Source organism: Suncus etruscus, chromosome X (genome assembly GCF_024139225.1).
Source record: "Suncus etruscus isolate mSunEtr1 chromosome X, mSunEtr1.pri.cur, whole genome shotgun sequence".
In the NCBI taxonomy this organism is placed as follows: Eukaryota; Metazoa; Chordata; class Mammalia; order Eulipotyphla; family Soricidae; genus Suncus; species Suncus etruscus.
This window is the reverse complement of record NC_064868.1, coordinates 66,144,400-66,216,488: the sequence shown is the minus strand read 5'-3', so window position 1 is coordinate 66,216,488 and position 72,089 is coordinate 66,144,400. Positions and strand designations below refer to the sequence as shown.

The 72,089-nt window shown below is 38.7% G+C and overlaps 2 protein-coding genes across 2 annotated transcripts; one reads left to right on the top strand and one right to left on the bottom strand.

Moving 5' to 3' along the window:
* Nucleotides 1-33,152: 33,152 nt before the first annotated feature.
* On the top strand, nucleotides 33,153-35,236 carry LOC125999186 (plastin-3-like). Its single transcript, XM_049767233.1, has one exon. The coding sequence runs from the start codon at nucleotides 33,235-33,237 to the stop codon at nucleotides 35,125-35,127; it is 1,893 nt and encodes a 630-aa protein (XP_049623190.1). The 5' UTR covers nucleotides 33,153-33,234; the 3' UTR covers nucleotides 35,128-35,236.
* On the bottom strand, nucleotides 35,225-70,557 carry HMGN5 (high mobility group nucleosome binding domain 5). The gene is made up of 6 exons (XM_049766917.1): nucleotides 70,409-70,557; nucleotides 68,241-68,270; nucleotides 64,751-64,780; nucleotides 64,083-64,148; nucleotides 44,636-45,239; nucleotides 35,225-35,298 (listed from the first exon to the last, which is right to left on the bottom strand). Exons 1-6 carry the CDS (start codon nucleotides 70,421-70,423, stop codon nucleotides 35,225-35,227), a joined length of 819 nt encoding a protein of 272 aa, XP_049622874.1. The 5' UTR covers nucleotides 70,424-70,557.
* Nucleotides 70,558-72,089: the final 1,532 nt, after the last annotated feature.

The following is a 72,089-nucleotide window of genomic DNA, read 5'->3' as shown; positions in this document are numbered from 1 at the left end:
GTTTTGCCTCTGGTGGCAATTGGAGTCTGGGGGATTGAAATTCCATGCCAGATATCAGGTATACCTCTAGAATGATATGCCTGAAATGAGAGGGCAGAAAGTCATAATACAGGCAAACAGTGTGCCTAAAGCCTTGGATAAAGACTGATGGTGCTGTTGGCAAGGGACTCAGAAGCATGGAGATTCCACTTAGGTTCTCAGGACCCCCTGCTATAATGACACAATAGGGATGCGTGCATAGAGGGACTTCTGGATAACCTTATTTGGGGGCTACAGCTTGGGTTGTGGAGTGATATCACTGATGGTAAGGGTGTTTGTGGCAGGAACATTGCCACAATGTGCCACAGCTGTCACATCCTACTCCTAGAGTGAGGCACTTGGGATGAGGCAGAGAGACTTGATTCTGGTAAAATAAGGGCATATGGCCTCAGTATAGGGAGTAAGGCATTAGTGGCAAGGGTCACTTGGGACATGTAGATTACACTTTGGCAGTCAGGTCCTGCTTCAAAGATGATGTACCTTGGATGTGAGAGTAGAAGTACATCAGCTTGGGTGAATCACAAGCTTACAACCTTGTATAAGGAGTGATGGTACTGGTTCCAAGGAAAATTGGGGCAGGCAGATTCCACTCCAGCTGTTAGTTTCTATGCCTGCAATAATGCACCTGGGATGAGAAGGCAGTGGGAAGTCAGGAAGGGTGAATTACAGGCCTGCAGCCTTGGTTGGGAGTGTGACACTGGTAACAAGATTAGTCCAGGACATAGATATGCAAGTATGACAGGAAGGTCCCACCCTTGGGATGATGTATCTGGAATGAGAGGGTAGAAGCATGTTAGGATGAAAGAATTGTGGACCTAAAGCTTTGATGGGTTTGATGGCACTAATGATAATTGGAGTCAGATATATAAAGATTCAAATCCAGCTGTCTGTTCACACTTTGGATTACATACTTGCAATGGAAGACAAAGGGACATAATTGAGCAAACTGTGTGCATAAGACCTTGGAAGGAAAGTGATGGTGCTGATGGCAAAGGGTGACCATCACATGAAAATTCCACATCAGCAGTCAGGTTTCATGCTAGGATGATACACCTCTGATTAGAGGGTAAAGAGCCTTCAGAACTTGTGGATTTTAGGCTTACAGCATTGGATAGAGAGTTAAGTTGCTGGTGGTAAGAGGTATGTAGGCGTGTGGATATTCAACTCTAGCAGTCAGACCTTAGGATGATGCACCTATTATGTGAGGGTAGAAGGATGGCAAGACAGCTGAACTGGAAGCCCACAGCCTTGGGTTGCAAGGGGAATCCAGGGCATGGAGATTTCACTCAGCAGTCTGGTCCCACCTTTGGGATGGTGCACTTTAAACTATAGGACAGAGGAGCATCAGACAGGAGAACTGTGGGCCTACCACCTGCATTGGGAGTAACATCTCATGCATCTGGAGTCTGAGGCATGGAGATTCCACTCTGGCTGTCAAGTCCATCCCAGGATTATACACCTGGAATGAGAAGGCAGAGAGACATAATATGGGCAAATTGTGGGCCTCCATTCTGGATGAAGATTGATAGTGCTGGTGGCAAGGGGGATCTAGTGCTTGGACATTCCACTCTGGTAGTCAGTTCCCTCCTATTAGGATGTTGCAGAGGAACATCAGGATGGACACATTGCAGACATACAGCATTGGATGGGTTGTGATGGTACTAGTGAAAAGGGGAATCAGAGTCATGAGGATTCCAGATTTGAGATCCTATAATCCAGGATTCCAGTCAGGTCATGCACCTCAAATGATACACCTGTGATAAAAAGTTTGAGGTATGTCAATATTGGTGAGTTGTGGGCCTAAGTCTTGAAAAGGGAGTAACACCACTGATGGCATAGTAGTCAAATACATGGAGATTCCACTCTGGCATTGTAGTCCCACCTTCGGGATAACCCACCCAGGATTAAAGCGTAGACAAGTGTCAGGTGGTTGAATTGTGGGCCTAAAGGTTCTGGTGGCAAGGACAGTCTGGGGGATGACTATTCCCCTCCAGCACTTTGTGCTCTCTCTAGGGGTAACACATCTGTTATGAGAGCATAGAGGGACACCAGGAAGGGTGAACTGCAGGCCTGTAGCCTGGGATGGGAGTACCAGCATACAAAATGACCCAGGTAACAAATGTAAAAAAAGGTGTTCCCCCAACTTCCTCTCTTTTTTTGTTTTTGTTTTTTGGTCACACCTGGCAGCGCTCAGAGGTTACTCCTGGCTCTATGCTCAGAAATTGCTCCTGGCAGGCTCGGGGTACCATATGGGATGCCAGGATTTGAACCACCATTCTTCTGCATGCAAGGCAAACACCTTACCTCCATGCTATCTCTCCAGCCCCTCCTCTTTTTCTAAACCTCTTCCTTTGATATGTAAAAGCCCACCAGATAGTACTTTTGTTTCTCCTATCTAGCTTCCCCCTCCTTGTACTGGGAATTGGTTTGAATAAAGAAAAACAGTTCTGGCTTTTTGCTAGGGCTGAGAGAACACAAGGCAAATTGGGTGGTTGCCATTTTCAATTCTTTCCTGACTGGCTTGGTATTATTTCTCCACCACTACCCTGCTTCATCAGATCCATCCATCTAGAAACAAAGCATTTGGGGTGATCTCACAAACTCACGTATTTATATTTTGCAACTGGCACCTGAGCAGCAATTTGAGGACCTGAGAAGAATCCAACAATGATGATTGCCTTGACCCTCTGGTGAATTATCACCATGATGGTTTCCTGAAGGTGGACTAAGTGCTCAGTTCCCTTCACCAGAATATCGATGCATCTGTGCCAATTCTGAACCTGGCAGAGGCTTCATAAGGTGGTACAGAAACAGGCAGCAAAGAGGAGAGGGTGAAGACTCTGAGCAGCATCCCTGAAGCCAAGATCCATGTCCTTTCTTCTACCAAGGATGCTTTGTGTGAGGACTTCAACTACCCAACCTGCAGCAGTTTATCAAGGTCACTGATGGGGAAGAAGCCAAAGAGAAAGCTCCATTGGAGGAGTACCAGCAGCAGGCAAATTAGCCAGATTCCAGCTCAGGAACTGAAGGCCTTTCCATCCCAGATGACCTAAGCAGCCTAACACCAAGGAGAAGATGGAGGTAGAGAATATAAGCCAAGCCGAAGCCTAAATGAAGAGAGCTACTTTCAGAACCTCCTGAACCTGAGTTACTTCCAAAAAATTAACTTTCTTCTAGGATAATCTCTTGACCCTATTTGCATTGGACACTATATTGCTGGTAAAACTCTGTATGGATTTTAATAGCTACTGTTTTGTTCTACTCCCCACGGCAAGCAGAAAATTTTGTATCCAACTTTAGTGAATTAATAGTTTGCATAATTGCAGGGAAAAGCATAATGGTAGAGTTTTAAAAGTTCTCAGCTATCCTAGTGAATGTTTCCCAATTGCTATGATGTTTTATTGTGTATATTATGTAACAACTTATTCTCAAATTATGTCTGAAAAATATTATAATGTATTTTTCCACAGAAGTAGATGGAAGAGAAACTTGGGTACTATAGACTCTTATTATAGTGCTCATTATAAGAATGTTTAGTAAACTGATTTCTTTATGGAGGATATCTTTTTTTAATTATCTTTATTTAAACACCGTGATTACAAATATAATTGTAGTTTTATGATTACAGTCATGTAAAGAACACCCCCCTTCACCAGTGCAGGATTCCCACCACCAATTTCCCAGATCTACCTACTCACCACACCACCCACACCTGTACTCGAGACAGGCTTTCTTTTTCCCTCATTCATTCACATTGTTAAGATAGTTTTCAGTGTAGTTATTTCTCTAACTGCACTTATCACTTTATGTGGTGAGCTTCATATCATGAGCTGCACCTACATGGGAGGAAGGGAGAAAGTAAGGGTTGGGACTGAGGCAGTGAAATATTAGAAATGAGCTTTGTAGGGCAGTATCAAGGTCCCAATACAAGATGGATATTATGGATATATAGAATATATGCACACAATACTATCAATATGAAAACAAAGAGAAAAAATTTCCACTGACTGTCCCAACATAAACCAGTGCTAGAACAGCCTGCCCTCCTCCCAGAGCGCATTCCCATTAGTGTAGGGAGAGATAAGGGGAAAGCCTGTTGACCCCTATAGAGTCCACCTAGACCGGTGCCCAGGGAAAGGCTTAAGTCCAGGGGAGAAAAACCCTATACCTGGCAAGAGCTGGTCTCCAGAATCAAGGAGGAAATCGGAAGCCAAATGTCTGCCCGCCCGCCTCCCCATGCACCTCCCCCCTGTAGTACAGAGGGAGGGGGAACCTGAGGACCACTAAGAGTCCACCTGAACCCATTTCTGGCCATCTGAGCTGGCACCCAGGGAAGGCCTAGAGTCAGGGGAAAAAGACAAGGATGGCTGGGGGCCTGCCAAGCCTCCCAGCACTCCCCAGGCTAGGGAGAAAGGCTGTGGTATGGGGCCTCCCCAAACCCCATACCTGGCAAGAGCTGGTCTCCAGAACCGGAAGCCAGATGTCTGCCCACCCTCCTCCCCATGCACCTCCCCCCTGTAATACGGAGGGAGGTGGGAACCTGAGGACCACTAAGAGTCCACTTGAACCCACTTCTGGCCATCTGAGCTGGCACCCAGGGAAGGCCTGGAGTCAGGGGAAAAAGACAAGGGCGGCTGGGGGACTGCCAAGCCTACCAGCACTCCCCAGGCTAGGGAGAAAGGCTCTGGTATGGGGCCTCCACAAATCCCATACCTGGCAAGAGCTGGTCTTCAGAATCAAAGAGGAAACCGGAAGCCAGATGTTTGCCCGCCCTCCTCCCCATGCACCTCCCCCCTGGAGTATGGAGGGAGGGGGGAACCTGAGGACCACTAAGAGTCCACCTGAACCCATTTATGGCCATCTGAGCTGGCACCCAGGGAAGGCCTGGAGTCAGGGGGAAAAGACAAGGATGGCTGGGGGCCTGCCAAGCCTCCCAGCACTCCCCAGGCTAGGGAGAAAAGCTCTGGTATGGGGCCTCCCCAAACCCTATACCTGGCAAGAGCTGGTCTCCAGAATCAAAGAGGAACCTGGAAGCCAGATTTCTGCCTGACCTCCTCCCCATACACCTCCCCACTGGAGTACGGAGGGAGGGGGGAACCTGAGGACCACTAAGAGTCCACCTGAACCCACTTCTGGCCATCTGAGCTGGCACCCAGGGAAGGCCTGGAATCAGGGGGAAAAGACAAGGACGGCTTGGGGCCTGCCAAGCCTCCCAGCACTTCTCAGGCTAGGAATAAGGGCCCCGGTAAGCCCAGTTTTTCTGATTTGTTAGTTCAGTGTGAAATTTTCTAATTTCAGTTGACAAATCTTCTTGATGCTTACTTTTGCTCCAGTCAAGTTTATCGATGCTTTTTTTTTTTGAGCTCCCTGAACATTTTCCATAATTCTACTCTAAACTTCTTATTTGAGAGGATACCTATTTGTTTCCTACTTTTTAGATTATTAGAGGAGCCATCTTGATTTCTGTAAATATGGGGGTGTACTGCAAAATTACTCCATTGGCAAGGCTGTAGATTGCTTCTTAAAATGTGCAGAAATGGAATTCAGGGGTTACAAGATAAGCGCGGCCACAAAGTAAAGCCGACGGCCGTGTTTCGGGTGTGGGTCCTGAAGAGGTTATAGTCCTTGGACTGTAGGCAGGCTCAGCAGAGAAAAGGCAGAGAGCATGGCTGCTGTGGTTTATAAGTCTCTGGGTACCCAATCAGGGCAGGAATTGGTGGGGACATCTTACCGGGTGTGGGTCCTGAAGAGGTTATAGTCCTTGGCGTGTAGGCAGGCTCAGCAGAGAAAAGCTAGTAAACTGATTTTAAACTTATTTAACATATTTTTATTTAAGTAACATGATTATTGTTGGGTTACAATCACAAACAGAACACCTCCCTTCACCAGTGTAACATTCCCCCTTCTAATGCCCACCCTCCCATCCCCTGCCTAAACTTTATATGTATATTTGCAGAAATGCTCTTGTGGTTTTGTTTAGAGAAGTTTATGGAAAGGAACTCAGATGTTCTAGACTTATATTACAGTACTCGGTGTAAGAATGTTTAAGAATTTTCAAATTAAGTATATCTGCAGAAAGGTTCTAATGTTTATATTCAGAGAAGTCTCTGGAAAAAATTTGTGATATGTATAAGATATGGATAAGGCTGTCTATTTTGAGAATGATGTCTACAATTTAAACTTTGGTGTTTTGAGTTCTATTTTGAGTTCCAGCTTCTGGTGGAGATGAGGGGGCAGAGGAGCATCAGACAGGTGAATTGTGGGCTTACAGCTTTGAATGAAGAGTGTTGGTGCTAGCGGTTTGGAGAATATGGGGTATGAATATAACACTAGGGTAATTTCGTCCTATCTCACCATGGTTGAGAGTGTTGTGGATGTGCATATTGTGTGCCAACAGCCTTGGATGGTAAGTGACGGTGTTGATGATAAGGAGAGTCTGGATAATGAAGATTCTACAGTTTGGTCCTGCCCCTGCTATGACAAATCTGGGATAAGATATTAGAGGGACATCAAGATGGGCGAATTGCAAGCCTACTGCCTTCGACGAGTAGTAATAGCAAATTGAGTGCAAAGATTGGAGATTACACTCCATCCCCTCAGATGATAGACCTAGATAAGGGATTCCAGACAGATAAAATGTGAGCTTATAGCTTTGGAATGGGTGTGACAACACTGGTGAAATTAGATCTCTGGGCCATTCTTTACCACTCTGCTAGTTAGTTCCCACTCATAGGATTATGAACCTGGGATGAGAGGATAGTGGGATATCAGAATGGGCACATTATAGACCTGAGTTTTTATTTGGAAGTGCCAACACTGGTGACAAGGCATGGATATGCCACTCTGGCAGTGAGGTCCTGCCTCGTGATAATCTCAGATGAGAGGGTAGAAGCACATAACAATGGAAGAATTTTGGGCCTAAAACCTTGGAAGGCAAATGTTGGTATTGGTGGCAAGGAAAGTCTGGGAATGGAAATTTTATTCTGGAATTCTGTGCCCACCCTGGGCATGGTGCCTAAGAATGGGTAGACAGACATCGAAATGGGGGAAATTGCAGTAATGAATCTTTGGATAGGTGTAGGCACTAATGACAAGCTATTTCCAGGGCATAACATTCCACTCTGGAAATCAGGCTCCACTCTTGAGATGATACGCCTGGAATGAGAGTGTAGAAGGACATCAGGATGGGCAAAATCTGGTGTAAAATCTCAGACAGAGAGTTACACTGCTAGTGGCAAGGTGAGTCTAGGGCAAGCATATTCCATTCTAGCTGTCAAGATCCATACCTGGGATGACACACCTAAAATTAGAGGGAGGAGGGATGTCAGAATGGGAAAAATATGGGCCTGCAGCCTTGAGAGTAGAGTGATAGTGATGTTGGCATGAGGAGTATAGGGCATGAGGATTTCACTTCAACATTTGTTCCCATCACAGGGATGATGAATCTGGGATGAGTGGGGAGAGGGTGTCATGGCAATCAAATTGCAGGCCTATAACCTTGGTAGGGGAGTGATTGCACTCATAGTAAGGGGAGTCTAGGGCTTGGGGATTCCACTCCAGCAGTTTGTGTTCATCACACAATGACACACCTAGGATGAGAGGGTAGAGGAACACAAGGTAAGTGAACGGCAAGCCTCAGAAGAGGTGTGATGGTGCTTCTGGAATTGGAGGTCTGGGCCATACATTTCTACTCCAGCAGTCAGTTCCCACACCATGTATGATATACCTGGGATGAGAGAGTAAAGGAACATCAGAAAGGGCATATTGTGGGTCTGCATCATTGGATGAGAGTGCCAGCACTGGTGGCAAGATATGTCTGGGGCATGGAGATTCCACTCTGAAACTCTGTGCTATCCCCTAGATGAACAATGGCAAACCTATGGCATGTGTGCCAGCTGTGGCATGCGAATGCCTTGCAGCTGGCACATGGGAAGGTCCACAATTAAGATATGCATTGTGGCAGGAGGCGAGTGTGCCAGTGCCTGCTTTGCAGCACACCTGGCAACAGGGCCGGACTGGTCATTGGGAGAACCAGGCATTGTCCCGGTGGGCCACAGCCCATCCTCCTATGCTGGCTGGAGTCCTGTGAGAGGCTGTTTAGCCTACCTGTCTTCCCCTTAATAGCCTATGGGCTAGTCAGTATATGAGGGGAAAGTGGGGGAGGAAGAGAAGCTTCACACTGAGTCTGTCATAGCAACTCAGTGAGGCTGTAGTGTGACTTTACATGTGACATCTGTAATCAGGAACAGTTCCTAGTGCTCCTATGCTAGAGAGGTGAGGATATGGGGGGATGTTAATGTGTCTAATAATGTGCTCCTCTGTAAAATCCTCTGTATCTTCCATGGGGGACATGCTAAATTTGAGGAAATAAAAAAGTTGCTTATGATGATTGCATAGAGAAGTTCAGTAAGCTGAGAGGAGGGCTGGGCTCTCTGTGAGTAACCAACACACTAATCCTCTGTGCTGTACCTTATGTACTCAATATAGCAAAAAACAGTAAAGTGTATATGTGGTCCTTCACAGTACTTTTGTGTAGAGAGCCCTTTAAGAACAGGCAGAAAATACAGGGCTGAAATGCAGGGCCTTGTGACAGGCACAGAACTTTGATAAAAGCAGACAGACTTGACAATTGAATGTTAACCATTTAAGATTTAAGGGCAACAAACACAGAGCTATAAAAGCAGACAGCCTTGAGAATTAAAAGTAAACATTTAAGATTCAAGGCTTAAGGGCCACCAAACAGAGAGCCATGATCAAAGCAGGTAGCCTTGAGAATTAAATGTAAACATTTAGAAACAAAGAAGGCACAGGACTTAGATAAACTAATTCTAGTCTATAAGATTCCCTTATCTGTACATTCCACCTGCCAGAGATAGGTTCCATTATCAGTATATCCCCGACCTGATGGAGACAGATCTCATTATCTGTACATTCCATCTCATCTGCCAATTGGTCCTGTTATTTGTCCTGTTCAATATATTTACCTCGTATTGACATATTTACGAGTGGAGCTGTTCCCACAAAAAAGTATATAAGCAGGGTCTTGAGTTTCAATAAACGGAATTGGATTCGGATTTTGCTGGACTTCTTTTACCAATTTTGTCTGCGTGTTTGTCTTTGTCTTTATGTTTGCGGGATCTCCCTCCAAGAGACTAGTAAACACCATAATAAAATAACAAAGGCTCCAATAATGAAAAATAAAAGTTCTTTTCCTATACACTCAGGTCACCTCTTCATTAGTTGTTACTGTGATGAACCCAATGCTGTATAGTCATTAATGTGATTAATCCAGTTTGCAGGTCATTTTATTTGGGGAATCAAAGTCACTTCTCCAATACATCAAGACAAGTAATAAAATATCTCTTCTTAGTCTTCTACTGTCACATAAACCTCCAGCTCACTCAGGTTGGACATTGCTGAGCTGCCTCTTCTTATCCAGATTTTTCATTGTAAAAAGCGTAGACCCATGGTTTGGTTTTATTAATAAGCGCTTGTCATTTTTGTTTCAAAGGTGAGACTCTGTCATTGATTTTATAGAACATTAAAGTTTGAACATATTGCACGATTATCTTTCCTGTGCATCTTCCTTTAAATTACATTGTTTTCTGCAGGACCTTTGGGTGTTCAGCATTCCTTTGGAAGTTTTGTGTGACAGCGGAGGATTAAGAAAAGATGTTTTAGGGGCCGGGAAGGTGGCGCTAGAGGTAAGGTGTCTACCTTGCAAGCGCTAGCGTAGGACAGACCGCAGTTTGATCCCCCGGCGTCCCATATGGTTCCCCCAAGCCAGGGGCGATTTCTGAGCGCATAGCCAGGAGTAACCCCCGAGCGTCAAACGGGTGTGGCCCAAAAAACAAAAAAAAAGAAAAGAAAAGATGTTTTAGTCGTAGTTTTTATGGATCTTCTCTCCCCTTCCCTCCATGTCCCATCTTCTCACTCTCCCTTCCCCCATGCCACATCTTCTTGTGTGTTGGCTGTTGCAGTCCTTACTTATTAGAGGCTGGCCATGCCTCTCAAGTGTGCTTCTGCATTTTAGCCCTGCCCCTGGACTTCAATGGGTGGAGCCTGCATGAGGTCATGTGATTGGGCTACTCAAGCTAAAATGCCCTGGCTCTTTTTTGTCCCAGTCCAGCCCTGCTTGGCAATGTGTTCCTCGCGGCTGGCTAAACTGCTATGGGGCTGTAAGAAGCCAAGTCTCACTCCCCGGCTCTGCCTCAGAACCTCCCTAGGTAATTGCCTACAGCACCAATCGTTCTTCTGTCACACCCTCCCACCCTGGAGGGAGAATTGAAGAGAACAGGAGATGCAAATTGCGTTCTACATCATTTATTATTAGGTAAACTTCTACTTTGCCCTACCTGTGCTGCCTAAGTTTAATTGGACCAATAATACCAATGTTAAGTACAAATTTACCTGGGCTCCTTTTTAAAAACCTATTAAATTATATGGTTATTTGTCTAGGTTAGAGTTGCACAAGTCCAGTTTTCACCTGGACAGTATATTTTTTGACCAAAACGGATGTCTATAATGAGTAAAAATTCTCAAATTGCATATTTTATGGGGATGGATTTGTATAAAGCACTTAATTAAATTGTTTATTATACAAATTTTATCTTTTTGTAAACTTTAAGTCTTGAACAAAGAAAATGAGTACAAAAAAAAAGCAAAAATAGGTAGTGGAAGACCATTCCAAGAGGCCTGGACAGAGACATATTGAGTGATTGAATGCAGTGGGAAAGCATTGTGTATTATGTATAATGAAAATGTTGTGTCTCGCACATCAAGTGTCAAACGTCACTTTCAGACCAATCATAACAGTGTTGCTGAACTTGGTTTAACTCAAAGAAAAGAGTTCCTTGTAGGAAAATTAAAGAAATATCACTCCCAGTCTCTTAGTTTTAGCAACTATCTTTCAAAAACTAAATATCTTACAGCTGCCAGCTTTCAAATTTCACTGTGCATGGCAAAACATGGTGAGCCCATCTCTGATGTAGATTTCTTCAAAAAGGCAATTTTGGCTGGGAGTAATTCACTCTTCCATGATTTCCAAAACAAGGATAAAATTGTGCAGCATATCTCTGAAATGCTGCTAAGCAAAAATACTGCAAAAGATAGGGTTTTGAGAATGGCTGTTGATGTTAGCCAACAGCTTACTTGCAACTTACAAAAAGCACTCTTCTACTCCATGTGCTTGGATGAAAGTACAGATATTACTAACCATGCAAGACTAGCACTTATTTTGTGTTATGCTACTGGTGACATCATGAGAGAAGAGCTGGTAAAACTGCTGTCTTTGCCTGGAAGAACACAAAGGATAGATATCCACTATGCTGTGATGGAGGCTTTTTCATCACTACACATAAGTCCAGAAAAAGTGGTTTCAGTTACTAGCGATGGACCACCTAGCACGGTGGGGACAACATCAGGATTCATTCATTTCTTGGCCTAAGGAAGCAAAGCATTCACTGATTCAGTTTCACTGCATAATACATCAAGAGGCTCTCTTTGCCAAAGAAAGCAGCAAAAAACTTGATGATGTCCTCAAAGATGTAACAAACATGGTGAACTACATCATGGTGCATGCTCTTAATTTTTGACAATTTCAAGCCCTTCTTGATAAGGTTCAGGCACAATATAACACTTTACTGATATACAATAATGTCCAGTGGCTGAGCAGAGGACGAGTGTTAGAGAGATTTGTGGCCTGCTTGGAAGAAGTTAGGCTATTTATGAACGAAAAGGGGGAAGACTATCCTCAACTCACCAACATGGCCTGGCTTACCAACCTCATATTATTTACACATTTTACTAACAACTTTAATGTACTAAACAAAAAATTACAAGGTATGGGAAAAACAGCAGAAAACATGTTTAGTGACATCAAAGCTGTCGAGAGAAAATTGCATGTTTTTGAAAAAGATCTTGAGAGTGGACAGCTAAAATATTTTCCCAAACTAAAATACATTTGGATAATACTACAACATTTGTGGACAGTCATAAAAAACACCAAAAAATCCACAAAGCATATTGCACCATTGTAGCAATAGCAAAGAAAAATTTTAGTAAAAGATTTTCTCAGTTCCATAAGATGGAGACAACCCTTTCATTTATAACTTTCCTAGAAAAGTCTACATTTGAAGATCTTTTTTTTTTTTTTTTTTGGTTTTTGGGCCACACCCGTTTGACGCTCAGGGGTTACTCTTGGCTATGTGCTCAGAAATCGCCCCTGGCTTGGGGGGACCATATGGGACGCCGGGGGATCGAACCGCGGTCCGTTCCTTGGCTAGCGCTTGTAAGGCAGACACCTTACCTCTAGCGCCACCTTCCAGGCCCCACATTTGAAGATCTTGAGCTTTCATGCTTACAGTGGTTGGATATTCAAAATTTGGAAATTGAGTACTGGGATTTCAAGAAAGCTCTATCTGGAAATGTAAATTCAATGATCTGCGTGCAGCCCTTGAATGTGAAAGTGTAAAAGGGTGACAAATGAAATCACTGCTAGCAGTTCTGAAAATGAAATCCTAAAAGCGTGGAATTCTCTGCCAGACAATTTTAAGTCCATGAAAACACTCTATTTTACTTTGTTTGGGTCATCCTATGCTCGTGAGCAGTTGTTTTCAGATTGAATCATATAAAATATAATGCTAGAAACAGATTAACGGATGACATGAGTGTCGCATGTGTTTCTCTGAAATTAACGTACTATGAGCCAAGGATTTGAGCCAAGTTATCAGCATGCATGCAACAACAAAAATCACATTAATATTTTTCAGAGCATGTCCAATGCATATGTTTACATGAAGCAGTGATTTCAGTTTGTAGTTAAGACACTTTTTAAGTTATTTAAATATTATATAAAGATGTTATTTTAAAAAGAGACTTTATATGGACTCATGGCTATGGGCTCAGAAATTGTTGCTGGATTGGGGGACCACATGGGACACCAGAAGATTGAACTGCAGCCTGTCCTAGGTTAATGCATTCTAGGCAGATGCCCTACCACTTGTGCCACCAATCTGGGCCCTGCATTGTTTTCTTGATTTCTGTATTATTGATTTCTTCAGTGTTTTTTTCTTCTACTTGAATTTGGATTCATGTGTTGTGGTTTTTCCAGATATTTAAGGTGTGCATTTAGGTTCTTGATTTTCTTGTTTACTTTTTGTATTGATCTGTTTCCCCTTAACTACTGTTTTTGCTGTGTTCCATAAAATTTGATTACTTGTATTTTGTTATCTTTAGTCTCAATGAATATATTTCTTCCTTGATTCATGCTTTAATCTAGCTGTTGTTTGGCAGCATGTTGTTCAGTCTCCAGGTGTTATATTTTCTTCAAACCCTCTTCTTACAATCAATCTCTATATCTGTGGCACTGTGATATGATAAGATGCTTGATGTAATTCTTATGTTTGTAAATTTTTGTACTTTAGATTTATGTCCTAAAATGTGATCTGTCCTAGAGAATGATCTGCGTGCACTTGAAAAGAATATATATTTAGCTTTCTGAGAATGCCAGCTCTAAAAGTTTATCATTTAAGGATCTATGTCCTTCCTAATATTCTGCCTTGTTGACCTAACCAGTGCCAAGAGCGGCATGTTGAAATTTTACATATATTGCCTTTCCATCATATGTTTCTTTAGGCTTTTGAGCGAAAGCCTTACATACTTCGCTGACCCAACATTTGGAGCACATATGTTAATTTGAGTTAGTACTTTTTGTTCCAATTTTCCCCTGATCATAAGTAGTGTCCAACTTTGTCTCTAATTACTTTCTTGAGGTTGAATGCAATTTGGACTGCTATAAGCATGGCTGTCCCAGCATTTTTTGTTTTCCAGTGACTTGTATACTTGTCTTCCATTCTTTTCCTCTGAGCCTGTGTCAAACCCCTGAGATTTTATGTGTGTTTGTGGTAAGCAACAAAAGGAATATCAAATTTTGTTTTCTGATCCATACCTCTACTTTGTGCCTTTTTATGGTATAGTTTAGTGCATTGACATTCAAAGATACAATTGTCAAAAAGAGCTGCTGTGTTATTATATTGTGTATTTTGTTGCTGTTACAAGTGGTTATTTGGCTTATATAAAAATGACCTTAAAGTAGTTTATTTAGAGTTGGTTTGGTTATCATAAACGTTGCAAGTTCTTTTTTTGTGTGAGAATGTTTATATTTCTACTTCCCATATAAATGAGAGGTTTCTGAGTAGTGGACTCTAGGTTGAAATTTTCTTTCAATATCTCTCCCACTACTTGTTATTCCCTTTTCCTCCTCTTCTGGTATTTGATAATTTGAAGATTATTTCTCTTGTTCATTATGTACCCATCATTTTTCCATCTCTTATTTTTGACTACTTTATCAATAGTGGTTTGTAATTTGTTTTCAAATTCATTAATATGGTTCTTCCCCTATATAATTCTGCTACTATGGCTTGCTAAACTGTACTTTAGTTCCTTCAATTCCATTTGTATGGATTCTATCATCTTCTAAAAGAGTTCTTTAATGTGGTTATATTGCTCATCTGTTGATTTCTTTTTTTTTCTTTTTTGGTCACACCCAGCAGTGCTCAGGGGTTACTCCTGGCTCTATGCTCAGAAATCAATTCTGACAGGCTCGGGGACCATATGAGATGCCAGGATTTGAACCGATGACCTTCTGTATGAAAGGCAAACACCTTACCTCCATGCTATCTCTCCGGCCCCACATCTGTTGATTTCTTACTTTTTCTGCTTTCTTGATTTCTGTTGCTAAAGATTTGATTGTTGATTTTAGGTCCTCATCTACCAGGCTCAGGAGTTTTATGGGCTTAGAAATTTGCCTAGGTTTCTTTCCGTATCTATAATTCCGTTAACCTCCTTTGTTTCCCCATATATCTTTGAATTTTATGGCCAGGATGGTGGAGTTTCAGATTCCCTGTTAGTTATGAAAGTGATCTATCTAATTGATCATACAAAAGGAGTCTACTGATATATTTACTTCAGACGTTATTTCCCTCAACATGCAGTGTTATTAGAGTATAATTTTTTTTAATGCTGACTATCCCACCCTGAACATTGTCATGGGAACTCAGGTTACTTAGATCTATGTGATCAGACATCGACAATCCAACTCCAACTCTTGGATCCCAACCTTAAAGCTGACACAGTTTCTCACAACAGCACCAGAAATCAAACTCCCCCAGGGGAGTCTCTGATACAGCTCTGACAACAATTTTCTCCAGGGTTTGTTCATACAACATCTTGACAATGAGGAAGTAGTAACAACATGATCTAAACACAGGTTGCCCTGACCTCAACCCCTAATGGTGAGATCGAATCAGAAGACATTTCATTCTTCTTTATCTGTGAAACAGCCAAAATCATTAAACACAGGAGACTGCAACAACTGTGACTGAGCAGAACTTCTAGAACCATAAAGAAAGACTCCATCCTAGACTTCATCCTAGGACCTGTGATACAACAAAGATCTCTAATTACAGAAGACTGACTCTGACAATCACAACTGAACAGAACATTCTCTGGCAACATAAACAGACCCAGGGGTTTGACAATGAACATGGCCAAAACATGTAATCTCTCCCATGACAGTATGCTTTAAGGGTGGAGAAATCCTGTATCTCTTAGGCCAAAGAAATTTCTTTTCTAATTTTCCCAAGACTTTCAGTATCTATATGAAAAAATAGCTTCCCACACCAGTCCCCCTTCCCATTTATTAAATTTTTTGTTCTGTTTTGTTTTTGTTTTTCTTTATTTCTTCTTTTATATATATATTCATGGCTTCTTGACAGGGGCTCCTCCCTGCTTTTTTCTCTTCAACAGAACAATAGAACATGAAACACTATGTTCTGCTTCATAAATTAATAAATAAAAAGTGGGTGTGAGATACCAGGGCAAACAGTCCCATGAACATTGAATGTAAATAAAAAAATGATCAGACCTAAGTACCCAACCCCAAATCAACAATAATAGAATCAAGAGACTCAAACTACAACAAGCTATAAACAAAAGGGTGCTGTTACTCTTGCAGTCCAAGGTACTAAGGATGGAGGAGGTAAGGAAAGCATGCTGGTAACAAGGGTAAATGGAGGTCAACACTGGTGGTGGGAGTTGCCCTAATTCACTGTCACTATGTACCTTAAATATCACTGTGAAAGACTTATAGTTCACATTAGTCTCAATAAAAATCTAAACAATAAGAAATGCTTTCTAATTACGTGTTTCCTTAGAAATACAGAAGCTTCTCAGTTTAATGTTGTCCCGTTTGCTTATATTTGCTTTCACATGTTTGGCCAGTAGTGTTTCATCCTTGAAGATTCCTTTAGTTTCAATATCATGGAGTGTTCACCTTATGTTTTTCTCTATGTGCCTTATGGTTTCAGATCTGATATCAAGGTCTTTAATCCATGCCATGGCTAGTTTTAGGGTCAGGCTGTGTTAGAGAACTTCTTTGAGGAGAGTGGGTGACATGAACAGTGAAATATGAAGAGATGGGGGCCGGGTAGGTGGCGCTGGAGGTAAGGTGTCTGCCTTGCAAGCGCTAGCCAAGGAAGGACCACGGTTCGATCCCCCGGCGTCCCATATGGTCCCCCCAAGCCAGGGGCGATTTCTGAGCGCATAGCCAGGAGTAACCCCTGAGCGTCAAACGGGTGTGGCCCAAAAACCAAAAAAAAAAAAAAAAGAAATATGAAGAGATGAAAGACCACACAATGCATGTAGTAGAACAGCATGCTCTAAAAAATTTAATGTCAGCATCAGGGGTATGAGGTATATTGCCAGTCACAGGTATGAAAAGAATGCTCACATATGCAAAGCACAGATATCTTCTAGTAAACAGAAACATTAATAGTAACATTGCTTTATTTTCAAAATAATTCACCTGGCTATGGTGGTACGAAGACCTGATATTAGATATATATTAAGTAACAGTCCTGAGCTACGAATGAGAAGGTAAATTTTAACATCTCTAAGCAGTTTATATCAGGCCAACCTCATATGTGAATTGGGGGATTAGCAAGGAACTGAGTTTCTCTATCATACTTCCTATTTCTATGGGGAGAGGTTTTACTGTTTAAAGGACAAATTGAAGGAGACATATCAAAAAGGATGCAATTCTTTTCCTGGTAAAAGTTCAACAGCTCAAAGCTACATCCTAGCCAAACAATTTCAGTGTTAATTCTGAGGTAAAAGTTGGTTAGCAAGTGTTCAAAATCCTTATAGAGATGCACCAAAAGGCAGGAACTGCAAGAGCATTTTAATGATAGAGAAAAACTCTTTTTGTTTTGGCGATGAGTTTTCCAGGTAAAGAGAAAATTAATCAAGGCTATATTTGCCTGTAAATATTCTTATGTTAGGAAGTAAGATGTTTTACTATAACACACAAAATACAGTGGAAGGGAGAATCATCTATAGGCCAATTAAATGTTTGTTATAAAGAAAGCAAAATGTCAGTACCATGAATTTCATAGACCTTCCACACTGAAGGAAAAACTTCTAAGTGGGTCTTCTGATGAGATTTCTCAGGATTCTTTGTCCAGCCATTAAAACTAGGGTAACAACTTACCAGCATGTCTACTGGTAAAATATTCCTTTAGATATCTTGAGATTCCTCTTATGTTAATGGTGTGACAAATCTATTTTGGTTTGATATTTGTGTAAGGTGTTAAATAGAGGTCCGAATTCACTTTTTTGCTTTTATTTTTTTATAATTAACTTTATTTAAACACTGTGATTACAAATATGATTACAGTTGTATGATTACAGTCATGTAAAGAACACCCCCCTTCACCAGTGCAACATTACCACCACCAATTTCCCAGATCTCCCTCCTCCCCACCCCCCACACCTGTACTCGAGACAGGCTTTCTACTTTCCTCATTCATTCACATTGTTATGATAGTTTTCAGTGTAGTCATCTCTCCAACTGCACTCATCACTCTATGTGATGAGCTTCATGTCATGAGCTGCACCTACCAGCCCTCATCTATCTTGTCTCTGAGATACTGTTAAAAATGTCTTTCATTTTTCTTAAAACCCATAGATGAGTGAAACCATTCTATGTCTTTCTCTCTCCCTCTGACTTACTTCACTCAGCATAATAGATTCCATGTACATCCATGTATAGGAAAAATTCATGACTTCATCTCTCCTCACAGCTGCATAATATTCCATTGTGTATATGTACCAGTTTCTTTAGCCACTCTTCTGTTGAAGGGCATCTTGGTTGTTTCCAGAGTCTGGCTATTGTAAATAGCACTGCAATGAATATAGGTATAAGGAAGAGATTTTTGTATTGTATTTTTGTGTTCCTTGTGTATATTCCTAAGGAGTGGTATAGCTGGATCATATGGGAGCTCGATTTCCAGTTTGTGAAGGAATCTCCATATCGCTTTCCATAAAGGTTGTACTAGACGGCATTCCCACCAGCAGTGAAAAAGAGTTCCTTTCTCTCCACATCCCCGCCAGCACTGCTTGTTTTCCTTCTTTGTGATGTGTGCCAATCTCAGTGGCGTGAGGTGGTACCTCATAGTAGTTTTGATTTGCTTCTCCCTGACGATTAGTGATGTTGAGCATCTTTTCATGTGCATTTTGGCCATTTGCCTTTCTTCTTTTTCAAAGTGTCTGTTCATTTCTTCTCCCCATTTTTTGATGGGGTTAGTTGTTTTTTTCTTGTATAGTTCTGTCAGTACCTTGTAAATTTTGGATATTAGTCCTTTATCTGATGAATATTGGGTGAATAATTTTTCCCACTCAGTGGGTGGCCTTTGTATTCTGGGCACTATCTCCTTTGAGATGCAGAAGCTTCTCAGCTTAATATAGTCCCATCTGTTTATCTCTGCTTTCACTTGTTTGGAGAGTGCTGTTTCCTCTCATAACCGCTTTTGCTGTGTCCCATAGGTTCTGATAGTTTGTGTCTTTATTGTCATTTATTTCCAGGAAAGTTTTGATTTCCTCTTTGATTTTATCTCAGACCCACTGGTTGTTCAGTATTAGGCTGTTAAATTTCCATGTGTTAAAGTTTTTTCTTCTGTGTCCCTTTGTAGTTCACATATAATTTCAGAGCCTTGTGGTCAGTGAAGGTAGCCTGCAAAATTTCTATCCTCTTGATATTATGGAGGTATGTTTTATGTACCAGCATGTAGTCTACCCTGGAGAATGACCTATGTACATTGGAGAAGAACTTGTATCCAGGTTTCTGTGGGTGGAGTGTCCTATATATATCTACTAGGCCTCTTTCTTCCATTTCTCTTTTCAGGTCTAGTATATTTTTGTTGGGTTTCAGTCTGGTTGACCTATCCAGTGTTGACAAAGCCATGTTGAGGTCTCCCACAATTATTGTGTTGTTATTGATATCCTTTGTCAGATTTGTCAACAATTGTATTAAATATTTTGCTGGCCCTCATTTTGTGCATATATGTTCAGGAGAGTGATTTCTTCCTGCTGTACATATCCCTTGATTAATATAAAATGTCCATCTTTGTCCTTTACAACTTTTCTGCATATAAAGTTTGCATCAACTGATATTAGTATGGACACTGCAACATTTTTATGGGTGTTGTTTGCTTGGATGATTTTTCTCCAGCCTTTTATTTTGAGTCTATGTTTGTTCTGACTGTTTAGGTATGTTTCTTGTAGGCAGCAGAAGGTTGGATTGTTTTTGATCCATTTAGCCACTCTGTGTCTCTTAACAAGTACATTTAGTCCATTGACATTTAGAGAAAGAATTGTCATGGGATTTAGTGCCATCTTTGTGTCAAAGTTTGATGTGTCTGTTGGTCAGTCTTGTCTTAAAGTAGGTCTTTCAGTTTTTCTTTTAAGGCTGGTTTTGAGTCTGTAAAGTTTCTAAGCTGTTTTTTACCTGTGAAGTCATGTATACTTCCTTCAAACCTGAAAGTGATTTTTGCTGGGTGCAATATTCTAGGCGAAGCATTTATTTCATTGACTTTTGTCACTATGTCCCACCACTGCCTCTGGCCTTGAGTGTTTGTTGTGGCAGGTCTGCTGTAAATCTCAACGATGCTCCCTTGAATGTAATTTCCCTTTTTGATCTTGCTGTTTTCAGTATTCTGTCTCTATCTTTGAGATTTGTCATTGTGACTAGGATGTGTTTCAGGGTGTTTTTCCTGGGGTCTCTTTTAGTTGGTATTCTTGGGGCATGTGGAATTTGGTCGCATGTAATATTTAGCTATGATAGTTTCTCTTTAATGATGTTCTTGACTGTTGATTCTTCCTGTAGATTTTCTTCCTGAGTCTCTCGGACTCGAATGATTCTTAAGTTGTTTCTGTTGAGCTTATCAAAAACTTCTATTTTCATCTGTTCACATTATTTGCATAATTTTCCATTGTCTGATCATTTGCTTTAAGGCTTTTTTCCAGTTTCTTCTGCTGTATGTAGTTGTTATACATCTCATCTTCCAGCACACTAATTCTATCCTCAGCTGCTGTTACCCTGCTTGAGAACTGTCAATTTGTCTACTGAGTTTTTCAGACCTTTTATTTGACCTGACATTTTAGTTTGGATTTTTCTGATTTCTATCTTCATATTTCTTGATTCTTATTAGTGTTCTGTTCTATACTTTGAGTCCTGTGATCATCCCCCATATTTCTTCTCTAAACTCCATATCTGAGAGACTAAATAGGTGGTTGGCCATTTTTGGGTCTTCAGAATTGCCATCTTCATTTTTATTGCCTGGTGTTGGCCTGTGTTATTTCCCCATTATAATAGTTGTATTGTGCGTTTTTCTACGTATTGTGGTGGTATTCATTGGCAAGTCCACTAGTAGGGATGCTGAAGAAATCCAATCTCAAGCTGCTGGGAACAGCAAGGCCCAAGATGACCACCGAGCACCTCTGACACCCAACAGAAACTGGCAGGAGTACTGCCGGACCCACCTCTGAAGCAGGCAAGACTGCCAGCAGGAACGCTGATGAAATCCAATCTCAGGCGGCTGGAAACAGCATGGCCCAACATGGCTTTTGCGCACTTCTGACTCCCAGCAGAAACTGGCAGAAATCTGCTTGTTTATGGCCCGACCCCCTACTCTTTTGCTTTTAGTTGGCCAGTTTTCTCCAAATCGCTTGTTGAAGAGAATTTCACTGCTTCATTTTGAATTTCTTACCCCTTTATTAAAGATTAATTGATCAAATACCTAGGGGTCATTCACAGAATATTAAAGTCTATTCCATGTTTCTCCTGAGTTGTCTTTATTCCAATACCATTTTGTTTTAATGACTACTGCTTTATAGTAGAATATAAAGTTGAGGAAAGCTCTTTGGTAGAGTCTTTAGTATTTCTAAGTATAGTATCATATTATCTGCAAACAGTGAGACTTTTACTTCTTCTTTTCTAATCTGGATGAGCTTCATATATTTCTCTTGCCTAATTGTTATGGAAAGTATTTTTAGTACCACATTGAATAGAAATGGTTAGAGGGGGTAAACATGTATTGTGCCAGACCTTATATGAAACGCTTTTATTTTCACCATTTAATATTTTTTCCATAGCTTGTGGTAAATGTCCTTGACTATAATGAGAAAAGTTTATTCAATTCTCAACTCCTTGAGAGTTTTTATCATGAAAGAATGTTGAACCTTGTGAGATGCTTTCTCTGCATCTATTGATATGATCATATGGTATTTATTTTTTCTTTAATTTATATGGTTTTTATTATATGGTTTTTATTGATTAATTTGCATTGTTAAACCATCCTTAAATTTTGGGATTGAATCCAACTGTGTATCGTGTATAACCTATTTTTCTATTCAATTTTTAAATAGTTTTTATTGTGACCAAAGTGAATTATGAATCTTTCACAGTAGTATTTAAGGTACATAGTGATACTGAATCAGGGACATTCCCACCACAAGGGTTGTCCTCCCTCCACCCCTGTTCTCAGCATTGTCCCATATCTCCCTCATTTGCCCCCCACCCAGAATGCTAGTGTAACTTCTCCCCTCTTTGTATACCTTGTTGTACATAGGGTATCAATTCTGTTGTCATTGACTTTGGGTTTGGTATTTAAATCTGATCATTTTTATTTATACTCAATATTCATATGACTGTTTGGTCCTGGTATCATCCATTTTTCCCCTCATTTCATGAAGCAGAACAAAATGACTCGAGTTGGAAGAAGAAAAAACTAAGAGAAGTCCATCTAGAGGTGATAAATATCAATTTATAAGAAGAATTGGAAAAAAGAAGAAAAACATATCAAAAACCCAACAAAAAAATAAATAAAAGCAGTAACTACAAAAAATCACCCAGCCACAAAATTCACCAAATAATAACCACAATAATGAACAAAAAGAAAAAGAAGAAAGGATTAAAATGAAAAATGAAAAATAAATAAATAAAAAAGAAAGTGAAAGAAAAAAGAGAGAAAGAAAGAAGAAAGAAAGATGGAAGTAAGAAAGGAAGGAAAGGTAAAAAGATACAGGAAAATGAAAGAAAGAAAGAAAGAAAGAAAGAAAGAAAGAAAGAAAGAAAGAAAGAAAGAAAGAAAGAAAGAAAGAAAGAAAGAAAGAAAGAAAGAAAGAAAGAAAGAAAGAAAGAAGAAAGAAAGAAACAAAGAAAGAAAGAAACAAAGAAAGAAAGAAACAAAGAAAGAAAGAAACAAAGAAAGAAAGAAACAAAGAAAGGAAGAGAAAGAAAGGAAAGAAAGAAATAAAAAAGAAGAAAGAAAGAAGAAAGAAAGGAAGAGAAAGAAAAGAAAGAATGAAGGAAAGAAAGAAAGAAAGAAAGAAAGAAAGAAAGAAAGAAAGAAAGAAAGAAAGAAAGAAAGAAAGAAAGAAAGAAAGAAAGAGAAAGAAAGAAAGAAAGAAAGAAAGAAAGAAAGAAAGAAAGAAAGAAAGAAAGAAAGAAAGAAAGAAAGAAAGAAAGAAAGAAAGAAAGAAAGAAAGAAGAAAGGAAGGAAGGAAGGAAGGAAGGAAGGAAGGAAGGAAGGAAGGAAGGAAGGAAGGAAGGAAGGAAGGAAAGAAAGAAAGAAAGGAAGGAAGGAAGGAAGGAAGGAAGGAAGAAAAAGAAAGAAAGAAAGAAAGAAGGAAGGAAAGAAAGGATGAGAAAAAGAAAGAAAGAGAGAGAAAGAGAAAAGGGAAGGGAGCTGGTGTGCCAAGGTTTTGTGCTGTTTTTTTGCTAGGAACAGTAAATATTGGGGAAATTAGAAAGGGAATTCTCTTGGACTAAGAGACTCAGGGTTTCTGAACCCCTCCCCTTAAAGCTTACTGCCATGAGAACAATAAAGGCTCCAACACACTCATTTTCACACCACAAGGCCTTTTTATGGTGGTGCCAAGACACTTTCTGCTCAGTTGTGGATGATAAAATCAGGCCTCTGTAACTAGAGATCTTGGTGTTCGCATAGATCATAGTACGAAGTTTAGGATAGAGTCTTTCTTTATGGTTCTGGAAGTTCTGTTCCATCATTGTTGTTGTAATCAGTCTTCTGTAATTAGTGGTCCTGGCTTTTGCTCAGGCCAAAGTCTAGGATAGAGTCTTTCATTATTATTCAAAAAATTCTGCTCAGTTACAGTTGTCAAAGTCAGGCCTCTGGAATAGAGATCTTGATTTTTTGTACAAATCCTAAACCAAAGTCTAGGCTAAGATATTTCTTATTGGTCCCACCATAAGTTCTGCCCAGTCATGGTTATCAAAGTCAGTCTTCTGTAGTTAGCAATCTTGGTTTTTGCATAGATCAAAGGATGACATGTCTTCTGATTTCATGTTACCGTTAGATGATGAGATAGGGCAACCTAATCTTAAGTTGTTGCCATTTTCTTGTTGTCAGGATGTCATATCAAAACTGGTGCAAATTGGTACCAAAACAGTATTAAGAATTTCCCAGGGGGGAGTTTGGTTTTTGGTGTTATTGCAAGGAGCTGTATCAGTTCTACATCTGGGATATGGGGGTCAGGGTTGGATGATCACTGTCCAATCTCATGGAGTCTATGCTAGGTCCACATGACATATACAGGGTGGGAGAAGCCCCTCGGTTATAAAATGTATGGGTTCTTATCCCTAGCATATAAGATCGTGTTACTGTGCATAAGATTTCCCCTTTTTAGTGTGCTTATACAAAAGGAAATGGTGCCATATTATACTGCTGGTGCATATGGGGATGACAGATTACACAATCTTTGTGCCCTGGTTTTGACCTGAACTTTTATCCCAAGCAAGACTTTTTTGGGTTTTTTTTGTTTTGTTTTTGTTTTTGGGTCACAGCCGGCAGTGCTCAGGGGTTACTCCTGGCTGTCTGCTCAGAAATAGCTCCTGGCAGGCACGGGGGACCATATGGGACACCGGGATTTGAACCAACCACCTTTGGTCCTGGATCAGCTGCTTGCAAGGCAAACGCCACTGTGCCAAGCAAGACATTTTCTTCTAGGTTTCTGTACCAAGCAGAACCAAAACAGTTGAAGTTAAAGAAAAAATACATATAAAATAGAAGAAATAAATAAAATGAATTTGGAAAAAAGTAAATAAAGAAAAATAGTGATTGAGGAGGCTACCTTTATGTTTGGGAAAAACTCTAAAACGCAAAAGGAAATATAGGCATCCCCATTAAGTCTTTTGAGATATTCTTGTGGAGGTGAAATCCAGGGCACCTTTTCATCACACACTGTGATCTTGTTGTGTTTGAGAAATGGTTTTCAGCATTAAGGGATCAGGTAGTGTCCTTGATCTGGGGCTCCTTCTGGAGCTGAACTCATAGCATGACAGTCCACATTTGGGGGAGTGGGATGAAGGGCTACACAGCATGAGTCAGTAGGAGTGTTGTAGTTTCTTTTTGGAGCACGAGATATGATACTAGAGGCTGTCCTTTCATTTTGGGAGCTGGATGGTGACTTATTTGATCAGGACGTCAGTCTTGGTACCTAATGAGTTAAGAACTGAGGGTAAAGAGGATTAAATAAGAAGGGATAATGGATCAGGATCGGGGGATGAAAGGAAAGAAGGATTTCTGAAGGGGGAGGTGAGATAATATATGAGGGGCGGAGGCAGAAGTGGCCCGGGTGCGTTGGCTGTCAGCTGCGGGGCTAGGTTCAGCCTTGGGAGACATTATGGCTGTGTTTGGTGGTGATTAGAGGTTACTCCTGACTCTGCACTCAGGAAACATCTCTGGCTGGCTTAGGGAGCCATATCGGATGACAGGGATTGCACCCGTTCCAGCTGTGTGCAAGGCAAGTACCTTACCTGCTGTACTCTATTTTCGCCCCTTATATGTAATTCCTCAATTTTTCCCACTTTGGTATGCTAGTACACCTCAAAGTCATTATTGTGAGTCTGAGCCATAGTACAACAGGTAGTCCATTACCATGCAAGCAGTTGACGCATATTGATTCTCTGGCACTCCTTATGGTTCCTCAGCACAGGCAGGAAGGACACCAGGTGTGACTCCCCAAAACCAAAACAAAGTCATCCACATGGTTCTCTTTGAAAAACAAACAAACTGACTCTCCCCTTGCTGCTTTCTTGGTGTGTGGAAGAATTCTGCTTTGTCTTGGATGAATTTATTCAAGAAACTACGCCTGCCCAGTGGGGCCCGACTGTGAAAAATTGTGAGTGCTGCCTGTGTGTGTCTGTCTACTATCTTGTTGCATGAACCTCTTGGGAGTGGGCCAAAAAGAGGCTCCAGCAGAGCACGGCCATTTAGTGAAAAGTACACCATCGCAACAAGGAGAAAAAAAATCACACTAAGAACTGGGCTGGATCACTGAAGCCCAGCATTTCTCTCCGGACTGTCTTCTCTGCTGCGTGCTCGGGCCTAAGATTTGTTCCTGTGTGAGACTTCATCCACGGAGGTCTCCCCTCCCTTGGAGGCAAGTCGACCCATCAAGAAAGGGCGGAGCCAGAGGAATGTGCTGCCTGCATCACTTAGCCAATGAATACCACCACAACACATAGAGAAACCCACAATACAAGAGTGACAATGGGGAAACAACGCAGGCCAGCATCAGACATAGAGAATGAAGATGACAATTCTGATGACCAGATAATGACCAACCAACTAATCAACCTCTCAGATAAGGACTTTAGACTAGCAATGTGGAAGATGCTCAACGAACTCAAAGAAAGCATGGATCGAGTTGAACAGAACACTAATAAGAACCAAGAATATATGAAGACAGAAATCACAAAACTCTAAACTGAAATAACATGTCAACTAACAGGCCTGAAAAACTCAGTAAACGAAGTGAATGACAAAATGGATAAGCTCTGGGACAGGGTATCAGAAGCTGAGAATAAACTTGGTGCTGTGGAAGATGAGATATATAACAATTTCATACAGCAGGAGAGATTGGGAAAAAAACTTAAAGCAAATGAACAGACAATGGAAAAATTAGTCAAAGAATGGGAACAGATGAAAATAGAAGTCTATGATAAGCTCAACAGAAACAAATTAAGAATCACTGGAGTCCCAGAGACCCAGGAAGAAAATTTCCAGGAAGAATCAATGGTCAAGAACATCATTAAAGAGAAACTTCCAGAGCTAAAGAATATATGTGATCAAATCCTGCATGCTCGAAGAGTACCAACCAAAAGACACCCCAGAAAAAATACCCCAAGACACATCCTAGTCACAATGACGAATCCCACAGATAGAGACAGAATTCTGAAAACAGCAAGATCAAAAGGGGAAATTCCATTCAAGTGACCATCTTTGAGATTTACAGCAGACCTGTCACCAGAAACACTCAATGCCAGAAAGCAGTGGAGGGATATTGTGACAAGACTGAATGAAATGAATGCTTCACATAGAATACTGTACCCAGAAAAACTCATTTTCCAGTTTGACGGAAGAATATATGGTTTTACAGACAAAAAACAGCTCAGAAACTTTACAGACTCAAAAACAGTCTTAAAAGAAAAACTGAAAGACCTAATTTAAGACAAGACTAACCAAAAGACACACCAAATTTCAATATAAAGATGGCATTAAATCGCAGGGCAATTCTTTCTCTCAACGTCAATGGACTAAATGCACCAGTTAAGAGACACAGAGTGGCTAAATGGATCAAAAAACTCAATCCAACCTTCTGCTGCCTACAAGAAACACACCTGAATAGTCAGAACAAACATAGACTCAAAATAAAAGGCTGGAGAAAAATTATCCAAGCAAACAACACCCATAAAAAAGCTGGAGTGGCCATAGTAATATCAGATAATGCAAACTTTATACTCAGGAAGGTTGTAAGGGACAAAGATGGATATTTTATATTAATCAAGGTGTATGTAGAGCAGGAAGAAATAACTCTCCTAAACATATATGCACCGAATGAGGGGCCAGCAAAATATTTAATACAACTGTTCACAAATCTGAAAAATAATATCAATAACAACAAAATAATTGTGGGGGACCTCAACACGGCTTTGTCAACACTGGATAGGTCAACCAGACTGAAACCCAACAAGAATATACTAGACTTGAAAAGAGAAATGGAAGAAAGAGGCCTAGTGGATATAATAGGAACTCCATCCCCAGAAACCTGGATACACATTCTTCTCCAATGTACATGGGACATTCTCCAGGATAGACTACATGCTGGCACATAAAACATACCTCCATAATATCAAGAGGATAGAAATTTTGCAGACTACCTTCGCTGACCACAAGGCTCTGAAATTATTTGTGAATTCCAAAGGGACTCAGAAGAAAAACTTTAACACCTGGAAGTTAAACAGCCTCATACTCAATAACCAGTGGGTCCAAGATGAAACCAAGGAGGAAATCAAAAGGTTCCTGGAAACAAATGACAATAAAGACACAAACTATCAGAACTTATGGGACACAGCAAAAGCAGTACTGAGAGGAAAATTTATAGCTTTGCAAGCACACATCAGGAAGGAAGAAGCTTACCTGAGTAGCTTAATGACACAGCTAATAGAACTAGAAAGTGCTCAACAAAAGGACCCAAAAATAGGGAGTCAGAAGGAAATAACAAAGCTGAGAGCAGAAATCAACGAAGTGGAAACCCAAAAAACAATCCAAAAGATCAATGAAAGCAGAAGTTGGTTCTTTGAAAAAATAAACAAGATTGGTAGACCACTGACAAAACTAACAAAGAGAGAGAGAAATTTGATAACTCGTATTAGGAATGAAAAAGGAGAGATCACTACTGATATGACAGAGATTCAAAGGGTAATCAGAAACTACTTTGAGAAACTCTATGCCACTAAAAATGAGAACCCGGAAGAAATGGATAAATTCTTGGACTCTTATAATCTTCCACGGTTGAAGGAAGAAGATGTAGCATATCTAAACACTCCCATCACCACTGATGAAATTAAAACGGTAATCAAATGTCTGCCCAAAAACAAAAGCCCAGGCCCAGATGGATTGTCTAATGAATTCTTTCAAACTTTCCAAGAGGAACTAATACCAATCCTGGCAAGATTCTTTCATGAAATTGAACAAACGGAAACACTTCCAAATAGCTTTTATGAAGCCAACATCACCTTGATACCTAAACCAGACAGAGATGCTACGAAAAAAGAAAATTACAGACCAATATTGCTGATGAATGCAGATGCAAAGATCCTCAACAAAACCCTGGCAAATAGGATTCAATGCCTCATTAAGAAGATCATCCACTACGATCAAGTAGGTTTCATCCCAGGAATGCAGGATGGTTTAACATCCATAAATCTATCAACATAATACACAACATCAACAACAAGAAAAATAAAAACCACATGATCATATCAATAGATGCAGAGAAAGCATTTGATAAGGTCCAACACCCATTCTTTTTTTTTTTTGGATTTTCTTTTTTTTAATATAATTTTTATTTTGGTCTAGTGGTTTACATATTGTTAACAATAATATTACAGGTTCACAATTTCATAAAACCAGGGGGTTTCCATCACCGATTTGTCCTCCCTACACCTCCGTGTTCGTCCTACCTCCCATATCCTCCTCCCTCTTCCCCAGGGCTGCAAGAAATTGTGGTCCCCTCTGTACCTAGCTTACTACTTAGTAGTCTTGGTCTTGGTGCCTCCCTTATTTTCCCTTCTAACTGTGAAGAAGGACTACATAGTTCAAGTTATGTGGTTTTATTTGAAGAAGAGAAAAGTAATAAACTGGGGAAAAAGTCTAATATGCCGAAAATGGGGGGAATTCTTCTAGAGGCTCTCATTATCGGTTTGAGACATGAAGGAGAAAAAGGTGAAATACCCCAACAGTACAAAAAGAAGAGTCAAATATCCAGTGAGCACTCCAGTGATAACGATAGGCACCACAAAAGACAGCCATGGTCTTGAGTTAAAAAACATGGCAGAGCACCTAAAGAAAGAAAAAAAGAAAAAAAACAAAACAATATAAATATAAATGGGGCAACAGCTTCAATAATCACACCAAAACAAAGCAATTGACAAAAAGTAGATAGGTAAATAAAAATAATAATAATAATAATAAATGAAGAAAAAAATAATATATAAAAGATAAAAATCTTTAGTGCTTTTTGCCTTTTTTTCCCTCCTGCACTGGCACAGTAAATATTGGGGTCATTCAAAAAGAAATTCACTTGGCCTTAGCACTATGGGGTTTCTCCACCCTTCGAGTATATTGTCATGGGATTAACTATAGACTCCGTTCAGGTTCATTTACTCTACCGGTGGTGCTTTCATGGTGTTTGGAAAACTTCTACTCCGTCCTGGGTGATGAAATAAGACCTCTGTATCTATAGATCTCAGTATCTGCACAGGTCCAGGAGTGGGACTTATGGTGAAGTCTTTCTTTGTGGTTCTAGAAGTTCTGTTCCCTCAGAGTCATTTTAATCCATCTTCTGTGGTTGGTGGTCTTGGTCTTTGCACTGATCCTAGGATGGAACCTAGGATAGTGTCTTTCATTGTGTTTCCAGAAGCCCCATTCCATTGTGATTGTCACTGCGATTGTCAATCGATTGGCACTGCGATGATCAATCGATTGTCACTGCGATTGTCAGTGCAATTGTCACTTTGGAAATGGGGATTATGGTTATTGCGCAGGTCATAGTTCAAACCCTACACTAGGGCTTTTTTATTGGTCTCAAGATATATTCAGTCCAGTCATGGTTCTAGCAGCCAGTCATCTGTAAATTGTGATCTTGGCTTTTGGACCAACCAAGGGTGACCAGTCTTCTGATTTTGTCTTATCGTTAGCTGGTGAGGTAGGATAACTTATTCTTAGGTCAAGTTGTTCCCATTTTCTTTGTTGTCAGGATATCATATTAGAGCTGGCATTTGTTGGTGGCCCAGCGGTATTAAGGATGTCTCAGATGAGATTTGTTTCCTGTAGCTGCTGTGAAGAACTGCAACACCCATTCTTGATCAAAACTCTCAGCAAGAAGGGAATGGAAGGAACCTTTCTCAATGAGTTAAGGCCATCTACCACAAGCCAATGGCAAATATTATCCTCAATGGAGAAAAACTAAAATCCTTCCCTCTAAATTCTGGCACAAGAAAAGGCTGTCCTCTCTCACCACTCCTATTCAACATAGCACTGGAACTACTCGCTATAGCGATTAGGCAAGAAAAAGATATCAAGGGAATCCAGATAGGAAAGGAAGAAGTCAAGCTCTCACTGTTTGCAGATGACATGATACTCTACTTAGAATACCCTAAAGACTCTACCAAAAAGCTTCTAGAAACAATAGACTCATATAGCAAGGTGGCAGGCTACAAAATTAACACACAAAAATCAATGGCCTTTCTATACACCAATAGTAATAAGGAAGAAATGGACATTAAGAAAACAACCCCATTAACAATAGTGCCACACAAACTCAAATATCTTGGAATCAACTTGACTAAAAATGTGAAGGACCTATATAAAGAAAACTATAAAAATCTGCTCCAAGAAATAAGAGAGGACACATGGAAATGGAAACACATACCCTGCTCATGGATTGGCAGGATTAACCTCATCAAAATGGCAATACACCCCAAGGCATTATACAGATTTAATGCAATCCCTCTAAAGATACTCATGAGATTCTTCAAAGAAGTGGATCAGGCACTTTTAAAATTCGTTTGGAACAATAAACACCCTAGAATAGCTAAAGCAATCTTTGGGGAAAAGAATATGGGAGGAATTACTTTCCCCAACTTTAAACTGTACTACAAAGCAATAGTTATCAAAACAGCATGGTATTGGAATAAGGACAGGACCTCAGATCAGTGGAATAGGCTTGAATACTCAGAAAATGTTCCCCAGACATACAATCACCTAATTTTTGATAAAGGAGCAGAAAATCCTAAATGGAGCAGGGAAAGCCTCTTCAACAAGTGGTGTTGGCACAACTGGATAGCCACTTGCAAAAAATTGAACTTAGACCCCCAGCTAATATCATGTACGAAGGTAAAATCCAAATGGATTAAAGACCTCAATATTAGACCCAAAACCATAAGATATATAGAACACCACATAGGCAAAGCACTCCAGGACATTGAGACTACAGGCATATTCAAGGAGGAAACTGCACTCTCCAAGCAAGTGAAAGCAGAGGTTAACAGATGGGAATATATTAAGCTGAGAAGCTTCTGCACCTCAAAGGAAATAGTGCCCAGGATACAAGAGCCACCCACTGAGTGGGAGAAACTATTCACCCAATACCCATCAGATAAGGGGTTAATCTCCAAAATATACAAGGCACTGACAGAACTTTACAAGAAAAAAACATCTAATCCCATCAAAAAATGGGGAGAATAAATAGACACTTTGACAAAGAAGAAATACAAATGGTCAAAAGACACATGAAAAAATGCTCCACATCACTAATCATCAGGGAGATGCAAATCAAAACAATGATGAGATACCACCTCACACCACAGAGAATGGCATACATCACAAATAATGAGAATAAACAGTGTATGCGGGGATGTGGAGAGAAAGGAACTCTTATCCACTGCTGGTTGGAATGCCGTCTAGTACAACCTTTATGGAAAGCGATATGGAGATTCCTCCAAAAACTGGAAATCGAGCTCCCATACGATCCAGCTATACCACTCCTAGGAATATACCCTAGGAACACAAAAATACAATACAAAAACCCCTTTCTTACACCTATATTCATTGCAGCACTATTTACCATAGCAAGACTCTGGAAACAACCAAGATGCCCTTCAACAGACGAATGGCTAAGGAAACTGTGGTACATATACACAATGGAATATTATGCAGCTGTCAGGAGAAATGAAGTCATGAAATTTTCCTATACATGGATGTACACAGGATCTATTATGCTGAGTGAAATAAGTCAGAGAGAGAGAAAAACGCAGAATGATCTCACTCATCTATGGGTTTTAAGAAAAATGAAAGACATTTTTGCAATAATAATTTTCAGACACAAAAGAGAAAAGAGCTGGAAGTTACAGCTCACTTCATGAAGCTCACCACAAAGTGTGATGAGTTTGATTAGAGAAATAACTACATTTTGAACTGTCCTAATAATGAGAATGTATGAGGGAAATGGAAAGCCTGTCTAGAGTACAGGCGGGGGTTGGGTGGGGAGGAGGGAGATTTGGGACATTGGTGATGGGAATGTTGCACTGGTGATGGGTGGTGTTCTTTACATGACTGAAACCCAAACACAATCATGTATGTAATCAAGGTGTTTAAATAAAATATTAAAAAAAGAAAAACAAACAAACTTTCTCAATAGGACTAGAAAATAGCACGGGGGGGTGGGTTAAGGCACTTAAACTTGGCCTTGCACGTTGCCAGTTGAAGCCCCATAATGACCAGGAGTGGCCCCAAAGCACAGTTAATAGGCTCCAGCACTACAAACAGAACAAAAGCAACAAAGTCCTCAACTAAATGCTGAGCATTATTTGGTGCTAATTTTTCAATAATCCCCTGGGCTGATTAGACTTCATTTTTAGAGTGATGACGTCATAGAGTTCTACCTAAAACTGCTCACCAAATGCATTCTAAAAGGGCAGACCCTGCCTACATCACACAATAGGGCTGGGGACAAGTCTGTATTCCATCTTGGCTTAGGTCACTTTCTGAAACAACTCCTGAGCACAAAGCCTGGAATCAGTAGGCCCTCTCTCATCAGCCTTACTGGGTGTGACCACAGAACCGAGTAGAAACAAAACATTGAAAAGGAAAAATGGAAGTGTTAATCCGTATATTTAAGAGATTCTGAACCTACTCTTAAAGGTGTTTTTATCTAACTTATCTACTGAGAAGGTGTCTGCAGTGATATTTTAACATCCCAGGAATTTTGTAAATGGGTGACATGGCTGCTACTCAGATTTCCAAAGATGAGCTTGATGAGCTGAAAGAAGCTTTTGTGAAAGTTGATCTCAACAGCAATGGATGCATTTGTGACTACGAACTTCATGAGCTTTTCAAGGAAGCTAAAATGCCATTACCAAGATATAAAGTGAGAGAAATCATTCAGAAACTCATGGTGGATGGTGACCGGAATAAAGATGGGAAGATCAGTTTCGATGAGTTTGTTTATATTTTTCAAGAAGTCAAAAGTAGCGATATTGCCAAAACCTTTCGTAAAGCAATCAACAGGAAGGAAGGGATTTGTGCTCTGGGAGGAACTTCAGAATTGTCCAGTGAAGGAACCCAGCATTCTTACTCAGAGGAAGAAAAATATGCTTTTGTGAACTGGATAAACAAAGCCTTGAAAAATGATCCTGATTTCCAACATGTTATACCAATGAACCCCAATACTGATGACTTGTTCAAGGCTGTGGGTGATGGAATGGTGCTCTGTAAAATGATCAACATCTCAGTTCCTGATTCAATTGATGAAAGAGTAATCAACAAAAAGAAACTCACACCTTTCACCATTCAAGAAAACTTGAACCTGGCACTGAACTCTGCTTCTGCCATCGGGTGTCACATTGTGAACATTGGTGCAGAGGATTTGCGGGCTGGGAAGCCTCATCTGGTTCTGGGACTCCTCTGGCAGATCATTAAGATCGGTTTGTTCGCTGACATTGAATTAAGCAGGAATGAAGCATTGGCTGCTTTACTTCGAGATGGCGAGACATTGGAGGAGCTTATGAAATTGTCTCCAGAAGAGCTTCTCCTTAGGTGGGCAAACTTCCATCTAGAAAACTCCGGCTGGCAAAAAATCAACAACTTCAGTGTAGACATTAAGGATTCCAAAGCCTATTTTCATCTTTTCAATCAAATTGCACCAAAGGGACAAAAAGAAGGTGAACCCCAGATTGATGTTAACATGTCAGGTTTCAACGAAACAGATGACTTGAAGCGAGCTGAAAGTATGCTTCAACAAGCAGACAAATTGGGCTGCAGAGAGTTCGTTACCCCTGCTGATGTTGTCAGTGGAAACCCTAAACTGAATTTAGCTTTTGTGGCTAATCTGTTTAATAAGTATCCAGCACTAACTAAGCCAGTGAACCAGGATATTGACTGGACTCTACTAGAAGGCGAAACCCGTGAAGAAAAAACCTTCCGTAACTGGATGAATTCTCTTGGTGTTAATCCCCATGTAAACCATCTCTATGCTGACCTACAAGATGCCCTGGTAATCTTACAGCTGTATGAGCGAATCAAAGTTCCTGTTGACTGGAGCAAGGTTAACAAACCTCCATACCCGAAACTTGGAGCCAACATGAAAAAGCTTGAAAACTGCAACTATGCTGTGGAGTTGGGAAAACATTCTGCTAAGTTCTCCCTGGTTGGCATTGGAGGGCAAGACCTGAATGATGGAAAACAAACCCTAACTTTAGCTGTAGTCTGGCAGCTGATGAGAAGATATACCCTCCATGTCCTGGAAGATCTTGGAGATGGCCAGAAAGCTAGTGATGTCATCATTGTAAACTGGGTGAACAGAACATTGCGTGAAGCTGGAAAGTCATCTTCCATTCAGAGCTTTAAGGACAAGACAATCAGCTCTAGTTTGGCAGTTGTGGATTTAATTGATGCCATTCAACCAGGCTGCATAAACTATGACCTTGTCAAAAGTGGCAATCTAACAGAAGATGACAAACACAATAACGCCAAGTATGCCGTGTCAATGGCTAGAAGAATTGGAGCCAGGGTTTATGCTCTCCCGGAAGACCTGGTAGAAGTAAAGCCCAAGATGGTCATGACTGTGTTTGCCTGCTTAATGGGCAGAGGAATGAAGAGAGGGTAATACAACCAAGTGAAGCAAACACAGCCTGGCTCCCAGGTGCATGATTAGTAAGTTAGCTATTGCCAGGTGACGTGGTCATGTCTTAGGGCACTATTTGTCACTTTTCATGTTGATCCCGCAATTGTGTAAGGACTTGAGTTTTAGTAACCAGACGAGCTTCATCATGAGAGCCTGGGAGAGGGGAAGAATTTTCAGGTAAAAATATCTCAAGTTGCATTTGTCATGCCTGCCTGCCTGAAAAGTGCTCATAGCCAAATAAAATTCTGTATCTCCCCTCTAGATGGCTGTCCTTGACACCTCCCGATGCTATATGCTATTTCGATATATCTCTCTTCCCTCATAGCGTGTCCACCTCTTAGGACTTACTTAGATGATTGGATAGGAATATTATTAGACAATAATTTTGTTTTCCAATATGCTACTTCTCATTCGAGAACTGTGCCCAGAGGGTATTTCGATGAGTATCCTTTGTTCGCCTTTAGAGTATTGAAAATTTGCAGAAGTAATTGGCTTGCAGAATGTAATAGAAGCTTTTCCTATTATTTTCTTCTTAAAAATCAGTATCTTTTTACAGTATTCTTTCTACAGGATTCTTTTTTGTATATTTAAGAATATTTTGGTTACATTAAATAAGACTGCTGATTTTGCTACTTTTTTAAAGGGGTCTTCAAGTAAGGAAAAATACATCCTAGGTAGAGGAAAAATGAGCCTTGAAATTGCATCTTCAACTCTCACACCCAAGCTGTATACAGTGGGGGCATCTTCTGTCTTAAAGACACTTGGTCATTCTATACTTATTTGTTTTGAAACCTGTATCATCAAACTCTCTCTTTACATCTCAAATGCTGTGGAGTCTGACACTTCTGAGGAGAGAGTGGGTTCAAAACTTAGGGTACATTAGGACAAGTATGCTAAGTATACAATACATTTTCTAATTTTACACCTGAAACAAGGAGGTAAGGTAACTAAGGTATAAAAACATATATGTAGAACTTAACATACTCTTCTTGCTTTCGTCACGCTGTTTGCTATAGAATTCAAGATCATAGTGTTCCTCTTAACTCTTAAAAGTGATGTAATCTGATAGCAATGTATTAGCTTAAATAAAGGCATTTACATAATAAAAAGAGGGGCTATATACACTATAGACATGGATTGTTTACGATTTAGGTTTGGCAGAGAGAAGACCACTGTATATAAACTCATGCCCAAATACAGACAGACATTAGAGATCTATTCTTAAGTTGTTGTTGGAGGCCCAACCCTCATAGGTTGGGTCTGAGCTCTTAAGAAATAATTGCATAAGAAAAGATAAATAATTAGCTAAGATATAGGTTAGCAGAGAAAGAAAGGGAAAACAAGAGAAAAGAAAGATAAGTAAATACAGTAAAAATAAGTTAAAAATAAAAAATGGGGCCAGTGCATCGGAGATGGAATGTTTTCCAATATCTAGGCGTATCATCAATGATGGGGGTGGGCTTTGCTAAGTGAAGGTTTCCGGGTTAGAGAGTGGCTCGTGCATTTTAGGATAAGCATAGTTTCTACGTCTAGAGTACTAAGCAATGTGGTAGTGAGGACTACAGGTGGTGGCTACCCTGTGTAGTATCATCCACCGCACCTTATGTATCGATGTTTCTTTCCTAAAGAGAAACTGATAGTGTGGGTTTATTTAACATAGATTGAATAGAAGAAAAGGAAAGAATAGGAAGAATATAAAAGGGAGAGAAAAAAATGTAAAAACCTTTTTTATGAGTTGTTGGATTCCATTTGCTAGTATTTTGTTGAGATTATTTGCATTTGTGTTCATCAAGGATATTGGCATGTAGTTTGTCTGTTTTTGGTATTAGTGTGTTGTGAGTTTCATAGAAAATATTTGAGAGTGTATCTCTTCATTTTCCTGAAACAGCCTGAAAATACTGGTGATAGGTCCTCGCAAAAAGTTTGAAAGAATTCACTAGTGAATCCATCTGGGCTTTGGCTTTTGTTTATGTGAAGGCTTTTGATTATCATTTCAATTTCCTCAGAAGTTGAGTCTTTTCAGATATTTAGATTACCTTGATTTAACCTCGGGAGTTTATAGGAGTCCAAGTTTTTCTTATTTTGTGGCATAAAGATTCTCAAAGTAATCTCTGATTATCCTTTAATTTTCTATAGTACCTATTAGTGATACTCTCCTTTTTATTTCTGATTTAGTTTAGTAAGTTTCTCTCTTTGTGAATCTTTATCAATTATTATTTTTTCAAAGAACCAACTCTTGCTTTCATTGATGTAGTGGTTTGCTTTTTTGTGTTTCTATTTTATAAATTGCTTCTCTAAATTCCAGGATTTCCGTTCACCTTCCTAATTTTGGTTCAGTTTGTTGGTAATTTTCCGATTTTTAAGCTGTGCCATTGTTATTTATGTAGAACCTTCCTTCCAGATGAATTCTTGCAATGCTATAAATTTCTTAATACTATTTTTGCTATATGCCACAATTTCCAATAATTTGTATCTTTATTTTCATTGGTTTCCAGAAATCTTTTTTATTTCCTCTTTGATTTTTGCCTCTGAACCATTGGTTCTTTAGTAGTGAGTTGTTTGTTTTTTAGGTATTAAAGATTTTTGTCTTTGTAATTCACTTCTATTTTCAGTGCACAATGTTATAAGAAATTAGTAGATACAAATTCTATCCTCTTGATTTCATGGAGCTATGTTTTATAGTCTAGTATGTGGTATATCTTGTGCATTGGATAAGAATGTGTATTTAGCTTTCTCAGTATAAAATTCCTATGAATATTACTAAGTATCTCTCTTCAATTTCTTCCTTGTTGAATTTTAGCCTGGTTTATCTATTGAGGTGACAGGGATGTTTGAAGTCTCTCATTATTATGTTGCTACTCGAGTTTTTCTCATTTATTAGCAGTTGTTTTAAATATTTTGCACCCACATTGAGTGCATATATATTTAGGAGTGTGATGTCTTTCTGATGTATGCATCCCTTACTTATTAAGAAACGTCCATCTGTCTCATATCTATTTATTTTGCTTTTTGGGCCACACTCGATGGTGCTCAGGAGTTAGTCCTGGATATGCACTCAGAAATATCTCCAGGCAGGCTTAGGGGACCATATGGGTTACCGGATATTGAACTCAGGTTCGTCCAGGTTGACAGTGTGCAAGTAAAACGCCCTACTGCTGTGCTATCACTCTGGTTCCTCTTATAACATTTTTTTTGCTTTGGGATCACACCAGTGATGCTCAGGGATTACTCCCAGCTATACGCTCAGAAATCGCTCCTGGCTTTGAGGACCATATGGACTCCAGGGAACAAACCTCATTCCGGGTCAGCCATGTGCAAGGCAAATGCCGTCCTGCTGTACTATTGCTCCTGCCCCACCTCGTATAACATTTTTATGCCTAAAGTCTGTGCCATCTAATATTAGTATAAACATCTCAGCCTTTTTAAGGACGTTCTTTGCTCCAAGGATTGTCCTCCAATTTTTGGCTTTGAGTCTGTATCTCCTATAACTATTCAGATGTGTTCCTTTTAGAAAGCAAAATGTTGGATTCAATTTTCTTATCCATTTTGCATTTTCTTTCTTTCTTTCTTTTTCTTTCTTCCTTTCTTTTTCTTCCTTCCTTCCTTCCTTTTTCTTTCTTTCTTTCTTTCTTTTTCTTTCTTTCTTTTTCTTTCTTTCGTTCTTTCTTTCTTTCTTTCTTTCTTTCTTTCTTTCTTTCTTTCTTTCTTTCTTTCTTTCTTTCTCTTTTCTTTTTTGAAACTGTGGTTTGTTCCATTGCTATTTAAGGGATAACATGCATATCACTTTACCACTTTCAGCACCTTGTTCATAAAGATCAGTTCCAACTATCACAGTGGATCATTTACTACCCTAACTGTATTCACCACTATTTGTGTCAGACTTCCTATCATGGATTGGTCCTCCTGACCCTCGTCTGCATTGGCTCTGGATATTATTACCACACTATATTTTATCTTTCTTATATCCCACAAATGAGTGAGATTGTTCTATTTCTATCCTGCTTTCTCTGACTCATTTCACTCTGCACAATAATCTTCACATCCATCCATGTATAAGCTAATTTGATGACTATTTTCCCTAAAAGCTGAATAATATTTCATTGTGTAGATGTAACATGGCTTCTTTAGCCTCTCATTTGTTCTCAGCCACTTGGGTTATTTCTAGACTAGGCTTTTGTAAATAGTGCTATGATGAATATATAAATGCAGGGGGCTTTTCTGCATGGTATTTTTTTGGGTTCATAGTGTATATCCCTAGGAGTGGTATTTCTGGATCATATGGAAGCTCAATATCTAGTTTTCTTGAGGAATATCCATATTGTTTTCCAAAAATGAACCAGTATATATTCCCACCAGAATTGAATGAAAGTCACTTTCTCCCCACATCCATCTTGTATTTTATAGATATTACTCTTCATCTAATTGGTGTTGGGTGAATAGATTCTATCATTCCATGGGTACTCTTTGTATCCTAGTCACAGTTTCTTGGAAGGACAGATGCTTCTCAGTTTATCTTTGTTTTCACATGTTTGGTCAGTGTTCTCCTATGCTTCCCTTTAAGGACATTATGGTTTCAGGTCTGATAACAAGATCTTTAATCCATTTTGATATGACCTTTGTGCATGGTGCTTAAGAGAAGTTTGAGCTCACTTTTTTGCATATAGCTGACCAGTTTTCTCAGAAACACTTGTTGAAGAGTCTTTTCTTGTATTTCTTTTTCCTTTGTCAAAGACTATTTGATCATAGGCCTATGGTTCAAGCTCTAAATATTTAAGACTATCTTACTGTCCTGGTGGTTTGTATTTATTTCAATACCATGTTGTGTTAATGACTACTGTTTTATATTACAAATTATAGTTGGGGAAATTAATTCATCCCATCTTTTATGCAAGGATTGCTTTAGCTATTTGTAGATGTTTATTGTTACAAATGAATTTCAAAAGATTTTGACCCACTTTTTTTGAAAAGTGTCACCAGTATTCTTATAGGGATTGCATTAAATCTATACAGGTTTGTGGAAGTATTTACATTTTAATTTCCACATCCTAGTGTTCTCTTTATTTCATGAAGCAGTGTTTTGTAATTTTCTCTTTATAGGTCTTTCACCTATTTAGTTAAAATTACTCCAAGGTATTTCATTTTCTAAATCACAATTGTGAATGTAATTATTATTTGGAATATATTTCTTCTTTTTCATTATTTGTTAATAGCATGTATGTTTCATTCCAGGGATGCAAGGATGGTTTAATATACACAAGTCAACCAATATAATACACCCTATCAATAAAAGATAAATAAAATATCATATTATTATATATTCAGAGAAAGTATCCAACAAGTTCCAATACCTTGATATAAATTCTTAACAAGATGAGAATTGAAGGAAATTTACTCATTATTTTCAAAGTCATTTATCAGTAGCACATTGCAAGCATTTTATTCAATGTAGAAAAATTAAATTGTTTTCTTCTGATATCTGGCACAAGACAAGGTTTTCCCTTCTAGCCACTTCTACCCAATATAATACTTGAATTATTAGCCATACCAATTAGGCAAGAAAAAGACATCAAGGGAATCTAAACAGGAAAGGAAAAAGTCAAGCTCTCAATGTTTGAAAATTTCATTATACTGTATCTAGAAAATCCTAGCATCTACAAACAAGAGAATTGTATAGAAAAAATGGTAGGTTATAGAATTAATAAAACACAAATGTGGGCAGTTTGCATAGTAGCAATGAATACTTTGAAACAGAAAACAATATGATTCAAGAATTTCAAGAAATCAAGAATTTTTAACATGAATAAGAATAAAATACTTAAAATAAATTTAGTCATGGGCATTCAAGAGTTGTGCACTAAGAACTACAAAATCTCACTGAATTAGAGTCAGTAAATGGAAAGATATATTGTATTTATGTCCTTTTCCTACCATGTTGGCAATACATAAGTTGGTCTGTAGGCTGTATATTTATTCTGTATATTTGTCATTTTCCTATCAAAACTAACTGACTTTTACTTATTTGGGTAAACATAAACTGATCCTAAAACTCCTATAATTTTTTAGAGGATTCTGAACAACAAAGAGCTAAGTTGGAGAACATATGCTTTCTGATACCAAAATTTATTACAATCCTAGTGTTAAACTAATATATATATAGAAAATCAGTGATGAAGATGGATGATAGTTGATGTAGAACTGGAATTTACATCTCAGAAATGGTATAGAGTCCAGAAATAAATTTATACAGGTGTGGTCCACTGATTTGTTTGAAGAGTGCTAGATCACCCAATGGGTGATTAAATAATAATTGGGCAAATGAAGGGCATTAAGTATATAGGTATACTTTACATTATATATAAATGTGTATTTATATATTATGTATATATAAACATTTGCTTGTATATTTATGTATTTATATATAAAATGAATGAAGAACATTGTATCTATACACAATGGGATTTTATGCATCTCTAATAAAAAAATCATGCAGTTTGCTGCAATATCGATGGAACTAGAGAATATATGCTGAGTGAGGTCAGTCAGAAAGAGATAGATACAAGATGATTTCTACAGGGGCTCAGCAAGACAGCAACAAAGATTTAAAGCAGCATAATAGTAGAACTGATCTGCACAATTGAGTTGGTGAGTGGAGAGGGTTGAAAGGGAGGGGTATTGAAGTTAGGCCACTCAAAACACAATATAAAAATGTAGAAAAGTTGAACTTCGGGGCCGGGCGGTGGCGCTAAAGGTAAGGTGCGCCTGCCTTGCTTGCGCTAGCCTTGGACGGACCGCGGTTCGATCCCCCGGTGTCCCATATGGTCCCCCAAGCCAGGAGCAACTTCTGAGCGCATAGCCAGGAGTAACCCCTGAGCGTTACCGGGTGTGGCCCAAAAACCAAAAAAAAAAAAGTTGAACTTCATTAAAATGTAATATACATACATCAATTTACATCAAAATGCAGAAGATAACCCACAGAATGAGAGAAAAATTTTGTCATGCATTTTAAGGTACTTGTATGAAATATATATGCATTGCCATGACTTAATAACAAAACATACCACTCAATGTAGCCATGGACCTTCAGTGACAGGTTTGTACTCCATTGAGATTACCACTCCAGCAGGGCATACTCTCATGCCAGGAAGGGAGCCCCTGAAAGTGGGCACCCTAAAGGCAGAGGTACCCCTCCCTTGCTGGGGAGAGGGAGTTGAGCTCCTGTTAGAGCAAACACCTGGCATGTCACAATGGAGCTCACCTCCTGTGCTCCCCTTGGTCTCATAAGTCATTGTCCCCCTAGTCATATAGGTCACATTCCCCTAATCACATAGGTTGCATCCACAGACATGACAGGCTCCACGTACACCTTGCCACAGTACAGAGGAAGCCATCCCTTTCTTTTTGTTTGAGCTTCCCATGCAGTTAGATTCTATTCACTGTGTGACATTTTAGATAATCCTCCCTGATAATAAAATGAGTCGTCTCACTGCAGTGGCTTCAGAATGCCTTTTTTGGATGCCTCCTATCCCTGCTTTCTATCCTGCTCTACGGTATCCTGAGCAAAGTCATAAACTTACTCAGAATTTAACTCACACATGTAGTGCACACTTAGGTACACACACACACACACGGCCTATATCTTTTACAACCCAAGTTAATAATGAGCAAAGATTCTCCAAAAATATTCAGATGCTTAATCAGCAGAATTAAGGATCTTAATATCACTAGGAAAACTCAAAGAAATATAAATTATTATTATCATCCCAAAATCATTCCACTAGAATGGCAATAATAAAAGACTATACCAAATTAATAGGATAAGAAGAAATTAGAATCCTCATACATTTTTGGTGATAATATAAAATAATAGTGACTTTTGAAAACAGCGTGAAAGTTTACAAAAAAGATAAACATATAGTTACTTTAAGATTCACTAGATTCGGGGCCGGGCAGTGGCGCTAAAGGTAAGGTGCTTGCCTTGCCTGCGCTAGCCTTGGACGGACCGCGGTTCGATCCCCCGGTGTCCCATATGGTCCCCCAAGCCAGGAGCAACTTCTGAGCGCATAGCCAGGAGTAACCCCTGAGCGTTACTGGGTGTGGCCCAAAAACCAAAAAAAAAAAAAAAAAGATTCACTAGATTCAGGGCCTGGAGAGATAGCACACCGGCGTTTGCCTTGCAAGCAGCCGATCCAGGACCAAAGGTGGTTGGTTTGAATCCTGGTGTCCCATATGGTCCCCCGTGCCTGCCAGGAGCTATTTCTGAGCAGATAGCCAGGAGTAATCCCTGCGCGCTGCAGGGTGTGGCCCAAAAACAAAAACAAAAACAAAAACAAAAACAAAACAAGATTCACTAGATTCACTTTTATATATACCCATGATAAATAAAACATAAATGCACACATAACTTTTTATATAAATAGTAATAGCAGCAATTTTACATAATTAACAAAATATGGAAAAATAAAATGTGGATCAACAGTGTTATATAAATACATTGTACTATATCCATAAATAGAATGAAGTAGTTGTACTGTCTCTAGCATGGATAAACTTAAAAATTATATGAAAGAGAAAGTTGAAAAAAACATCTAATGAATTCACAAAAAGTGCCACATATCATGTAAAAGCATCTATTCAAAATATCTAAAACATGCAAGTCCATAAACTTTAGATTAGTGTTTGCAAGGGAATGTTATGTGGGGAAAGGATTACTATTGGTTCTTGTTCGGGCAATAAAAATTTCTTATCTAAAATTAAATAGTTTTGATGGCTGTACAACATTGTGAACATATTGAAAACCATTGAATTTTACACTATGAAAGGATTAAAATGGTGAATTTGCGATGTTAAATTAAACAGTAAAAACAGTTTTTAAGTATTAATATATCACAAAGAAATAAAAATACTGATATTTCATTAATTGTATATTTGGAAATATAACAACTTACAAAGATCTTTGAATCATTTTATTAAGATAAATCCAATAAAACCAGTAACTTGTTATGAATACATATATAAAAAATTGAAATTTGGAAGTAAACATTTGTATTTCTTTTGAAAATGGAGTTAAAATTTAAATTTTACCAAGTTAACAATGAAGCTACAGTTGGTAAAGATAATTCTAACATTTAGCATTACATGAAAATAGTTCCCCCTTTTTATAAAAACAACCTAAAGAACCACAGAATGTTATAGGAATTTTTTAAGATCTCTTTACTTTGTTAAATATCACATAAAGAATTTAAATTAAAATCCAAAGACAATGCAAAACATACCAAAGGGAATTTACTGACAAAGTTGAAAGCATGTTTTTCTATATGTTACACTATTATAATAACATTTCTAAACAATTAAGATATTCTAAAATATAATTGTATTAAAGAAAAGCTGTGTTTATAAAATATTTGCTTAAAATATTCATCTTTATAACATTATGACATGAAGGTACATATTACCAAATGATGTCACTTTATAAGGACCAATTAAACAATACTCTGAGATTCTTCTGTTTTTGTATCTTCTTTTATGACCTCTTCATTGACTTCTTTTTTAGCTTCATCTATGTATTCATATTTCTTTTGATTTCCTTCATCTTTCTCATCTCCTTTACTATATTCTTCTTTGACGGGTTCTTTCTCTTTTTCATCTTTGTCTTCTTTTTCACCATCACCTTCTTTTTCATATTCATTCTCTTTTATAGCTTCGTTTATTCTCTCTTCGCCCTGATTTTCATTTTCTATTTCCTTTTTATCTTCTTTGTCATCTTCTTTAGTGTATGTGCTGTCGAAGTGAGCGCATTTGTCATCTTTAAATTTTCCATCTTCGTCTTCTTTTTCATCCACGTTTTTAATTTCTGCTTTATCTATTCTATCTCCTTTCTCTTTTTCATCTTCATATATTTCATCCTCTTTACTTTGCTCACTCTTTTCTTCCTTCTCATCTTCTTCTTTTTCCTTCTTTTGCTTGTCTCCAATTACTTCCTGAGCTTTTTCTTTATTTTCTTTTTCTTCTGCAACAACTACTTCTTTCTCTTCTCTTTCCTTTTCAATATCTTCATATGTTTCTCCTTTTATGTCCTCAATTTCAGAAGCAGGTGCCTATATACACAAATAAATGACACAATTATATTTGTATATTTAGAACTATTTTCTCTAAATAGTCATAATTATGTCTCTTTATGGAGAAGTTACTCTTTTCTTTTGGATTTTGGGCCACATCCGGCAGTGCTCTGGGATTACTCCTTGCTATATGCTCAGAAATAGCCCCTGGCAGGCACGGGGGACCATATGGGATGCCGGGATTCAAACCAACCATCTTAGGTCCTGGGTCTGTTCCTTGCAAGGCAAATACCGCTGTGCCATCTCTCTGGCCCTGAGAAATTACTCTTGATTTACAAGAAAGTAATTTTCCTGAGGGAAGACCTCCTAAATATCACATATTAAGGAAATATTCTAAAAAGTAATTTCAATTAAAATATCACCACACAATATGCACAGATAGGAAGAATAATTCTCTAAAATCTAGTCATATAAACAAGTTCCCTTATAAATATGAAAAACCAAAGTAAATACAGAAAAGAATACACATTTTTTATGTTCAGAAATTCTCAATGAGGGGGCTGGAGAGATAGCATGGAAGTAAGGCATTTGCCTTGCATGCAGAAAGACGGTGGTTTGAATCCCGGCATCCCATATGGTCTCCCGAGGCTGCCAAGAGCAATTTTTAAGCATAGAGCCAGGAGTAACCCCTGAGCGCTGCCGGGTGTGACCCTCCCCCCCAAAAAAAAAAAAGATTCTCAATGAGTAGGATGATGTAGAAAATACATTTCTTGAAGATACAAAAGTTTCTGTTTCATTGATGGTAACATTTAACTTTTGTAGCCAGGTATCATACATTTGTAAAAATCGCTTTATGTTTTCCTTTCACCTTTTTGAGTTAATTAGCACAAGTACCCTTAATTACATCAACCCTCAGGTGATTTATGTTGAATTCTGGCTAATAAAAATGGCACAGAAAGCACCAGAGAAAGAAAGAAGTTTGGCTGGCTCAGTAAGATCCAAGAAGCTGCTCAACAGCCCGTCTGAAAATGCATTTTCTCCTGTGACTCTGTCTGACCTCTTGTGTGAAACTGCAAGCTGAGACCCCCCCCACTCCAGGACCCTTCAGAAACATGCTTGGTTTCCACTGAGATTGCCACTGTAGCGGGGCACAGACTCCTGTGCCCACCATTAGAGCCCCTGAAATGAAGCACCCTGTAGGCTGAATCTCCCCTCCGATGATGAGGGAGAGGGAGATAAGCACCTAGAAGTGCAAACACCTGGCATGTCACAATAGAGCCCACCTCCCGTGCTTTCCCCTGTCATGTAAGTCACTTTCTCCCTAGTCACATAGTCAAGTCTGCAGACCTGATATGCTACACATATACCGGACCAGGAAGGCCTGTTCCTTCTCTTTGTTCAAGTTTTCCACACAGGTAAATCCTGTTAGCTCTTAAGTGTTTAAATAATCTTTCTCCTCTGGTAATAAACAGTCATCTCACTGCAGTCGCTCCTGAAAGCCTTATTCCAAACATATCTGGTCCTCCCCTTTCCACTCCTCTTTAAGCTGATCTGAGTGTTGTCTTGAACTTGCTTGGAATCTGACATCTCCAGCATCTTTTATAACTTTTATAACTATTATATAATTTTATAACTATTTTCTTTAGTTCTTTGGCATAATCATGCATTTAATATAAATCCAGGTTGTTCAAATGGCAATAATGTATTATTTTTGTGATAAATAATACATTATTTCACTCATACATGGATTATAAAGAAAGAATGAAAACAGTTAAATACAGAGGAAAGTTATCAGAGGGTCAATAACTATATTGCTACCTCTCTGCTCTCACTACCTATGCCTGAAAGATTTTCATGTTTTGAATTCATTTAATTTTTCCTTAGATATCATTATGCTATATGTTTTATACCAAATGTTTGTCTTCAATATTTGTGTGATAGAACCTACCTCCCAATGTGATAATATGCAGAAGTGCAGACTATAAGAGATGAATAGTTGATGAGGTTAAAGTTGCTATGAATGGATAGAATTAGTGTTTTATTTTTTATTTTATCTTTTCTGTTTTAGGGCCATACATGTAGGCACTCAGGGCTTTACCCCTGGTCCTAGACTCAGGGATCTGTGGGATGCCAGGAGGGATCAAACCCAAGTTAACTGTGTGCAAAGATGTACTATTTCTCTGACCTCAGGGATTAGTGTTTTTATTTTATTTTATTTTTGTTTTTTGGGCCACACCCATTTGATGCTCCTGGCTAAGTGCTCAGAAATTGCCCCTGGCTTGGGGGGGACCATATGGGACACCAGGGGATCAAACCACGGTCCTTCCTTGGCTAGCGCTTGCAAACCTTACCTCTAGCGCCACCTCGCCAGCCCCAAATTCTTTTTTTTTTTTTTTTTTTGGTTTATACCCGGCAGGGCTTACTCCTGGTTCTACCCAGAAATTGCTCTTGGCAGGCTCAGGGAACCATATGAGACACTGGGATTTGAACCATCAACCATCTGCAGGGAATGCAAATGCCTTACCTCCATGCTATTTCTCCAGCCCCTGGATTAGTGTTTTTAAAGACATTGGGGGGGCTAAAGAGATAGTACAGCAGGTTGGGGGTGCTTTCCATGTAAGTGGCAGGCACAGGTTCTATTCTAGCCATACCATATGGTCCCTAAATTCCCACCAAGAATGATTTCTAAGCTCAGAGCCAGGAACAAGCCATTAGTACCACTGATGTGGCCAAAAAAAATAAATAAATAAAAATAAAAATACAGAGTTTTTACAGGGGCCAGATAGTAGAGTGGATAAGGCATTTACCTTACATGCAGATCCACTTGAATCCCTACTATCTTATATGGTCACCTGAGTAATGCTAGATGTGATTCAACAATTTCCCTCCCCAAGAAGCCTACAGTAGAATAGGCATAAGGGGAAAATCTCATTATCACTATCAGAGAACTACAAACCAAAATTCCAAGGATACTACCAGTAATAATAGCGTATGTTATAATGGCTGGAAATAGCATCAGAGGTTGTGCAGAAAAATGAAAGCTTTGTACACTGTTGTTATGAATGTAAGTTCACCAAGCCTCTATGTAAAAGTTTCAAAGTGTTAAAGATGGTTCTACAATATGGTTCAGTAATTTCATATCTTGGTGTTTTTCCAAAGAAAAATGAAGCACATATTTAATATGATACTCAATTAAGTTCATTGTATTATTAAGTTCACTGTGTTATCACAGTATTTTTAAGTTCACTGCTATTTATACTAGTCAAACCATGAAATCATTCAAGTGCTTAGCAACAGATATTTGGATAGAGAACAGGCAGTCTATATTCATAAGGGAAAAGAAATCAGCTACAAAAAAGATGAAATCTTTTCTTTTGCTATCACAGGCATGAAAACAGAGGGCATCATGCTAAGTGAAATAAGTCCCAAAGAGAAAGACAAATAATCTCATTTTTCACCCATATGTGGCATATAAACAAAGTAAGAGAATGCTGAGTGTGATTTTCTAAGGACAACAGACCCTTAGACTCTGATAACAGTAGTGATGATACCAACGAGGGGGAGGTGATAGGGAGAGTCTTATGAATAGAGGTGGAGTAATACCTGTACCTGGATGTGGACTGTAATGTGGTATCATTGTATTCCTAAATAATTAGGCAAGAAAAATATATCAAGGGCATCCAAATAGGAAAGGCAAAAGTCAAGCTCTCACTGTTTGGCGATGCCATGATATTATATATAGAAAACACTAAGGACTCTACCAAAAAACTTCTAGAAATGATAGATTTAGATAGCAAAGTGACAGGCTAAAAATTAACACGTAAAATTAATGGCCTTCTTATGCACAAATAATGATAGAGAAGAAATGGACATTACACATTAGTGCCACACAAGCTCAAATACCTTGGAGTCAACTTAATAAAAGAAGTGAAGGACCTATACAAAGAAAAGTACAAAAACCTGCTTTAAGAAATAAAAGGTATGGAGACTATACCTACTCATGGATTGGGAAAATTAACACCATTAAAATGGCAATACTCCCTCCCCAAAACTCTGTACATATTTAATGCAATTCCCCTAAGATTACCCATGACATTCTTCAAAGAAGTAGGTCAAGCACTCCTGAAATTCATTTTGAACAATAAACACCCATGAATAGCTAAAGCAAACCTTAGGAAAAAGAAGATGGGTGGCATCACTTTCCTCAACTTTAAATTGTATTACAAAGCAATAGTCATTAAAACAGCATGCATTGGAATAAAGACAGACCTTCAGATCAATGGAATAGATTTGCTTATTCAGAGAATGTTCCACAGACATACAACCAATTAATCTTTGATAAAGGGACAATAAATGCAAAATGAAGCAAGGAAATCCTCTTCAACAAGTGGTACTGGGACAACTGGTCAACCACATGTAAATAAACAAACTCGGACCGCCATCTAACACCATGCACAAAGGTCAAATCCAGTTACATTAAAGACCTTGATATCAGACCCGAAACCATAAGGTATATAGAACAACACATAGGTAAAACACTCCATGACATTGAGACTAATGGCATCTTCATGGATGAAACATCACTCTCCAAAAAGTGAAAGCAGAGATAAACAGCTGGGATAATATTAAGCTGAGAAGCTTCTTCACCACAAAGGAAATAGTGAAGAGGATACAAAATTCACCCACAGAATTGGAGAAACTATTTACCCAATACCCACCAGATAGGAAACTAATATAGAAAATATAAAAGCTACTAGCAGAACTTAACAAGGAAAAAAATCTAACTCCATCAAAAATGGGGGAAGAAGTGAACAGGCAATTCCTAAAAGAAGAAATACGAATGGCCAAAAGGCACATGAAAAAATGATTCACATTACTAATCATCACGGCAATGCAAATCAAAACAACAACAAGGTATCATCTCATGCCACAGAAACTGGCACACACCATAAAGAACAAGAACAATCCGTGCTGGCTGGGATGTAGGGAGAAAGGAACTCTCATTCACTGCTCTCTTGTTCAGCCTTTCTGGAAAACAATATGGAGATTCCTCAGAAAACTGCAAATAGAACTCCCATATGATCCAGCAATACCACTCTTACTGATATACTATAGGAACACAAAAACAGAGCACAAAAGGCCTTCTGTACACCTATATTTATTGCAGCACTATTTAAAATAGCCAGAATCTGGAAACAACCTAGATGCCTGACAATATATGAATGGCTAAAGAAACTGTGGTACATATACACAGTGGAATACTATGCAGTCATCAGAAGAGATGAGGTCATAAAATTTTCCTATACATGGTGGAAATAGAATCTTTTGTGCTGAGTGAAATAAGTCAGAAGGAGAAAGATAGACACAGAATAGTCTTATCTATGGGTTTTAAGAAAAGCAAAAAATGGGGCTGGGAAGGTGGCGCTAGAGGGAAGGTGTCTGCCTTGCAAGTGCTAGCATAGGACCGACCAGACTGCAGTTTGATCCACCGGCGTCCCATATGGTCCCCCCAAGCCAGGGGCGATTTCTGAGCACATAGCCAGCAGTAACCCCTGAGCGTCAAATGGGTGTGGCCCAAAACCAAAAAAAAAAAGAAAAGAAAAGAAAAAAACATTATTGTAATAATACACAGAAATAATAAAGATGAGTGTTGGAAGGTCTGGCCCACAATATAAAACTTGCCACAAAAAGTAGTGAGTTCAGTTGGATAAATGACTACATTGACAACTATCATGACAAAGGTAGTGAGTGAGAGAACTAGAATGCCTGTCTTGAAGGTTGGCAAGGGGTATGGAAGGAGGAAGATGGAGGGCATTGGTGGTGGAAATGTTGCACTGGTGAAGGGGGTGTTCTTTTTATTTATATAACTGAAACTCAACTACAAACATGTTTGTAATCAAGGTTCTTAAATAAATATATGAAAAAATTTAAAGAGGTTAAGTATTTTCTTTGTTTTGAGCCACACCCAGTGGCACTCAGAGCTTACTCCTGGCTCTGAGCTCAGAAGTTGCTCCTGGCAGGTTTGGGGTACCATATGGAGTGCCAAGAATCAAACCCAGGTCTATCCTGGGTATGCTGCATGCAAGACAAATGCCCTACACTGTGCTATCTCTTCATTCCCAGGTTAAGTATTTTAAAGTCTATAGTATTTGTTTCTATTCTATTATTTGTTTTCCTATTTTTAAAACTATCAAAAATTGGAAGTGACTATGAACAGACACTTCTCTAAAGAAGACAGAAATTAGCCAACACACACAAATCTTCTCATTATCACTTGTTATCAGGGTAATTCAAATCCAGATGAAAAGGAGATACCAAAATAAGAATAAAAAATCTAGAAACAATTTGTGTTAGTGGGATGTGGTGAACAATAGATACTTATACACTCCAGGTGGTAATGTAGTCTGGTTCAACCCCTAGGAAGAATAATATGACAATGTCTCAGAAAAGTAAGATTCCATATGACTCAGCAATCCTTTTCACAGTGCCACAAAATTCAACTGCCTTGGATTCAACTTAACTAATGAGGTGAAGGAACTACACAAATAAAAATACAAAACATTGCCTCAAGTAATAAAATCAGACAGAAAGAAATGGAGACATGTACCCTGTTCTTGAATTGGAAGGCTTGACATCATTAGCTCTGATGATCCAAAAAGTGCCAACCACCTAATTAGCCTCAAGGTAAGGAAGTTAGAAAAGCAATATGGAGGATCCTTATAGAAATCAAAGAAAGCATGAATTGAGCTGAACAAACCACAAATAAGAATCAAGTGGATATGAAGATAAAAACAATAAATCTCCATACTGAAATAACAGTACTGAAAAACTCGATTGATGAAATGAAAACCTCACTGGAAAGCTTCTCCAAAAGAGTAATAGAAGCTGAAGGCAGAATCAGTAAGCTGGAGGATGAGACACATGACAACTCCATACAACAAAAAAGATTAGAAAAGAGCCTTAAAGAAAATTATCAGAAAATGGAAAAAATCTTCAAAGAATGTGAACAGATAGAAATATAAGTCTTTGATAATCTGAACAGAAACAACATAAGAATCTTTGGAGTACCAGAAACCCAGGAAAAATCCCAAGAATCAACAGTCAAGGACATCATTTTAGAGAAACTCCCATAGCTAAAGGCTACATGCAATCAAATCCTGCATGCCCAAAGAGTACCGGCTAAAAGATACCTGAAGAAAAGCACCCCAAGACACATCCTATCCACAACGACAAATTCCACAGATAGGGATAGAATACTAAAAGCAGCGAGATCAAAAAAGAAAATTACATACAAAGGAGCAGCCTTAAGATTTACACCAGACCTGTCATAAGAAACCTGAAGGTCAGAAAGCAGTGGTGCGATATAGTGACAAAACTCAATGAATTTATTTAATGCTTCTCCTAGAATACTGCACCCAGCTAGATGCACTTTCACATTCAAAGTCTTCCCAAAAATAAAATCCCAGGCCCAGATGGATTCACTATTGAATTCTTTCAAACCTTTCAAGAGGAATTATCCATATTTTTCAGGGTCCTTTGGGAAATTGAAGAATCAGAAACACTCCTAAATTGTTTTTATGTAGATAACATCATCCTGATACCAAAACCAGAGAGAGATACTTCAAAACAAGAAAACTACAGACCAATATCCCTGATGAGCACAGATGTAAAGATTCTCAACAAAATCCTGGCAAAAAAGATCCAGTGCCTCAGCAAGAAGGTCATACACTGGATGAACCTATAAAATATTATGTTAAGTAAAGTAAGCCAGAAGAAGAAGGATAAATACAGAATGATATCACTAGTATGTGGCATCTAGAATAACCCCATGAAGAAATACAATTGTCTAAATGGTAGGTACTCCAAACACTGTAGATGCCAGGGTATAACAAGAAGTGATCAAATAAATAAAAAAAGGAGAAACATGAAACCTTTACTCTTTATTATATCACAAAGAAACCTACAACAATGGAAATATCAGTTTAGATTGAACAGGTTGTCTAGTCAATCCCACACTACAAAGGCCTACAATAATGTTCTAATATCTTTATCCACAGAATAATGAACAGAACATCTTTGGAAGCCAATGACTCCCACTGCAGTGTTAACTATCAGTATGATTTTTGTTTGTTTGTTTTGGCTTTGGGGCCACACCCGGTGACACTCCTGGCTATGCACTCAGAAATTGCTCCAGGCTGGGGGACCAAATGCGACGCTGGGGATCAAACCTACCATATGGAACGCTGGGGATCAAACCCAGATGAGTCCTGAGAAGCCACATGTAAGGCAAATGCCCTACCATCATGCAATCTCTCTGGCCCCTACTATCAGTACGTTTTAAAGCCTTAATTTTACTATGTATGTAATAACTCTTCAACTTTTTTGTTTACAGAGGTTCTTGGAGATATATGGTGGATAAAACCTAATTTTGCAATTCGGTCCTCTATCATATTAGGCTCCATACACAGTGCTCATTATGACAGTGTCTTGATAAATACTTCAATTTACTCATTTCCATGTGATTACATCTTCTGCTATGACCTAAGGCTTATGAATGTTGAGACCACTGAAATGGACAACTACATACCACAGACATATGTTATAGGACCCACTTATTGAATATGCTTTTGCAAATTACTATTATCCCTTTAGTTTCTTTCTTTTTCTCTTTTCCTTCTCTCCTTTCTTCTTTTTTAACCTAAGCTATGGTACTATTATATCATAATGCCTATGCTGTCAGATTTTTTCCAGAAAAGGAACCTCAATGCACAAGACACAGTAAATGACACTACATAAGGTGGACTCCACTTATAGTTCCCACTACCAAATTTCTTAGTACTCTATTCATGAAAACTATGTATATCCTAAAATGTTCCATGCACAACCTAACACTGATAGCTTTATTTAACAAAGTTCACCCCTGCCATTCAAGAAGCACCAAGAAATAGGAAAACCTTTCCCCTTCAAAATACTGAGCCAACTTATTTATTTTTTCTATCTTTATTTTTTCTTGTCTTACAATTCTTTCTTTTTTCTATGCATTCTCTTTTAAGACATTTTTCAAATTTATTTATTTTTTCTTAATTCAATTATTTCTTAAGTGTTCTGACCCATTCCATAAGGTTCAGTCCTCCAACTACAATCTATGAATAGATTTCTAAACATTATCTATAAGTGGGCATGAGTTTGTTTGCAGTGAACTCCACTGTTTGCCTAATCCATACTGTAAACAAGTAATGCCTATATTGTACATAGCCCCTCTTATATATTATCCCTCCTCCACCCATATAGGACTTCATCTATACTCTCTATTTAATCCTCTGCATCGTCAGTTCTTAACTCATTAGGAACTGAGACCAACCCACTGCCCCAACAAGCTGTCATCCTCTTGCCCCAGCAAGAAGCTACAACCACCACTCCTGCTGACTCATTCTATTCTGACTAATTCTCTGACTCTATTCTATTTTTTCTCAAACACACACCCAACATGGATTGGACATGCTACCAGAATCAGCTCCAGAAGGTCTTCCAACTAAAGGATACTACCCTAACCTGTACTCCTGCAAATCATCTCAATCTCAAGTAGACCATGGTGTAGGACGAAAATATGCCCTGGATCTCACCTCCCTAAAGACTCTCAAAATACTTAATGAGATATCTATATTGTCTATGTATATTTAATTCCTAAACAGCTATACCTCTTAGTGTTTCTATTCCCAAATGCAAAGGTAGCCTCCTCATCCCCTTTCTTCCTTTTAATTCTTATTTAATTATTTTATTTTTCTTTGTTCGGTTCTGCTTAACATGAAATTCTAGAAGAAAAATCTAGCCTGGAACAGAATACCTCAGGCCAAAATCAGGACACAAAGACTATATGGCCTGCCATTTATGCCCCTTAATGCACCAACAATATAATTTGGCATCGTTCCTTTTTACACACTAAATTGGGGAAAATATTTGTATAAAAACAAGCTCTTATCGACTAGGGATAAGAACTCACAAATTTTATAATACAGGGGCACCTCACACCCTGAACACTTGTCGTGGGAACTTGACTTACACCACATGACACTAGGCACTGACTGTCCAACCTCAAGCCCCATTATCCCAACCTTAGAATTGACACAGTTCCTTATACCATCACCAGGAACTAAACTCCCCTGGGGGAGTCCTAATACCACTCTGGCACCAACTTGCACCAGGCTAGGTATATATGACATCCTGACAACAAGGAAACAGCAACAACTTGATGTAAAGGCAGGTTCCCCAACTTCATCATCTAACGGTGAAATGAAATCAGAAAACACTCACCTTTTGACCCATGCAAAAACCATGATTGCTAATTACAGAATACTGACTGCAACAACCATGAATAAGCAGAACTTATGAAACCATAAATAATGACTCTATCCTAGATTTTATCTTAGGACCTGTGAAAAAAACTAAGATCTCTAGTTACAGAAGACTGACCTTGACAACCAAATCCGAGCAAAACTTTTCCTGACACCAAGAAAATAAAATAAAGGGGCCGGGCGGTGGCGCTAAAGGTAAGGTGCCTGCCTTGCCTGCGCTAGCCTTGTACGGACCGCGGTTCGATCCCCCGGTGTCCCATATGGTCCCCCAAGCCAGGAGCAACTTCTGAGCACATAGCCAGGAGTAACCCCTGAGCGTTACCGGGTGTGGCCCAAAAACCAAAAAAAAGAAAAAAAAGAAAAGAAAAGAAAAGAAAATAACCTCGGGTTTTGATGATTGAGCATGGCCATAGCTCAGCGGTCTCAAACTCGCGGCCTGCAGGCTGTTTGCGGCCCTCTGTTCAACATTTTGTGGCCCTGCCCTAGAGTAATCTTTATTTTTTGTTTTGTTTTAGTTGTTTAGGTCACACACCCCCAATGTTCAAAGCTTACTATTGACTTTGCACTCAAGGATCACCCCGACTTTGCCTCCTGCGGCCCCCAGGTAAATTGAGTTTGAGACCCCTGCTAAGCCTATAGTTGATCCCAATACAGTGTGCTTCAAGGATGGAGAAACCCTGTATATCTTAGGCCAAGGAAATTTCCTTTCTAATTTTCCCAGTTACTGTGTCTATGCAAAAATTTCCACACCAGCACCCCCTCCTAATTTTTCTTTTTTTTAATTGTTTTTTTTCTTTTCTTTATTTATTCTTTTAAATTTAAATTCAAGCTTCTACATAGGACTCATCCCGCTTTTTTTCTTTTCCACAGAACCATAGAACATAAATCAGCTTGTTCTGCCACATAATTTGAGAGAAATAAAAGGGGATAGTAACAGGGGCAAGTAGTCTCATGAACACTGAGTGTAAGTAAAAAAGATCAGCCCTAAATACCCAACCCAAAGTCAATGAATCAAGAGACCCAAAATACAACAAGCTATCCAGAAAAGGAACATGTTACACTATCAGTTCATGGGGCTAAGAGTAGAGACAGGGGAAGTATGCTGGTAACAGGGATGAAGGGAGGTCAACACTGGTGGTGGGAATTGTCCTAATTCACTGTCACTATGTACCTTAAATATATCTGTGAAAAACTTATAATAAAAAAAAAACGACGAAGAAGAAGGTCATACAACATAGCCAAGTAGGTTTCATTCCAGGAATGCAAGGATGGTTTAACATATGTAAATTAATCAACCATATCAACAAAAGGAAAAATAAAAACAATATGATCATATCAATAGATGTGTAAAAAGCATTCAGTAAGTTTCAACACCCATTCATGATTAAAACACTCAAGATGGAAATGGAAGGAACTTTTCTAAATATAGTCAAGGCCATCTACCACAAGTCAATGGTAAATACTATTCTCAATGGGGATAAAGTAAAAGCCTTTCCTCTAAAATCTGAAACAAGACATGGCTATCCCATATCACTCTTATTCAACATAGTGTAGCAGCCCTGACCAGTGGGGGACACTCGTCAATATGTGGGTCACTTTCTTGGAGGGAGCGCGTGCATAAAGGCAGACACACAAACACAGAACAAATAACAGGCACAAAAACAGACAAGAATGGAGGATTCCATTTATTGAAGCACGAGGCTTAGCTTAATTATCTTTTGTGGGCAGAATTCTGCACGTATGCATATAGATATGGCATAGATGCATTGAACAAACAAGAACACCTAGATAACAGGGCCCATTGCGAGTGGGTCAGAATGTACAGATAAGGGAACTTCAGATAAGTTAGACTCTATTTCCCAGGGTTAAAATAAAATGCTCTTATTGTCGTTATTTAAACCTTAAATGGTTACACTTACTTCTCAGAGCTCTCTGCTTTTATCAAAGTTCTAGGCTTGTTACAAACCTTAAATGTTTACACTTACTTCTCAGGGCTCCCTGCTTTTAGCAAAGTTCTCTGCTTGTTACCAGCTCCCCCCCCCACATCCTACCCACCTTCTTCTAATATAAAGCAAGATAAAAAAATTAAATTTCCTAACTACAATTGTGAGGATATATTGTTTAGTAGCTATCCTATATTCTAAATAATTCTACATATTTCTATTTAGTTGGTCAATCATCCTGATCCCGAGCATTTTATAATGTTCTCAGGGTTCAATGTTTTCCTTTGACAGGCTGCATCCTGTTCAGGTATTCTGAAAGACTATCAGGCTTCAGCTTCCCACATCAGGTGTTGTCTGTATATAACAAAAGCAGAAGGAAGTCATTGTTCCCATGGCAATACTAGGAAAAGTTTTCCAAACATAGGAATGTAGCCAATAAATTTTTGCTTAACAGAGAGGTCCAGGTATCCTTTTAAGGTCAGCCCACTTTGTATGGCAAGCACTGGATCATCCCATTTAACCTGTTTGGATTAGCTTTAGCACTTTTGTCATGTGAAGGTCTGGCAGTGTGCAGGCTATGTGTGCTGTTTATAAGGAGTTTCACCAAGGTTTATTGCCTATGGAATCCCACTGGCAATTGACGATACCCAGTTCAGGGGCCCATAGGGGTCGTATTCCAGGGTCTCCTTATAGGTCACTGTGCTTTATGCCAATGTGTAGGTTCAGCCTGCATGAATGATGTTTAGTGCTCTAATCCCAAATTCTCTGGGTCTGATTGTGCCTTTCCATAGTTAGTCAGGCCTTGTAGTCCTGAGATTCCAGCGGAACCAGTGCATGGCTCCACCAGAAGATCTTGGGATGGAGAAGGGAAACTCTATTAAGCAAAATGTAAAAGAGAAATCTTGTTTTTTGGATTTTTCCATATTGCCTTTTCCACTGACTTTACCTTGCTAATTTTGGCCCACAGGTCATGCAGTATTCCTTGGCATGCCATTTTAAGGGCCAAAGTTGGGGTAGCATACTATGACAGAATGTCTCCACAGTTGTTCCTTGGATGGACTTATCGTGGATTACACAGTGGTATTCACAGTCTCAAAAGGATCCATCGGGAAGCCTCTGTCCTATAAGTCTAAATGATGATAATGTACCTGAATGAGTTTTGAGAGTGATTCGTCAACTTGATGCTTAATAAATTTAGTTAGTTTTTTAAAAAGCCCATGGACCAAAGAAGATTAACAATAGGAAGCCAATGAGGGGGCCAAGGAAGGAGAGCAAAAGGGTAGTTAACCAACCAAACAGGTTCCATTCTCCTCCATCTTGTTTAATATTCATGACCAGGTGATGTAACTGATCAATCTTGTCCTAAATGTCCTGGCTATTATCAGAAATATTAAAGCAACACATGCCTTGTACCTTCTCACAGCCTTGATGATGAAACAGCAGCAAATAGTCTATGGCTGCTCTGTTGTCCAGGATGGCTTACCTCAACATAGTTCTGGACGTTTTTGCCATAGCAATTAGGCAAGAAAAATATATCAAGGGCATTCTGATAGGAAAGGAAGAAGTCAAGCTCTCACTGCTTGCAGATGACATGATACTATATTTAGAAAACCCTAAAAACTCCACTAAAAAGTTTGTAGAAACAATAGATTTTATAGCAAAGTGGCAGACTACAAAATTAACACACAAAAAGCAATGGCCTTCTTCTACACAAATAATGATAGAGAAGAAATGGTCATTATGGGGCCGGTGAGGTGGCGCTAGAGGTAAGGTGTCTGCCTTGCAAGCACTAGCCAAGGAAAGATCGCGACTGCGGTTCAATCCCCTGGAGTCCCATATGGTCCCCCCAAGCCAGGGGCAATTTCTGAGTGCTTAGCCAGGAGTAACCCCTGAGCATCAAACAGGTGTGGCCCGAAAAACCAAAAAAAAAAAGAAATGAACATTATAAAGACAATCCCATGCACATTAGTGCCACACAAGCTCAACTACCTTGGAGTCAACTTAACGAAGGAGGTGAAGGAACTATACAAAGAAAATCTGCTTCAAGAAATAAAAGAGAAAACAAGTAAATGAAGACACGTACCCTGTTCATGGATTGAGAACATTAACATCATTAAAATGGTAATACTCCTCAAAGCATTGTACAGATTTAATTCAATTCCTCTAAGAATACCCATGACATTCTTCAAAGAAGTGGATCAAATATTCCAAAAATTTATCTGTAATAATAAACACTCACAGATAGCTAGAGCAACCTTTAGGAAAAAGATGGGAGGCATCATCACTTTCCCCAACTTTAAATTGTATTACAAAGCTATAGTCATTAAAACAGCATAGTATTGGAATAAAGACAGACCCTTAGATAAGTGGAATAGACTTGCATATTCAGAGAATGTTTTCCTGACTTACAATTAATTGATCTTTGATAAAGGGACAAGAATTGCAAAATGGAACAAGGAAAGCCTCTTCAACAAGTGATATTGGGACAACAAGTGGTCAGCCACTTGCAAAAAAGGAAACTCAAACCTCCATCTAACACCATGCACAAAAGTCAAATCAAAATAAATTAAAGACCTTGATGTCAGGCCTGAAACCATAAGATATACAGAACAACATGTAGGTAAAACACTCCATAACATTGAGACTAAAGGCATCTTCAAGGAGGAAAAAGCACTCCCCAAACAAGTGAAATCAGAGATAAACAGGTGGGACTATATTAAGCTGAGAAGCTTCTGCACCTCAAAGGAAATAGTGCCTAGAATACAAAAGCCACTCACAGAATGGGAGAAACTATTCACCCAGTACCCATCAGATAAGGGGTTATAGTGAAGATATATAAGGTACTGCCAGAACTTAACAAGAAAAAATCTGACCCTATCCAAAAAAATGGGGAGAAGAAATTAACAGACACTTCCTCAAAGAAGTAATACAAATGGCCAAAAGGCACATGAAAAAATGCTCCACATCTCTAATCATCAGGGAGATGCAAGTCAAAACAGCTATGAGGTATCATCTCACGCCACAGAGATTGGCACACACCACAAAGAAAAATAACATCAGTGCTGGTGGGCAGGTGGAGACAAAGTAAGTCTCATTCACTCCTGGTGGGAATGCCTCGAGTCCAGCCTTTATGGAAAACATTATGAGATTCCTCAAAAACTGGACATTGAGGTACCATATGATGCAGCTCTACCACTCCTAAGGATATACTCTAGGAACATAAAAACACAACACAAAAAGGCCGTCTGCACACCTAAATTCATTGCAGTGCTATTTACAATAGCCAGAATCTGAAAACACAATGGAATACTCTGCAGCTGTCAGGAGAGATGAAGTCATGAAATTTTCCTACACATGGATGCACATGGAAAGTATTATGCTGAGTGAAATAAGTCTGTAAGAAAGAGATAGATAGAATAATCTCTCATCTATGGGTTTTAAGAAAAATAAAAGATATTATTGTAATCATACACAGAGATAATAGAGATGAGGGCTGGAAGGACCAGCCCACAATATGAAGCTTGCCATAAAGAGTGATGAGTTCAGTTAGAAAGATAATTACACTGACAACTATCATGACAATGGTACTGAGTGAAAGAAATAGAATGCCAAAAAAAAAAAAAAGAAATAGAATGCCTGTCTTGAATACAGGCATGGAGTGGGGGAGGAGAGGATTGCAGGGCATTTGTGGTGGGAAGCTTGCACTGGTGAAGGGGGTGTTTTTATAACTGAAATCCAACTAAAAACATGGTTGTAACCATGGTGCTTAAATAAATATATTATTTTTAAAAAAGAAGTAAAACTACATCTATATAGAAAATTCATGATAAAGGACTTAATATTTTACAATGGAGAAATGTCTCTTCAATGAACATTGTTGGAAAACAGGGTTGCCATTTGTAAAAATATAAAAACTAAACTACCATAAAACTATTTTATAAGGAGCCGGAGCACTAGAGGTAAGTCGTCTGCCTTGCAAGCACTAGCCTAGGACAGACCGTGATTTGATCCCCGGCATCCCATATGGTCCCCCAAGCCAGGAGCGATTTCTGATCGCATAGCCAGGAGTAACCCCTGAGCATCAAAGGGTGTGGCCAAAAAAGCAACAACAACAATAAAAAATTACTACATAAATATATAAAATATATGCATTTGAGTAATGAATCTGTTAGAAGACATTATAAGGAATACATTCCTTGTCTTCAGCTTCACAGATAAGTTTTATATAACTGACTAGAACAGTAATGGAACAAAAGCTAAAATACACAAAGTAACGAGCTTCTTTACAGCAAAATAAACTTGTATTCAAACAAAAGTGAAACGCTAGAGTAGGAGAATGATATTTGCACATCAAATGTTTAACAAAAGGTTAATATCCAAATATAAACTCATTTCTAATATCTCATTAAATACAACAGTTCTGAGGAGATATCTCTACAAAGATGACATAAGATGGCTAATAGTGGGGATGGCGCGGTGGCACTCGAGATAAGGTGTCTGCCTTGCCAGCGCTAGCCTAGGACAGACCGTGGTTCAATCCCCCGGCATCCCATATGGTCCCCCAAGCCAGAAGCAACTTCTGAGCGTATAGCCAGGAGTAATCACTGAGCGTCATCGGGTGTGCCCCCCCAAAAACAAAACAAAAAAAATGATGGCTAATAGTTAAACCAAATTATTTATGGGAAAATATAAGTCAAAATGAAATTATCACATACTACCTATGAGAATGGGTATAGTCTGAGAATGGGTGAGTCAAAACCTAGTTGTCTAAAACAAGTACTAGTTAGAATATCAAGAGAAGAGAATTCTTGTCCACTATTGGTAGAATGGATAATTAGCTTAGTCATTATAAAGAGTAATGTGGAGATTTCTCAAGAAATAAAAAGAAAATTCCATATGACCTAGCTATCCCACATGTGGGTATTCATCTGAAAAATGTAATTTTGAGATGTACATGCACAACCATGTTTATTGCAATATTATTTAAAACAGCTAAGAGTTAGAAACAACCCAAATACCTACTAAGTATAGTTAAAGAAGATATTCTGTGTGCAAATACACACAATAAAATACTATAATTATAAAATTAATTTCTTTATATTATAACACAAAATTATTATGCTCAATAAAATAAACGAGTTAGAAAAATTCTGTATGATTTTATTCATGTCATTTATAAATAAAATCAACAATAGATGAACAAAATAAAACAAAAGTAAATTTTTGTTTGTTTTTTGGGCCACACCCAGTGATGCTCATGGGTTACTCCTGGCTATGTGTTCAAAAATCGCTCCTAGTTTAGGGGACTATATGGGATGCTGGGGGATCAAACTACAGTCCATCCTAGGCTAGTGCATGCAAGGCAGATGCCTTACCACTTGTGCCACCGCTCCGGCCCCAAAACAAAAGTAAATTTTGTACACATTAAACCAATTAGTAGTTACCAGAGGGATGTGGAAAAAGGAATGAATTTATTGGGACAAAGTATCAAATACATGGTGAAAGACAGAATTAGACTTTCTTTCAGTGGTATACTTACTGTAGTATGTATACACAGGTTAATTTTTTAATGCAATGTTAATTCAATTTTTCAGACAATCTTTAGAATATCAATCACATATCAAAGTAGTTAAAATGTCTAAATATATTCACACATTTTTGCAAATGTCAATATAGGGATAAAGTAAAATACTAGATTATATTTCTAATGCATTTAACTATAATTTTATAGCATTGAAGTGTAACCTATATAAAATTAATTGCATCTATTTCAGGTCATGATGTCTATTTTTGCTATTATCCAACATAGCATTGGAAGTTCTAGTCACAGTTGTTAGGCAACAAAAAGATTCTATGGAGTTTCAAAATGAAAAAGAATTAATATATAACTATATAAATATAACATAATAATATGAACAAAAAACCCTAAAGACTAACAAAAAATTACCTAATACTCAAACCCGAATACAGCAAAACTGTGGGATATAAAATCAGAAACACTGTTCTTCTCTTCTATATTCAAATAATTTAGAAGAGAAAAAAATTTAAATCACATTGACAATTGTTTCCTTTTATTGGAATTGTGACCTCGTGATGATATTAACAGCATGCATATTAATTATTTTTCTTGTGATACACCGAGCTGAGCCCCTGCCTTGGAGCTTAGGGATCAGCAGATTAAAGAGTCGACATTGGGTTCCAGAGAATAAACCTGTGTTGGCTATGTATAAGACATGAGATTGATCTGCTATACTACATCTTGTACAGGGTATGCATATTTTATGGGACTATCCAAACAGACTTTTGTTTTGTCCCTATATATGAAAATGTCATGAAACAGAGGATGAATATAATGCAGGAACTGTGGGACATTGGTGGTGGGAATGTTGCACTGGTGAGGGGGGTGTTCTTTACATGACTGAAACCTAATCACAATCATATTTGTAATAAAGATGTTTAAATAAAGATATTATAAAATGTTCTATTTGGCATCATTTTATATATTACTAACTGAAAGCAAAATTGCCAGCTGTATTTATGCCTTTCTAAATGATTACTTCTAAAGAATAGCATTATGGAATACTTACCCTTGGAGATGAGGATCTTTTGGACTTCAATTCAGGTATCACAGGCACAGGCACAGGCACAGGCACCTGCATGAAAGAGAATGTGAGAAAAATACATATATTTGAAGAAACACCACTAACAATGGTGTTTAACCTCTTAATTGAAATTAATGGGTTTAATTCAAATGATCAATATAAGAACATTTCACCAGTGTGAACATTTTTCTCAAAATATAAAACTTGCTCTTGTGTAAAATATTGTTTTATTCGGCATTCTGTGGATTAAAAATAACATTTTATAATACATGAAAAGTTTTTTTTTTGTTTGTTTTTGGGCCACACCTAACAGTGCTCAGGGTTCTGCACTCAGAAATCATACTTCCTGGCAGGCTTGGGAACAATATCGGATACCCGGGATTGAACCAGGATCGGCCACATGCAAGGCAAGTTCTATACCCACTGTGCTACTTCTCTGGCCCCAATGAACAAATTTTGGGGAGGGGCCACCCTGGTGACCCTCAGGGTTTACTCCTAGCTATGCACTCAGAAATCACTCCTGGCTTGGGGGACCATATGGGACAACAGGGGATCAAACCGCGGTCTGTCCTAAGTTACCCCATGCAAAGCAGATGCCCTATTGCTTGCACCACTACTCCAGTCCCTGAACAGAATTTTTTAAGAATACTTACGGCAGATAGTCTTGCAGATCTTCTTTTTGGCTATAAATTAAAAAATATTATCAGTTAAGAGAATTATATATAAAAACTACAATGACATATAATGTGGTAAAATATTTTTCACTAATATAGTCATCAATGATAATTGTGAAATTATTAAAAACATAATGGAATTATAATATTTAATATTTAACTCCACTGGATACTATAAGAAAATAATATCCCAAATTAAAATTCTAAAGCTAGCTTGAACTGCCTCTGCTACTGCTGTGAACCTATACAAAGAAAACTATAAAACCCTGCTTCAAAAAATAAAAGTGGACATAATGAAATGGCAACACATACCCTATTCATGGATAGGGAGCATTAGCATCATTAAAATGGAAATACTCTTCAAACCATTGTACAGATTGAATGCAATTCCTCTAAAGATATCCATGACATTCTTCAAAGACATAGATCAAGCACTCTAGAAATTCGTTGGGAACAATAAACACCCAGAATAGCTAGAGCAACCCTTAGGAAAAAGAAGATGGGAGGTATTACTTTCCTCAACTTTAGGTTGTATTACAAATCAATAGTCATTAAAACAGCATGGTATTGAAATAAAGACAGACCCTCAGGTGAGTGAAATATACTGGAATATTTAGAGAATGTTACGTTGACTTACAATCAATTAATTTTTGATAAAGAGGCAAGAAATGCAAAATGGAGCAAGGAAAGCCTCTTCAACAAGTAGTGCTGGGACAACTGGTCAACCACATGCATAAAAGCAAACTTGGACCTCCATTTAACACCATGCACAAAGGTCAAATCCAAATGGATTAAATACCTTGATATCAGACCCCAAACCATAAGCTTTATAGAAGAACATAGAGATAAAACACTCCATGACATTGAGATTAAAGGCATCTTCAAGGAGGAAACAGCACTGTCCAAACAAGTGGAAGCAGAGATAAACAAATGTGACGTTATTAAACTAAGATGCTTCTGTACCTCAAAGGAAATGGTGACTAGGATACAAAGACCACCCACAGAAATGGAGAAACTATTCACCCAATACCCATCAGATAAGGGGTTATGTAGAAGATATACAAGGTACTGACAGAACTTCATTAAAAAAAATCTAACCCTATCAAAATGGGAGAAGAAATGTATATTTCCTTAAAGAAGAAATACAGATGGCCAAAAGGCACATGAAAAAATGTTCCACATCACTAATCATCAGAGATATGTAAATAAAAAGAACAATGAAGTACCATCTCATGCCACAGAGAGCTGGCTAGGATGTGGGAAGAATAAAACACTTATTCACTAATAGTGGGAATGCCTCTAGTCCAGTCTTTCTGGAAAATATTTATATTCCTCAAAAAACTGAAAAATGAGCTCCCATATAATCCAGCTATACCACTCCTAAGGATAGACCCTAGGAACACAAAAACGCAATACAAAAATGCCCTCTGTATGCCTATGTTCATTGCAGTGCTATTTACAATAGCCAGAATCTGGAAGCTCAAAAACAGATGAGTGGCTAAAGAAAACGTGGTACTTCTACACAATGGAATACTGTATAGCTGTCAGGAAAAATGAAGTCATGAAATTTTCCTATGGACATAGAAACTATTATGTTGAGTGAAATGAGTCAGAGAGAGAGAGAGACACAGGATAGTCTCACTCATCTGTAGATTTAAGAAAAGTAAAGAAACGGTATGGTAATAATACCCAGATACAATAGAGATGAGGTTTGAAAGGACCTGCCCATGATATGAAGCTTGCCACAAAGATTGGTGAGTGCACTTGGACAAATAACTACACCAACAACTATCATGACAATTGTAGTGAGTGAGAGAAAAAGAATCCCTATCTTGAAGACAGGCAGGGGGTAGAAGAGGAGGGAGAATGAGAAGATTGTTGGTGGGAAGGTTGTATTGATGAAGAGGGTGTACTGTTTTATGACTGAAACCCAACTACAAACATGTTTGTAATCATGGTGTTTAAACAAAGATATTCATTTAAAAAATAAAACTCAAATTCTAGACTAAATGAATTTATGAATAGTAACTGTGCATATTTAAACAATATAGCCTCTTCAAACAAACCTAAAAAGGCAAGTCACTTTTTAAATATTTTATTTTATTTTTTAATTGCTATATTTAAGCACCTTGGTTACAAAATCGTTCATTGTTGTGTTTCAGTCATTCAATGTCCACCATCCTTCACCAGTACACACTGTCACCAATTCCCTCTCACCACCACACCTCCACCCCCTTTTGCTCTAGGGCAGGCAATTCGCTTCTGTTTTTCTCTTTCTTTTATGACACTGTGGTTTGCACTATTGTTGGAGGGGTGCCTTGAATGTTAGTTTGAATTCTTGTCCAGTGATCAGTTCCAACTATCATTATCCTAGTAGACATTTCTCTACTCTAGCAACGCTTACTGCTTTTTGTGGTAAGGTTTCTACCCCAGACCGGACCTTCTGACCTTTGTCTATTGTCATGGGTATTATCATATTACCTCTTGTTTCCCTAATATCCCACAAATAAATGAGAATATTCTATGTCTATCCCTTTCTCTCTGCTCATTTCACTCCAGCTATGTATAAAAAAATTTCATGACTTCATTTTTCATAATGACTGCATAGTATTCCATTGTGTAGAAAAACTCGTTTCTTTAGCCACTCATCTATTGTCAAGCATCTAGGATGTTTTTAGATTCAGACTACTGTAAATAGTGCTGCAATGAACATAGGAGTAGAGAGAGCATTTTTGTATTTTCTTTTTGTGTTCCTGGGGTAGTTCCCTAGGAGTGGTATTGCTAGATCATATGGAAGCTCAATTTCTAGTTTTTTGAGAAATGTCCATATTATTTTCCAAAAAGGCAGATCCTTTGCTGAAAGAATATAGCTCTCTTCGGAGGGCAATGGGGACAGTGGGAGAAAAACTGGGAACACTGGGGGTGGAAAATGTGCACTTGTGAAAGATATTGTACACTGTATGACTGAAACTCAATCATAAACAACTTTGTAACTGTTAAAAAAAACTATTATGAACAACCTTGTAAATCACAATGTTTATAACAATTAAGAAAGAGGCTTTTTCCAAGTCTTCACAAGCATAATAAGGTCTTAAGTTTGTAGTTTTCAATACCCATTATATTTCTTAAAAAGTTCATTAACATACTAAATTAATATTCATACATTATAAATGTGCTAAATAGAATCTGACTTCTTGGGGGGGGGTTGGGCCACACCGATGACACTCAGGGGTTACTCCTGGCTATGGGCTCAGAAATCATTCCTGGCTTGGGGGACTATATGGGATGCTGGGGGATTGAGGGGGATTGAACCGCAGTTCGTCCTAGGCTAGTGCGGGCAAGGCCTTACCACTTGCGCCACCACTCTGGTCCCTAGAATCTAACTTTTTATCTGCTTATGTGTCTCAAGTTTACAAAATTAACCTTTTTATAAATCATATTTTACGATTCTAAAATTAAGTACACTTACCTCCTGTTTCTTATAACCTTGATCTGCAGTCTTTAAAAAGAAGAAAAAACAAGGTCATTGATATAAACATCCTTTTAAAAATTTGCCTATGATTACAAAGGTAATACTGTTTATAATATTTTCTTAGATTTTCTTACATTCTCACTTTACTAATCACACAATCACACACTAGTCTCTTATAGAACATATGCTACATATTGTACTCTAGAAAAGTGCAGTGTGCCATGATACAAGAAAATCATATATTTTAAGCTAACTGAGACAATTACATAGTTGACTTCAATCTTTGGGGAAAATTATGTTTCCTAAAGAGAAACCTTTTTAAATACTTTTGTTGTTTTGAGGCGACACCAGGCAGTACTCAGGACTCACTCCATGTTGTATACTCAGGGTTAACTCTAAAGCTCAGGGTACCTGAGACTGTACAGGATTAATGTAAACCTTAACCCCTGTACTATCTCTCCAGGGAGCTTTATCATTTTAGAATAAAATTATGCATCAAAATAAATTAAAAAGGGTGCAGGCAGAAGAAAAGAGAAGTTTCATGAAATTTCCCTGTTTGGGTTTGTGTTTAACATGCATTGATTGAACTTATTCGAACTTTGTTGACTGGACTTCAGGAAAGTTAGTTCTACACGCAGAAACTACAAGCCCCGCAATGGTTTGGAGGGACGTCTTTGTTAAAAAGTAAATACGTTTTCAGCGAATTTTAAAACTTACTTGCACTAACTGCTATAACGTTGTTATCAGTACTGTAAAATAGCAAGACTCGTTGTACAAGCTTAGAAAAGTAGTTGTGGAAGCTCATGGAGGAGGATGGTAATTAGAAACCATTGATTTCCTTAGTTGAGAAGCTCTCTACCCTGACAATTATGCTACAGCAAGTTTCTTTTGGCCTTAGAGTACAGAGAAATTTCTATTTGCTCCTGTATTTTAAGTACTAGGGAAGATAGACAAGAACAATATTAAAGGAGAACTGGAAAGAGTACAGCAAACAGGATGTTTGTCTTGCACGCGGCCGACCAGAGTTCAATCCAGGCACCCCAGAGCCCCGGACAGGGAGCCAGAAGTATGAACCCTGAGCACTGCTTGGGGTGTGACTACTGAAGGCTCCCCACCCCCCATTAAAAACAAAGGAAAGAATTATACCAAAGCAACCATAAAGTCTTACATTAGTACAGAGTTTTATAATTTTATTAAACAACAGACATTGCCTTATTTCACATATACGGGACTGTATCGTCTCCGTTGCAAAAACTGAGAGTGAATCTATTTTGTCTCCCGGAGAGGAGCCTTGGATTTTGAAGGGGGAGTATATACAGATCTGAGGACCGAGAATAATTTGGACTAATTCTGCACTTCTGAAGCGCTCTCCAATTTCAGTAATAGTTGGGTTTTTTGTTGGTTTGTTGGTTTGTTTTTGAGAGAATTATCTTAGGTCTTTAAATAAAGAGCTTGAACAACCCAGATCACTCAGCCATAAAGTTGCTAATTACAGTGGCGAATATCCCTCGTCCCGGACAATTTGAAGTCTGCGCCGCCTAACGGCAAGGGAATACCACTGCAGAGCCATCAGGCCAGACCAGAAGCGAGGAGGGAAGGGGGGAGGGGGGAAAGGGAAAAAGAAAACGGTAAGAACAAAGGCAAATATGGAAGAAAGGCCGGCTTTCGTTCCCTCAAACGGCAGGATTCCAGGAGAAAAGCTGGATGCCGCCGAGAAAAGTGGTGTCTGGAAGTGTAAAGGGTCGAGGTTTTCTCCAACAGTGTAAACGGAGGAAGGGGGTGGTGTGGGAAGCGACAGCATAGCTATGGCTGTTTTTAATTCAGCATGAAGACACCTCTCGGCAATTTTTTTCTCTTAAATAAAAAAAAAAGCTGAAAGCAAACTACTAGTTGCGTAGGAGACCACCCTACACCTTACTCTCAACGTTCTTTGTCCTTTCTTCCACTTCCACTTCACTTCACAAAATCTAACTTGATGCCGAAAACGTTCATTTAAATAGAGAGGGAGGGAGACGGCGAGCGAGGGCGAGGGAACCAGAGAGAGTGGGTACGGGGAGGGAGGGAGAGGGAGAAAAAGAAAGGGAAGAAGAAACATTCTTTTAAAAGCTGCTATTAAGAAATCTGTATTTCCATCTCTAATTCCCCTTATATTCCCTTTCACTTACCTTTCTTTTGGGCATTGTTGCTGCTCTATAGGGGAGCTTAACAATTAACAGTAAGACACTGAAAGCTGTTGCTGCCCGCCTGCACCTAGAGCAAGTAAGTTTTCAATGAACTAATTGCAGCTTGACCTGTACTTACGTTAATGGCAACATTAAACGTACCGAGACGCAATCAAATGACGTGAGTGGTTAGCAAGAGCGAGAGCCAAACTGGAGTGACAGACTGTCAGACCAATACGGAGAGTTGATTGGTACAGAGGGGAGTGGCACAGTTTTGTCCGCAGAGCTTGCAAGCTCCTGCTCTGACCGCTAGCGACGTGAAAGTGATTGAGAGGCAAAGGGTCCAAGCATAAACCCGTGGGGAAAGCTAGAATTGTCTCGATTGTTTTATTTTTTTTCCTTCCCTATAGTATCGACACGTAATAGTCACTGCAGTTGTTTTCTCCAGTGTTTCCAAATCCACACAATTAATCTTTGGGAGTGGGATGTGGTGCGTATTTTGGTGAAAAGGTTGAGTCTAGAATCCAGTCTCTTCAAACTGCCTTTGGCAGAATGATGATGAACAGATATAGTAATTTATAAAATAATGATAAATGTATAAAGTAGTCATTTACAAAGAAGAAAAGACTGGAACTATTTCTCTGGTTGTGGGAACTTCTCTCCAAAGAATTGTTAGTTAGGTCAGGTGAGAGTGCTAGAATAGTACATTTCCCTTAGAGACTGAATAGCAACAAATTGGGGAGTTATAGAGAAGCAAGTACCTGATGGAAAGGACGCCTAAAGTACAATCATCCCACTTGGTGAGAGACCATTAAGAATTTTATGCTATCCTACATAAAATGTGTGATACAGAGGTAAATAGAAGAAAAGCTATTTTGAATACAAATGTAGTGTTTAACGTGATTTAGGAGTATGTCATATATACAATTTTTAGTCTTCACAGATTTGGTTAAGCAAAGGCTACTGAAGCACCTTTGCCACAATATTTAAGCATGCCTCAAAATTTCAGAGAATTAGGGCAAGGTGACTAAGGTGAATCATTAAAGTGTAGAATATCCATATAAAAGATTAATATTTTATTTATTACAGGCTTTTTGCATTCAGATGAACTGTTTTAAATAATTTATTAAGTATTCAACTTTAGGAATGCGTTTTGGGATACCTCCTTATTGTAATGGGATTGGGACTGTGAATAAATTAGTTAAGGATGATTATGAAGAAAATAAAATAACATCCAAGGCTTTGCTTTAGTTGTTGTAATAGATACTTAGGTTTAAAATGCCACATCCCTATTCATTCTGGAAGTATAACAAAAGTAAGAACTTGGCCTTTTAAAGAGTTTCGTTTGTGTTCATGTATATTAAAAATTATAGCAATTTGAGGCTGCTTCATTAGCCCAGTATGTAGGGCCGACCTGGGTTTGATCCCTGGCATGACATACTTTGAGCCTGCCAGGAGTAATTTCTGAGCACAGATCCAAAAATAACCTCTGAGTGCATCCAGGTGTGGTATAAAAACAAAACACAACAAAAAAAATAGAGCAATTTGTTTAAAAATATGGACCCTCAATCACCTCCTGAAGTGACTGAATTCAGAGCCAGAAGTAACAACTGAGCATTGCCAAGTATGGCACAACCCCCCAAATAAAGTATTTTGGTCTGGGAGACAGTACAGGTGCTAAGAT

Bases quoted from the DNA above. Each gene is read 5' to 3' on its own strand.
- HMGN5 (XM_049766917.1), bottom strand. The intron at 64,781-68,240 runs GTAAGTGTACTT...TTTAATTTATAG, and splicing joins AAGGTTATAAGAAACAGGAG to CCAAAAAGAAGATCTGCAAG. The intron at 35,299-44,635 runs GTATTGTTTAAT...CCCCTCTCCCAG, and splicing joins AAAAACAGAAGAATCTCAGA to GCTCTCATGATGAAGCTCGT.
- LOC125999186 (XM_049767233.1), top strand. From the start codon at position 33,235: ATGGGTGACATGGCTGCTACTCAGATTTCCAAAGATGAGCTTGATGAG.